We start from the raw sequence: 71,697 nt of genomic DNA, 5'->3' as shown, positions 1-71,697 counted from the left end.
AGCTCGCACCCACTCTGGCCCGCCCAGCGAGGCCTGAGTGAGCTCAGTGGTCAGCCCCTGACGTTAGGGGTCTTTCGCTTTTGCCAGATCTATAGAGATATTACGAGTCCTCCGTCCTAGATTCCCTCGCCGCGGCCATCTGGTTCACCGGTACTACCAAAAAGTCTCATGCTTACGTTACTGTGACTGATATATAAGTATGATCTCGGACTACGAAGACCCAGTCGTGCTTCTGGTTTCCATTCTCATCATCATATTGAAGGAAACTCCTCGTGCTCTGCCATAAGAACTTGGAGTCCGTATCATGGTGAAGGTAAGGTAACGCTGTGATTCTTGCTCAAAAAACTGACCGAACACGTTCGAGTTATTGGCTCGTCCGACCCGGCAGCATTCATGAGTCGCTCGTTCAACTGTCCCTCGGAGACACGGTCGAGAAGTGCCATGCATGGTCGCCCCCCCCCCGTCCTTTCTTTCTCTCGGTCCCACCAGGGCGGGCCCCTCTGGGGTAATAAAGAAATGGATAAAAAAAGGGGACTTCTGCTACGGGCTATGCCACCCATTACTTTACTTATGAGGGAAGTCGCATCCGTCCCATCGCAAGCACCTACAATGTTATGATCACATTGGTTTACCCTTTTTTGGTAGTTCAACGGACGGTCGCCCCTCCAACAAGAAAAGGTAGAAATATGGAAACTTCTCTGCCATTTAGATCGGAGAATTTATAGAGGAAATCGGGTTTTAAATTTCCAGAAACCACACGATTATATAGCCAAAGGGAATACGCCGCGCCTAAAATCATCCCAAGCGCTGCTAATGTGGCTACTAAGCTATTTCTTTGGAAAGCTCCTACTAAGATTAGAAATTCCCCGATAAAGCTGCTAGTGCCGGGTAAACTCATATTGGCTAAAGTGAAAAAGAAGAAAATGGTAGAGAAATTCGGCATGGTGCTCACTAAACCTCCATAATATCTAACAAGTCGAGTCTTATGTCGGTCATATAGAACACCAACACATAGAAAAAGGGCTGAAGAAACCAGTCCATGACTTAACATAAGTAAAATGCTACCTCCAATTCCCGGTATGTTCGATAGAGCCTAATATTCCCCCGGAGTACGCCGCTTACCCCCCGAACCGTACAAGATAGTTACCACCTATCATACGGCTTTCTAACTCCACTTCTTTTTCTGGTTGTTCCGCTCTGTCGGATCAATGGTAGTCTCAGAGATCTGGTAACCTCCGATATTTTTTACAACACGCTTCCTGCTTCCGTTTTGAGTTGCGCATCTTTCTCCCCGGGGCATACTATAGTATCACATCGTAGACCCCCACCCCAACTCTATCTTCCTTATCAGTGAACCGGAACATAGTGCATAGGTACTCTTCGATGCTGCGAGGACGAGACGAGGTGACATACTACGATCACGCACTGAAGTTCTGCCCTTCGGCTCGGCATATGGAACCTCTCAACTGCTCCCTCGGGATAGGTAGGCCCATCCCCCACCCCTCCTTTCCCGAGAGGCGGCCGGGCTGTGTTTCCCCAGCGGCCACCCAGTGGCGGCAGAAAACGAAAAAGGGTGGGCTCCGCGCAGTTCGCGTTTTATTGTAATTGTAAAGAGAGAGCTTTTCATTCTCTTATAGAAGCCCGCGTCCACGCGGGTAAAGCCCTGCGAAGCTGCAGGGAGCACTGAGCAATGAGGGGATGAGGGCGACTCACGGGTTGGACCACAGGCAAAAGTCCTTCCACGGCAAGAGAAGGGTGACCGGAACAAGAAAAGGGAGCTAGTCGTTGGAGGGAAGACAAGGCTCGTTCCGTGCGACTCCACAGAAGAGTACGCGCGCTAGAAAAGGCAGCCAGCTTAAAAACGCTAGCTAGCTACTTTTGTAGCCTTTTTTAGTTTGGTTGCCTACGCTTGCTCTCCGGGGCGCGCTACGGCAACACCCCCTGCTTGCTTCTTTCTGTTCGACGCGGAGCTCGCAGCCTCCCCACCCTTGCTTAGCGTTCCACTTGTGATCCTGGAGGATTTGGAGAAATGCGCCCGACCATGAAGAATGGATTTTAGCTTTTCTTTCATGTGAACGGCCCTATCTTGTAAAGAATGGTTTTTCGTGCTATAGACCACGTTGAGAAAGACCAACCAACAACACAAATAAAGACCGTTCCATTTGGGTACCTCGAAAGGGAGGTGCTCTTTATGATGCTACGGACGGCTGTCCGAAGTGCATGCAATGACGGGCTCAGATAGGATAGGATTGTGCGCGCCGGGCCCTTCGGGTGTCCATATTTTGGCCGACCTTAGCGTAGGCCCGGTTATGCGGCCGTAATATTTTTATACCTTCCACCGCTGTTACGCCAGAAATCCAAGGTTCCACACGAGCTCCTGTTCTGCGGCGTGGTGGCAGGACCGCTAGGGGATTGGCTCCGGGTGTAGGTAGGGTCAAATCCGCAGGGGTCATGCAAATACATAGGCCCCTTCCCTTCTGCCGAGTTGTTTAGAAGGCGCTTTCCGTTCTACGGTCCCTCGGACCGAAGGGTTAGGCAGGTAGTACGGGCCCTCTGACTTCCAGCTATGTGCTGTGTGCGACTCCCGCGAAGCGAATGAAGGGAAGCTCTTCGAGCTTTCTCCGCCAGCGGCTTATGTAGTGGTCGGCATTCCTACGTGCTCCGACTGATCCCCACTGGAGATGAGGGGTCTTTGAAACTGTCGTGACGCTTTGGTGACGAAGGTCACCGGGGTGACTATGGAAGGATTCCGTGGTAGTCTCTGACTCCCTCCAACTCAATCAATATCAAGAACATGTCGTGAGCATGGGGGTTTGGCCGACTACTAAACTCTATACTATTGGCTAGGGCTAGGCTAGTTATAGCTTCTATAGTGAGTGGCCCTTCCGCTTTGATCTAGTTGTAGTTTGTACTGTACTAAATTGAACACATATCAAAGAAAGGCGATCAATCAATAAAATAAGTAGTTGCCCTTCTCCGGCCCGGGAAAAGCTGCGAACTCGTTATAAACTAGGGGCTTTTTTATTCATGGTCGCTACTGTTGTATTGTATATTGTCGGGGGAAGCTACTGCTTCTACGACAGCTCCGCTTCCTCGTCTTGCTTCTACTTTGCTTGTTTGCGCGAAGGCTTAGAGTCCTTTTCGCTAGGTCCAAATTCGTCAAAGCGAAAGATCTGATCCAACGGAAATCCCGCATATTAAGCGCTGCTGATATGTGGCTACTAGGCGCGATCATCTCACATGCCATAAAAAAAATACTTCTTTTTTCGTCATATAAAGATAGAATAGATATGGATAGAGAGACATTCTATTGATTCGCGAAATGGCTCGTCGATCCAAATGAATCATTCTTCTGGTCTCTCTCTGCCCCCCGCCCCAAAACTGACCCACGACACAGCGCCCATTCGTTTCGCGCGCGGGAAGGCAACGAAGTTCAGTTCAAAAGACCGCAGCGGAGTGGAGCAGCCGCGACACGAAGTTCCTTACCTTAGCTGGATCTCGCTGGTGCCACCTAAACGGTAGGTATAGGCGGCGGATGTATGACGTTTGGAGTTGTCGTTCGTGCACCTGTCCCCAATAGAAGAATGAGTGATCCCTTCCCCTGCGGATCATGGCCTTACCACTAGGTCCCCGATGGCCTGCGGGGGATTCGGTATAGCAGCTTACGTTCGTTTGCGCTGCGCGTTCCCGCTGGACTGGACACGTGTTAGCTGTAGGAAGTATGGTTACGAAAGTGACTTCGGTTCGCCAGTTCAGGCTCAACTCCTCGCTTTACGTTAGCGGACTTACAGGTCGGGCCGGGGCTCCACGCTCTTTCTTTCTGTGTGGGACGATGCCGGGGAATGTGTCGAGGCGGCGAACAACAACAAGACAACTAACTACATTTGCTTTTTCCCTCCATGAGATGAGCCAGTGCATTGGACCGATGGATAATAGAACTGAGCAGGCCAAAAAAGCGCTTGGGCGCTCTACATACGATGTAGACTCCATCAGATACATATCGATTTCTTTATGATGGATCCAGAATAGATAGATATCTTGTATCATCAATAGATAGAAAGAGGTCAACCCTTATTATTGATAGATTCCCTTTCGATCTATCAGAACAGATCAGGCCATCTATCAATCGATTTGAAAGGTTCATCTCGCTTTTCGTTCATTTCAGCCACGCGCCGCCACAATAAGAAAGAAGCAAGCGAAACAGCTAGAAGCGCTCGCTTCGCCGCGCCCAACTATTCGGAAAGCCAACCGAAAGATTCGATTCGGACTTCGTAGAGCCGGTGCTGCTGCTGTCTGCGTGGGGCCCCACTCCCGTCCCGGGGCGCTAAGGGGTTTTGTTTTAGGAACAGACGGCGGTGTTTTGCTGACGCCTCGAATCGACGCTTTTGTTGCGACATGCTAAGTTTTCTCCCCTATTGCTAGTAGGTTGATGGGTCGCACGCCCGGCACACATGTTTTGGCCTTGCTTGTGTGTCCATAACTCAAAATAGGTGACCTAACGGCCGCCGCCCGACTAAACATACCAATAGTCACCAAATTCATATGGGCTACTGAGGAGTAGGCAATGATCTTCTTAAGATCGATCTGTCTTAAAGTGGTCAAGGAAGTATATATTATAGCAATCGCACTTAGAGTATAAATGAAAGGAGTGAAACAAAGTGTCGCTTCGGGAAACATGGGTATTGAAAATCTTAAAAACCCGTAGGTTCCCAATTTTAAAAGAATTCCTGCCAAGATGACGGATCCAGCCGTAGGTGCCTCTACATGGGCTTCGGGTAACCAAATATGAACTGGTACCATAGGCACTTTGACGGCAAAAGAGGCGAAAAAGGCAATCCATAGAAGGATTTGGCGCCGCTCACTAAATTCTGTGGTTAATAAAATTTGTAAATCGGTGGTTCCTGTTTGGAGAAGAATCAACAGAATAGCTAATAGCATAAAAACGGATCCAAGTAAAGTATATAGGAAAAACTGATATGCTGCCTTGATCTTTCTTTGTCTCGAACCCCATACCCCTATAATGATGGTAGAGTCAGGGGTGGCCCCAAAGCGGAATTGACCGGTGGTGGTTGGTCGAAGCTCCAGTGGGTAGCCACTCCCTTCTCAGGGAACCGTACGTGAGACTTCCGCATCATACGGCTCCGTCCCGAGCTTCCGTCGTCGGCCCTTGTCATTAGACCACTATGCTTGTCTTTTCCGCCTTGACTCTCGAATCTTTTGCTTCTCGGGTGGTGGCGAACAATGCAGCTTGCGTTGCGGGAGATGCCCGCCCGTCGGGCCCGGCCTGCTTCCTGCCCGAAGAAGGCTAGCCGGACTAGTGGTAGGGGACCCGACCGTAAAAAACCCTACCTTTCGAACCCGCCCGTTCGTTATATCTATAGATAGAGAGAGATCCGTGAAAGTCATTGCCTTATGTTATGGTCGCCCCCCACGGCCTTTACGCAACTACGACTACTGTGATGTGAGCGGTTCTATTGGTTTGATCTTTCCGGCCTCCACTTGTACGAAGATGCATGCATAAAGGGACCCGCCCCTTTATTTATCTTTATTAGGACAGGACCCTACCCTATTCTCGAACCCTCTGCCGAGCTCTACCCTGCCCGCATTTATTTGGAAGGGGGCCAAAGAAATGTCTCCACCTGCTGCCAACAGTCTTTCTTCGGAATTCTACTGAACGGGTCGATCCTCCCCTCCGTTTGTTTTAGCAACTTATCCTAAGGTCTCTTCGCCAAGAACTCTCCGGCAACGACAGAGGAACTAACCTGCCTGCTGTGGCGGGGCGGCTTTAAACAACAATAAGACCTGGACGATTATCCCTACCCTCGGTAGCTTACGAGTTTACGTCCATCCCTGGTCGGGTACAGTTTCCTTTATTTTTATCCCTTGTAGCCGTTACCCGAATTCGCGCAAGTGTGTCCACACCCCCCCTGACTTGACGAGGAATCCATTCTCGCGAACAAACACACCCCCCTACACACACCTAGGAGCACCCCTTCCTGCATATCCATACAAGACCTGAGTAGGCGGGTCGAGGTCCTACGAGGTACCCACTACTCGGAGTACCCTCCCACCAAAAAAAGATGTGTGGTTCGGTGGTTCGACCAGAAATGCTATGCTTACGCACAAGACTACCCCTCTTCCCGAAAGCTTCGCGGGGACCTTGACTACTTTACGACGACGGGGGACCGCCCGTAGGGGGTTTACTGCACAAGGCCCCTGCAGAGGAAAAGCTTGATCCCAGCGAATAGAAGATGCTCAGCTCCGCACAACATAGGGATTGGCACGCTTTCGGAAAGAACATAGAATAGTAGAGGATCCAGCATGCAGGACACGGCGATCATTAGAAATTCACGAATTAGAAATGCTGTAATATACTCTTTCCCAAAACTTCTCATACCAGACCAACCCACTGAAATGCAAATAGGGATCAGAAATGTGGTCAATATCACGAAGAATAATGAAAGACCGTCTATACCCATATACAAATGGATGTTTTCATAAGGAAGCCATCGAAGGCTTTCCACAAATTGAGAATTGGCCGTAGAAGGATCGAATTGTATCCGAGGAACAGGGGGATACAAAAAAGTAATAAGAGAAACGCACAGACCAATCAATCGTATCGGTCTTATTGAAGAATTTGGAATGAAAAGAGGAGTAATGCTTCCTAGCACGGGACAGAGAATAGGACCACTTAGATCGAAATAGCATTCACTGAAATGTTCTAACATAGAGTAGAATCGAACATTGAAAAGATTAGTTGACAACAGTCAATCAGGCGCCAAATTACTAAACAATAGGGGTCTTTCTGTGCAAGTCAGCTGAACACCGTAATTGATGAGTGAGTAGGTGGGTTAGGTGCACCCCTCGCCCAGTGGGAAGTCATGAGGCTAGCCCCCCTGAATGAAGAAGTAGTGGGGCCCCCTGCCCGCCCACGTATGCGCCTTTATTTAGATTCTAACTAAATATTATACTGAACTTTATCCGGGAATCTTTCTAAAGAATCCATCTGGCAAAACGCAATTTGTCGATTTCAATTTAAGGTACACCTTACCTTGCCTTTTTCAGGTAGCTTTGTTACGCCTATTCAGCTAGGTGGGGCATTGGTCATAGCCGAAGTCGAAGGAAAAAAATAAGGTAATGAGATGATGGTGTCATCAAGAAGTTTTCGACGAACGTAGTAGCAAATGAAACTCTTGCATGAAAGACCGGATTTGACGCAAGATGAATTTGGGGTTTTAAAAATGAAACCCGCGATCAGAAAGTCACCAACGGAGCCATACAATCTATCTAGTAGTGTGCCATGGCACGGTACTCCGCTTCGGCAGTGGAAGGAGCAACTGTCTATTGCTTTTATCTCATCCAAGATAAGATAGTGGAGAGTCTCCCCAAAAAATAGAGAAGCCTGTAGTTGAGCACCTATCTGAAGGCCCAATCGGCATCAGTAGTTGCACGCAACTCTAAAGAAGACGATGACGGAAAAAAGGACGGCTCGAGAAAAGGTACCTCGAATATATCTAAGAATCCGATGAACTGCTGCAAAGTGAACTGACCGGGGGGCAGCGCAGCCATGAAAGGCTGACTTTCTTAAGAAAAGCCATCTGGGCAAGAGATCGTCAGATAAACCAAACTGCCGACCTACTGTCTGTACTGCGTCGGATCAGATAATGGTGAGCCATCAGTCGGACGGAGTTTAACGTAAAGCTCCAAGGGAGTGTCAACAGTCTTCTCATCATTGAGTTGAGCTCGAGTGATCAAGTCATGACGTTATTTGATCTGAGATACCAAATATCCACGAGGAGAATGTGCGATGCGACCTCCAAGCCAAGAAAAGGCTTAGGGCGCGTCAGCGCCTTCATAGCAAATAATTGATGAAGGCGACACTCGATCAGCGATATGGTAACGGAGTAATCACCAGTCAGTTTGATATCATCAACATACAACAACAGAATAGCACGTCCTCGAGGATAAACTGATACGAACATGGCCGAATCATGATCACTCCGAGCAAACCCTGCCTGGATAACCACTGTGCTGAACTTCAAAAACCGACGCTATCGGGGCTTGTTGAGACCATAGATCGCTTTGCGTAAAGGACAGACAAGAGAAGAAGTCAGAAGGGCAGGTTCTCTTTCATCCGTCTTTTCTAGGTGCGCATCTCTATCTACTAAAAGTAGGGGTGGTTGCCATAGATAGATTGGGTCATTCGTAACCTGAGCAATAACCGATGCTACTACAGCAATAACGGAAATAACCGATGCTACAGCAGAAACTACAGCTATACGTGGCGGCCCCACACGCAGCTTTGTTTAACAAGCATCACCCTTCCTTTCTTTTCAAATGCTTCCTCAGTCAATCAGCAGCTTATTCGATTCCTATTCTTATTAAACATCTGATATAGATGGTGGGAACAATGAAGCAGATTCTTCATCTGTAGGTTGCAATCCGTATGATTTCTTCTCGATCTCCTGCTTGTGTTTCACCTCGCACCTAAGCATCACGTTCCTAGGGACAGAGACATCTGCGCTCTAAGGCAATCATAGTATAGTATAGTATAGTATAGTACTGCCAGCATGGTTACATCGTTCTGCGGGCAAGCTAAGCTTCAACTTAAAAGTCACCTGATTTGGGCCAAAGGAGTAGGAACAGCTGCTGGGGAAGCACCATTACCATCTATGGGAGGTTGAATAGCTGCATAAGTAGTAGTAGGAGCATGGGCACTGGGAAAAGATGAAATCGATCCAGCTCTGGTAACAAAGCAGTAGGCAAGGCGGAACCTCCTCTACTAAAATACGAATACGAATACGAATACCCTACTTCCGAGGAGAAAGGACATCCCTCAATCACGGGACAATCCTCCACTCCAGGGCAAAGGTACTTCCAAAGCAGACAAGGTTCATCTGCGCATGAAAGGAATGAAACAAATTCAATAGATTCAATAGGGTCATCCCCACCGAGATCGGTACCTATCTAGATCCCCAGCTTCGACAAGGCGTCCTCCTTCGCATTTTGCGACCATTCCCACGAGGACTACGATTCGGATTCTCCAATTTCATCCCCAATTACACCTCTTAAGAGGAAGGGACGGCCCTCTATCCGGTGTGGGTTCCTACGAATTATTGTATGGTTTCGGATCCTGGTCCCTCTGCCCTTGCTTTTTGTTATTCCATAGGGGTATGGATTGAAGTAATCACTAATCCAGGAAAGATGGATCTTTAGCTAGCTCTACGGCAAAGCCAATACGCCATGTATCAAAACAATAGGGATAGGGGTAATTGTATACCACCTACGAATAGGAATATCCTGGGTTTAGTAATAAATCGAATTTCATCAATTCTAAGCACGGTAACGGCAGTGCTCCTATCCAACGGCCGGGGATCTATTCGATTTATCAATTTGCTAATGCCGAAAAGCTTAGGTTGTTATTTCATCGTCTTGCGCTAAAAAGGCACCCTCCTATTATGCTAAGGCCAGGGACGGATAACGGCAAAGCGGAACAGCAATAGCGAAAGCAGGTACAGTAACGGCGCTATCCCTAAGCGGCTATGGCGAATCAAAATAGATAAATTTAGAGCGTTGCGAATTTCCTTCTAAGGAAAGATCCTACCAATCACGGCTTCCTAGCTTAGGGCACCTTCCTTGCTACGAAAACGGATTACTCTACGGGATTCGGCTCCAATTGATCGGCCGAAGACACCTATTGTTTCGGATTTTATAGTTGCCATTGGAAAAAAAGGATTGCGCTAGTCTTGCGTCGGATAAACGGCTCCTCGGTGGAGTAACGGTTCTAAGGTAGCTAAATACGCCGCTACTGTGTGGTACAGTACTTTACTTTTCTTCCAAGTTTTCTGCTCGTAACGATTCCTTTGAGGAAAGGAGAGAGATTCGAGTTGCTTTAACCCTTGGGGAGCATAGTTCAGGAACGACTGAGTTCGATCTGATCATTTGGTTCGGAAAAACAGATACGAATCTTTGAACGGAAGCCGAGTAAAGGCAGTTCAAAGCAAAGGACCTCTCCCTCTGACTAGGATGGTAGCTAGCTTCACTCCAAAAAGAAATGTAGTAAATGTGGGGGCTAAGGTTTCACCGTCGGTAAGATTGGGCTCGCTGAACCCGTCTCTCCCCCTGATTGGGATCTGAATGGAAGGGTGGGTTAAAAAACCATGGCCAGCCCCCCTCAATAAATATCGCCAGTAGGTTACTGATGGGATGCTAGCTGCCGGTATACAGGAAAACCGTGGTGCAGAGGACGAGCAAGAAGACTGTGCTAACACATATCCCTTCAATTTATTGGTTCTACAGAAGATGTATGATAAAGAGCTGGCATTAAGTCATCCAACGCGCTCAGGCTTTGTATTATAAGAGGAAAGACTCTCGCCAGTATAGATTGAACGTATGGCGCTTGCTTACAAGACAGCTACTGAAAAAGGCTACTTCTTCAATCTGCTGAATGCCCTATTCCATATGAAGTCTATCTTTCCCAAGCGTATACTTTTGTTCTATAAGCAAATAAAGCATACTTCTTTTGCGGATCAAGCAGTCTTCTACCTTGGTGGGTAGCGGAGAATCAAAGAAAGGAATAACGCTAGCTAGCGTCGATTAACTCACTTAACTAGATGCGATGCGCACAACCAAGAGGTAGGCGTGTTGCTCTCAGAGATTCACTGAGTCTGGGGCTGGGGTCCTCTTTCTGCTCGTGCTGCTTGCTAATCAATCTACTAGTGCAAATCCACCAGGGCTCTACTTTCTTCTAACTCTACATGAGACATGAGCAAATGTGGGTCAGCTTCCTCAACTATACTCTAACTTAGATTCTCTATTTGCGGAAATCTATTCCTTTCTTACTCAGGTGGTACTACTTGATAAGCAACTCTCATATCTTGTCTTCTCTGTTCGATGATGCCTGCCGAGGGACTGACTCCTCTTCTCCTTAGCCTGCCGGTACAGCTCCTTCTGTTCTCGTGCATAAGCTGAGTCTTTGCTTGGGTAGGGCTATGGAAATAGGTAAGATACTAGATAAGTCAACTCGATATTCCTTTCTTTTCTTTCTGAGGGAAGAGTTAATGAATGTCAGAAGCTTATTGCCTTCTGGCTGGAATATAGGGAAAGTAAACATAGGACCACAGATGAGTACATATAGGCATTGGCATAGGTACAGTACAGTGGAGATCATTGATTGGGGTCAAGTCTACCAGCACTCACCTAGAATCTGTCATATTAGTTTATGAAGTAAAGAAAGAATGAGTTAAAGTAGGTGTACTTTTGACATATTCACAAAGAGTATCAACCAATAGGAAAGGAATAGGCGGCTAGGAGTTTGTTGCTTGGGACGACTATCATCTATCTGTCTTAGGTTATGTATTCCTTTAGTGATTGGAATAGGACGAGGAGTCTAACTAAGGAGTATAATGGAATTGCTTGTCAACCATAGGCTTCTTCTACGGAGCTTAGGAGAACTAGAATCTGAGGAAAAGAAGAAATGTCTATCCTTGGGGATAGAGCAAGGTCCTATAGCGAGACATTCTTTCTCTTCCGAAATCGTAATGGGTTAGATAAGTTCCTGCCTCAACAGTCCGGATTGAAGTCTGGTCAAGAGAAGAGGTTCGGTCAAGGGTGAAGGAGTCGAATTAGAATACCGTTGAGATGACTAAGCACCCATTCCATGTCAGAGTTTTTTAAGAAAGCTCTAAGCCCAGTTGAAGCTTAAAGCAAAGATAGGATTGAGCTAGAAAAGGCTTTTTTGAATGTAGGGCGAACCCCCCTCCCCTAGTCATCGAGGAGGGGAGGTAGCTTATTGACCAACTGTATAGGGTAGGCAGGCTGAGTTCCCTTTCGCTTGATGCAATGTCAATTCTAAATCAAGCAATTGATGGAATCAAAAGAGGGAACGAAAGTAAATGAGAAATTACTTTTCACTCGGAATTCTTTATTCATTTGAAAATGAGACTCTCACTCGCCTTTTTCTTTTCTTATCCCCTAATCTACTACTTCAAAGCAGTGTTTCTGCAGTGTTCCTAAGATGAGCTATGTCTGGTTTAGTGTCAACTAATCTTTAACCCTTTGATGGTAGAGGGGAGTAACTCGCTTTTAGCCCTCTACAACTGAAGTTCTCATGTACTTAAATAACAAACAAGATTGAATAGGCCACAAGGCCAGAGAAAAGGTAGGTTAATTGTTCTAGGATTGGTTGTCTCATTGACAAGTGATGGGAGTATCAGGGTTTCGATACCCATGGCAACGTGGAACAAGCGAAAGAAAGAGCCATGAAAGCCTAAACCTGAACTGCAGATCCTAGAAGAAAGGTAGCGTAGTCTTGTGGAAATATGCCCATAAGAATTCCAAGAACAATCAAATAAGTAGTGAATTCCCATAAGGAAGAGAAGACACCCTAAACTCTAAAGTACTAACTAAACTAGATCTAGATAAAGTACTGACTAAACTAGATAGGCCCTAGCCTTCGCTAGGTTAGGGTTGCGATTGTGATAATCCGGGTCAGTCGAGGCTGGTAAAGTAACTAAGTTGCAAAGAAAACCTCAGATAGACTAGCTTAGGAAATGGTGAAGCTTTAGAATTACCAATGGATAAACTGATATGGGACTGAAACCGATTTCCATAGTTCTGAGGCATGGGAGAAGTGGATTCAATGGGGATGATGATGGCCCGAGATAAGAATGGGAAGTTGATCAAGAGTGCTGGCCGTGTTGATGCCGTTGAGTTGCCAGAGAAGAGTTCATTGCCCTAACGGGAATTTGCAGAAATTCTGCGATACCTGATACTTGAAACTCGATCTATTTCACCGTACTTCTACTAATACTAAAGCTAAGCCTAATATTGCAATGAAGCTAAGAATGAGTCAGTTGTGCTACTGCTTCCATTCCTCGCATTCAGCTTGAAGAGCCATATTGAACAACTATAAAGAGCATCTACCACTGCTCGGATTAGCCTCCCTCCTATCATTCTCATAAGGATTGGCTTCCGCTTACTTTAGGTCTTGACTTCCTATCGGGATAGACAGCTCAGATTACATGCTTTAGATTGAAGCTACTGCTCCTCTTTCTTTCATTATCTCTTATTCTGCATCCTATCCACCATAGAATACTCTCTTCCAGTCCTTTGATCATATAGCCATCCATCTTTCATCAATGAAATTGTTCCGTATGGGTAGCAAATAAACATATCAGAAGAGCCAACCCGAAAGCACTTGCTTCAAAGAAGAAGCTGTTACCAAGAAATTCCTGTTTCAAGTCTGTATATCTCGATAGAACCAATTCCAATCCAGGTAGTGTGAACAGAGGATGTGGAAGTTCTGTTTCCTTGCCTTGGCTCTAGAAGTCAAGTCCTGTCGGCGGACATAAGACGGAACCCCGGTGGTTTGAAGGCACGTAGCCACTGTGTCTAAGATTGAGCAGGCGGGTACGGTTTCGGAAATGACATATTGAATAGGTCTGTATACCCTCAAGGGAGTTCGTTCCATAGAGATCTGCCTTCTAAAAAGCTTTGCTCATTCTGCAAACTACTCCCACCAGTCACTGAGCTAGAGACTGGCACGAGATGTTGTGTTGGTTTATTAGAACCATACCAAGTTCCTAAGATTACAAGATTCATAACTAGCGTGATCAACGAGACCTCCTCGACATTATAAGGTTCTCAATCAGTTCAGTAAAGTACGAGCGCCAGGATAGATTCCTTCTCACTAATAAGCTCCTGCGGCCAGAAAACTCATTTTTGCGGGATTGTTAACCCCTTTCTGAACCAACCTTTGGAAAGCTCTTCGCAGCATGGAAATATTCACCCGAGACTGAAATGGAGGCATAAGTAGGCCAGCTTACACTAAATGCTCCGGATATTCTTATATCAATCCTAAAAACGAACTGTTGATGTGTAAGCCAACACCTTGTGAACGTCGTATACTCGGTAGTGACAGTTGGAAAGCTAGCAAGCAAGTCAATAAAATAGGAATGCCCCTTCCAACCTCAAAAACCTTTGAAAGCTGGTGAATTACATCTAGCTAGCCGGGAAAGCATTCCCCTCCTACGACTAGGATAGTGCTATTAGTAAGTATTCGTCCCTCCGCTAACTAAACAGCTCACAGTTCTCTATCAGTCCCTAAGCCTATGCCTTCTTCTGTCAATCTTGTACTTACTGTGAAGTACAGCAAGGCAAGAAGATTCCCAATAAAGTCCAATGCGTCCTCTCATGCGTGACATACATTCCAAGCCCAGACATGTTGTACCTTAGGGCTGAACAACTAGTAATGCAATCAGACTCTTGAGCCCAGTTCCTAGTAAATGCTTTAGGCCCGGGACCTAAACAAGATGCCCAAATAAGAACATCCACGCCCATACTTTATATATATTATATATATATAGTGGAAAAAGCCCATACTTTAGAGTTACTGCTTCAGGATAGCTATTCCTCTCCGACTTACTTTTCTGATCTGAGATAGGGTTACCCCGGTACTATCAATAGCGAAGTAACTGATTGCTTGGGAGCATTTGTTGGCATGTCATAGAGAGCCAATCAGAGAGTGCAAGTACGAGTTCAATTTTCCATGTGATGAGTAGCGGCGGTATCACATAAAGAGACAGGCTCCACAAGAACATTCGTTCCTAGGTGCATGACTTGGAGGGGAGCTCCTTCTTGCTAAGAGTGCCAGTGGATTCTCCTCCTATTCCTCGACTCTTTATTAAGGAGACAGACCGGTAATCTCGCTTCTGATAAAAGATCGGCTATTCCCCTAAGAAAGCAAAGGGGTATTCTTCCTTCATAGATTCCCGATGCCGAGCTACTCTTGATAGGCTTTCCAAGACCAAGTTTATAGAATGATCCCTTGCACATTGAGCAAGACAGTGTATTCTTTAGGTTGGAGTAAGATCAATGGAGCCGAAAGTAAAGCATCGGTAGTGAGGCTTTCCTCCATGAGGAATTAATCCTTTGGTCGTCAATGGGAACTTTAAGACGAGAGCCAATGTGTCCAAACTTCCGGCTGAATTGTTGCTTTCTAGTGGCCGACCATCCTTTCCAGACCTTCTCTAGAGCTCTTCAATCCTTCCTCCTAAGATAAGATAAGATAAGATCCAGGCTAACTTTTTCAAGCAATGGAATGACTGGTAGGCGATCTCAGGCTCGCTCGTCGTTGGGTAGTTTCCGATAGTTCTATCACCATTCCAGGCTCTTCGCATATAGAGAACTCGAAGGTGGTCGATGTAATAGAGCAGGCCTGAGGCCATTACGTACTTTCTTTGTTTAAGTTATTATTGAGAGGGTCTTTCAATGATAGCTATACACAATGAGCGCTGTTTTCTACATGCGAGATGAGAGCGGATAAGGCTAAAAAGAGAAAAAGCAGGGCTTGGCTTATTCTATTCATCTGCACCACCTGACAGAGATTCTTTCACAGCCTCGTTCAGCTAGTAGAATTCTTTATAGATCTCGTTCTTTTCACTTTCTGGGCTGAGACCGTCCAATTTCATTCTTGCCTGGGATCGGAACTCACACTCGATCCCTACTCTTTCCTCGTACTTCACAGGTTTTCGAGGCCGAGGGTGAACTGGACTCGCATTCACTTGCTGGGAAAAAGAGAGTGGATCAGGCTACGACTGAGGCTGAGGATAGGTCACAGGACGGATGAGGTAAAGTATTCCAAAACGGAGGATTCCAACCCGAGGAAGTAGGTCAACCACCTGCTCCGTGGAAGTAGTTAGGGGATAAGCCCAAGGAGGATAGGCCTATGGGATTTCCACAATGAGTCCTAGTACCAGGTAGGTTAAGGCGTAATAAGTCAAAGAGGTCTTAGCGGAACTCGATAAAAAGGAGGGATGTGACTCATCAAAGGAAGTTGCCGACTCGGGTAGGTAAGCAAGAAAGTAGACTCCTTCATCGGCCAGGGTACTCCTGAAATCTATCTCAGTAGGGAAAAGAGGAGTTATGGTATAGAGAATTCTGACCTAAATGGATGCATTGATTAGGGTCTTTGTCCCGCATCCTTACGAATACAAGAGTGGTTTTTTTTGGGTATAGCAGGACTTGAACCTGCGACCATTAGGTTAAAAGCCCAATGCTCTACCAACTGAGCTATACACCCTATTTTACAAGAAGGCTTGGTGCGGAAAAGAAAAGAGGGTGGCCTGGCCCCTTTTCTTCTTATCATATCACAAGGGCGCGGCTCTGTATGGGGCTCGTACTGCGGAGCAAGTCTGGGAGTCCTTTCCACTCATTGAGGATTCTATCTAAAAAAGAAGGTCAACGGGGGAGACTACAGTAGCTCGAACTCAGACTATCTACGAAAAAGCTAAAACTCCCTTGTCTTCAACTATGAACTTACATCTATCGATAACACGGGCTTCTTAGGTCAATCACATCCCCAGGAACTTCTAACTGGCCTAGCAAGGACGGGCATCTTTCATCAATTGATTCGATTTAACGAGAGGCTCGGAGATGGTATACGTAGAATAGGGGAAAGTAAAGACAAACTTCGGTCAATTTACGTTTTCAAAACTACAGCTATCTTGCCTAGAGTCCCAGAGCTTAACGGAACTCTTGTTTACTATAAGAATAAGAATAAGAATAAGAGCCCACCGCTTTAGAAGTGCTTTCCTCTCTCTTTCTTTCGAACCATAAACTCCGAAGCGGTTTCACTTTACCATACTGGAGAAGGGCTTCACTCGCGCCTTGGGGACTGAACTAGAGTACAGAACTAGCTTCCTCTGTACATATTGTTTTCGGGTAATAATACTATCATTGAGAAAGAATAGATAACGACTATCAGGCATATGACTGATTTCTATATGGGTGTGGGCTCATACTCTCATTTTATCCTTGCTCGCGGAATACGTCACTTAAAATAAGCTATTGACGTCTTAGTTCCGACCTTGTCTCCTTTCTTTCTTTTGTTCACCGGTGCAAGGCAAGGGCGGAGCTCTCTTATGTTCATCTTCCACGCCTGTCTGCATCCCAAGCACTAAATGAGTGAAATCCAATCCCGGAAAAAGGCTCTCTTGCATCTTTTGCTTCCCCACCCGGCCTCTATTCTAGATTCACCGTCTTCGGATGCATCAGTTTATTATGCTTATGCCTAATCTTAATACTGGCTAGTTACTTCAATTACCTTACCCCTCCTTTTAAGGAGGTTTCAGAGCACCCAGTCACAGCTCGTCACAAGAAATGATGGTCGAGTCCCCGTGCATGAAGTCAGTGGATTCGAGTGAACTGACCGTACTACAAATCGACATACTTGAGGAAGCTTCTTACTAAACCAAAGAAAGGGCAGCTCCAGTTGTGTTGTCGATTCCCTTCTCCCGAGAGCTTTCACACTATACTTCTACGAGTACGAGAAGGTTTTATTGAAAACGTTCGAAAACCATAGGGAAAGTAACAAATCTTTCTTGGCACGTGCCCCTGCTCCTGGTCTTCGAACTAGTCATTAATGGTCGGCAACATAGGTACCCTTTTTCGGTATGCGTTGCGAACACTTTCATTTTTAGCGTCTCATCTTCTCTGGAGAAGCTCAAATCGAACGGATAGAGCAGATGGTCCAACTACAGAACTTCTTCTTTTTCATTACTTCCATGGTCGTGCCCCGTGGCACGGCAGCACCCGTACTATTGAAATGGTTCGTCAGTAGAGATGTTCCCACTGGTGCCTCTTCTTCCAATGGTACTATAATTCCTATTCCTATCTCTTTATTCCCTTTTTTGGTCTATCTACATTCAAGGAAATTCATACGCTCCATGGACAGAGCAAAAAGTGGAGTGTTGGTCAAAGCAAGCCGCCCTATTCTATTACCAGACAAAATTGGGAGAAGCTCATCCGCTAGAAATGCTTTATTTCGTTTCGTTCCCGTTCTTCATTTCCTTATTATCGAATCCATGGGGGACTTGTCATATTTAGAATCTTTCTGCGGTCTGCTCTGTTTACAATTCTTTCGTACTCTCTTCTCTTTACCACGCGATAGGTCAGCGAAGCGTGAGCGGGCGCTCCGAAGTAAAGGCCAAACACTTCGGCCTAAGGGGAATGAGCAACAAAATGACAAGATGAGGTGCCCCGGGCACCCCCATATAGAAAGAAGGGTCGAAGGTTTTGGGCCTGTAGCTTTCCCCGCCCCCCCCTCGTCGAGTGGTGCTTGTTTGGGGGGTGTGCCACCTGAAATCGGGCTTGAAGCTCTCGCCTTACCAACGAGCCGACTGTTGATGGCTGTTGGTCACGACTACTACAAAAAAGTGAAGATGAATCTTTCTATTTCACATGGAGGAGTGTGCATCTTTATGTTGGGTGTTCTTCTGTCGTGCGACCCGATGGCTTATGTGCGACCTGTGGCCCACGCCTCCTATTCTATTTGTTCAGGGCGGGCGGCGTGAACTCTGATTCGATCCGGGTATTCAATCCCGCCGCTGAGATGCTCAGTTGACTCCTTAACCTTGATAGGAAGATGGCTTATTCCTAAATTCGTGCATAAGGGTAAGGAACTTTGGATGAATTAATGCGAATGGGTGTAAGCCTCGCAGCTCGGAAACACCCAGTGCTGACCACACTGAGAGACACGAAAGCGCAGGTAATGCCAGTTGGCGAAGTGGCGTTAAGCATCCCTAGCGGTACGCAAAGAGAGGTCGTGATGATATCATCTACGTCCGTACCGCTCCTCGTGGAGTAGATCCCGCATCCAACCAACCCTTTTTTTACCAGGGAACGGGAGAATTCCCACTACCGCAGGCAGGCCAGCCGGGCCGTGAGCGCGGTGGGAACGGGCTTCCCAAAAAGCGAGCCCCGGCCCGGGTCAGCATAGAATGGGGGGGGGGACGGCCCTAATGTTGTGTTGGCCGGGTTGCGGGCGGATAAAAGCGGACGTGGGGACTCGGGTCGGGGCACAGCGTAACTAAGATAAGAGAGCCATTCCATTTAGTGCGAGACAGAATGGGCGGGCACAAGCGGTCTGGTGTCCGAGCCGATTGGTCAGACGACGACTACTGCACATATTATATTAGCCGCCTATCCCGGAATGGACTGGGATGGAAACGCGAAGCAACAAGCAAGGGATGAGCGCTTTGTTGCTAAAGCGCATACGTTTTCTTGGTTTGTTTTTTGGGGGTGGGGCAATAAGCTTGCTTCTTCACAAGCTTATCCCCGCCCCCTTTCCTGTCCGTCCCGACCGGCAGCAGTTGGGTCTCCCCATCTCTCCTCAACTTCCCCGGTCTTCGGCCCGAGCTGTATGAGGCAGAAACTCGTCCCACGTACGGTTCGGAGGCCGAGCCCCACCCCTGCAATAATGGTGCAGCTTAGGTCAACTAATACGAATAAGATACAGTTCACTCAACGATTGCCTTTGGGTCCCGAACTCCATATGGGGAAGGAACGTTGTTGTTTGCGAGGTCTCGATCATTTACATGGACCCACTTCTCATTCCATTTGTGGGAATTTTATGATTTATAAACCGTCCCCAACGAGCGAAAGGTTCATGTTTGAACATGATGAATCACTTCGTGCCGACCTGTTGCCCATAAACTTTCCTGCCTCATATGAGAATGGAAAACTGGAAGATTTTCTGATGAAGAATCACGAACATAAGAATTTCTGGTTTAGCATGTTCCCAGAAAGAAGATACTACTGGTCGCGAGAAACGAGGAGCACGACTGAAGTGGCTATACATACAAATCCATTGACGGATCTATATGCTCCGATTGGAACTGGAAGTTCCAGAACTGGCGGCTGGTATACCACCATAATGAAATTGCCTTTTATTTTTAGTATTCGGATAGGATTTCTGTTGGCTTCATCGGGAGGCTCGCGTAGTTTGTTACGTCAACTCCAAAAGGATAAGTTGCATTGGAATCGAGAAAGTTTCGTTCATAATTGCATAAAAGGAGTCAAAATAGTGGCTGCGGCGCGTCGAGGGTTGATATCGAATAACCTTTCGAGCCTTCCCCAATGGATCTCTATCCTCCTTTGAAACCAGTAGAAGTTCACTGACCATCCCTGTCAAACATAACCCAAGGTAGGATCGAGAGGAGAAGAATAGGACTCTTGCTAGTATCATAACCTCTCGATGGGAGAATGAAACCATTAGATTAGTGGAAAGAAGAAAGAATGGGAAGAAAGCAGCCATGGGCAAGCTTTAATTAATATAAATAAGTAGGAGTTACAGCCTTTAAATTAGAGTGAAACGAGCCTTTGACGTAGTCAGAAATTCTACTGCCCTTTCTCTTCTTTCTTTTTTATTTTTTATTCTAGTTTTTTATACTATACGTATAATCACCTTTCCGGGGAAGGGGTAACATAGACGGAGGCACATGTAGACAGATACAGACTTTTGAAATCTTTTGCCTAAGCGAAGTAGATAAGTATGAGGGAAGAAGTATTTTATTGTCCAGCATGATCGGTTTCATAAGTCCAGTTGTGCCAGAAGCTAGAGTTGCCTTTATTAGTGGATAAGGGTGGGTTAGGCATGACATTCTTAATCGTAGACAAGGCGCGCTGCGGAAGAGCTTGATTGCTAACTAATTGCTTGCTTTTAACCAGTGACTGACTTACACGGCTACTACTTTCCTGAGTACCGCTTCAGAATCGTTCCTACTTTCCTTTTTAAAGGTCTTCCTCTCTCTACTAGGATTGACTCGCTTAGAAGTCGAGGGGGTCCCATTTCCATTCCTTTGCCAAAGACCCTAACGACAGCTTGAACTACCTCAAAGATTTGTCTCATTGATCCGAAAAGAAAGGAAAGAAGAGGATTCCTGGGAAGGATAGAGTATATCAGCAGGTTCATCGCACAGCTCACTCCAAAAAGGATTTGAGTGGAAGGTTGAGCGCCCCTTAACGTTTAGAAGTATCCTTTTTTCAACGGTTAGAAACCTTTCTATTCTAAGACGGCTAGGCTAAGTCGAGGGCAGACACAACAGGTCACGAAGAGCTAGAGGATATAGAATTCCTATTTACCGGGAAGAAAAGCGGAAGGAAACATCGGCTCTTCCGAGATCTTATGTAAGGAATACTAGTTCTCTAAAAAGTAGAGCTAAAAGATCTTCAAGAAATGTCTTTCCCGCGGAAGACTCTAACTCCTCATAGCATTACGCTAATCCGCAAATATCGAATGATGCTTCGACAGATTCAGTCATCCATTCAGCTTTGAAATCGGAGACAAGGAAAACTACTTCATAGAAATAGAAATAGAAGCGCCGCGGATCAATATAGAGATGCGAACCAATATCCTTTTCCTGGTGGACTCTGAAGTACTCGTCTTTTGCACAAGGCCTCGTGTCAAATAACATCCAACCACGTCCACGTCCTCCTACCTCGCCCATTTGCGGAGATCATCTACATTTTGCTTCGTGTCGAGCTCTAATCCAAACGTTTTCCTTCGGGAGGGCATTGCTGCTTTCTTTCTGTAGTGAGGCTGGCTCTTAAAAATGAGCTAAACTCTGATAGATTTAAAGGTAAATTTAGGTATTCTTATCTTATATGTATCGAGTGATTGTGAAGCGCATTCAACGCGCTAGATATGAACAAGGCTTGTTAGCATTGGCACGTGCATATGTTGGGTATGATATTTACTTTCCAGCATTGATTTATTTTAGAGGGCGCATCTATCGTGCAGGAATACTACACTTTCACGAGCGGGACTTTGCTAAATGTCTAATATCTTTTCCTATTGGTAGTGGTGATGTTAAGTTCACAGGAAAAGAAGACAAGGAAGAAGCTACTACTTATATGATTGAGCAAGCTGTGGGTTTCCATCATCATTTGGCTTTGCCCTTCCTCCTCGTTTTTCTTTGAGATTGGCAATCTTATCCACTTTTTTACTTTGCTCCACACAGATGAAGGCAAGCTTGTCTTCGCTCTATCTTACCAGGAAAGTAGGAAATACACACCCCTGTTGGTTAAAGCAGACTCGTATGCCTATTCTGATGCGGAGGGATCAGCCACCTCTTTCTGTTCGAAAGATTCCAGACCTGACTTAAAGCCCTCTTTCACAAGACATTTGGTTGATCAGGATTTGGTAAACCTAGAGATCTGATTCTGGGATAGGGTAAATCTGTTCTTTCTGCTTCTGCCTATGCTTGTCTTTTAGCATTCGCCTATGCGGATTGAGATAGATATTGATATCTATCTGGGCGAAAGAGCACAAAAGGGAGTGGTTTGGCCGCTAAGAACTTAACTCCTAGGCGATGGAAATATAGAATCTATGTATGGCTCAGCCATCTCTTCTTGAACTTGCTGTGGAACTTCTCTATCTTTGTCATTAAAGGCTATGTATCCCTTTCCCTCATTAGTACTCAAGCACTAGAACCGCTTACTGATTCAACGACGGTTACTGATATGCCATGTTGATCGTCATTTCTCGTTGAATGGTTCTCCCTCCTGTAGCTCTGTGGGCATTCAAACCAGAGTTTATGCGGTTGGCTATGTCCCTTCTAGAACTGCTGTTTTTAGCAATTGACAGAAAAAGTTCCGTAATCGTCCTATTTTTTCGTCCTTGTGGAAGCGAGAAATGCGTAATTAATAAATATAGTGATGTGATGATTCCATGAATCTCAGAAAAGGTAGGGGTCAAGGACCTTATGGGACTGCAATCGTGCCTGCCAATTGGGGAAGGACGCGGGCCTGGCAACCGCTCGGCTCTAGTAAGGGAAACAGGTATGTCTCACATCATTGCTCGAAGACTGGAAAAACAGCAAGTTAGCTCAGTTGGGTAGAGTGCTGGTCTGTCACGCCAGAAGTCGCGGGTTCGAACCCCGTTTTCCCCGCACGATCTGAAACTAATAGAATAGAAGGGGCCATAAACAGGAGAGTCTTGACCAATTCATTTGGTGTAGTTGAAATAACGGAATTGGAAGTTGTTCGGTCAAGTATAGGAAATTAATATAAGAATGAATAACTTTCTCAATGGTTTATTTTTTGTCTTTTATTTATCTTAATATTCATTCCATTCAGGCCATTCGCAAGCAAGCACGAAAAAGCTTCTATTTCTAAACGGAAACGCCCAGCCCAATACATCGAAACTCATTACCCATGGGCAAAGAAAGCCAGTCGAGAAAAAAAAAGAAAACAAACATGGTTTAGCGGATTCGGAATTGTAACCAAGCATCCTGGGTTCTATACCCGATTCAACACTAGAGCATGCAGCCGATCCTGGATACAGAACTATAGAAAGTGTGCAGTGAGGGATCTTTATTGGTAGCCAGTCTTTCACTTCCGCCTCTCCACTCCCATGCCTTTCTTGGTCGGACCAACCCAACCGGCGATTTCCGACAAGTCTTTCTGCTTAGAGCAAGAAGCGGAACAAAAATCAAGCTTTCTTTATTTTCATTTATGGATAACCAATCCATTTTCAAATATAGTTGGGAGATTTTACCCAAGAAATGGGTACATAAAATGAAAAGATCGGAACATGGGAATAGATCTTATACCAATACTGACTACCCATTTCCATTGTTGTGCTTTCTAAAATGGCATACCTATACAAGGGTTCAAGTTTCGATCGATATTTGCGGAGTGGATCATCCCTCTCGAAAACGCAGATTTGAAGTTGTCCATAATTTACTGAGTACTCGGTATAACTCACGCATTCGTGTACAAACAAGTGCGGACGAAGTAACACGAATATCTCCGGTAGTCAGTCCATTTCCATCAGCCGGCCGGTGGGAGCGAGAAGTATGGGATATGTCTGGTGTTTCTTCCATCAATCATCCGGATTTACGCCGTATATCAACTGATTATGGTTTCGAGGGTCATCCATTACGAAAAGACTTTCCTCTGAGTGGATATGTGGAAGTACGCTATGATGATCCAGAGAAACGTGTGGTTTCTGAACCCATTGAGATGACCCAAGAATTTCGCTATTTTGATTTTGCTAGTCCTTGGGAACAGCGTAGCGACGGATAATTCCGAATCTACATAGGTCTAGTCCAGGGGAGGGGACAAATCAATAGGAAATGCTATTTGCTTCTTAATCTTAAGACTTAAGATAAGAAGAAGAACTTTTTAAAAATGAAAGAGTCGGATATCATATCATTTCTTCAAATAAGGAAGAAGAAGTGTTATCGAAGGATTTCCTTCCATTCTTCCTAGTATGGAAGAAGTCAAGAAAAAGTACTGCGTCTCGATCTATACGAAAGGGCACAGGTTTTTTCTTTTGGTTTCATTGATAGCAGAAGAGTACGCTAGCTAGCGGAGCCTGAAAACGCTTGCTTGCGCCCCACCCCTACGCTACGGAAACTATTGCCTATGCTTGCTGCTCGCTCAGTGTCAGTAGAAGGGAAGAAAAGATGGTCACTCCTTTTAGGAACATGGCGAGCCTTACTTACGACTGTTGCACTTCACTCGCAGCTCGTTCATTCACTTGCTCATGAACTCGCAGCTTCGCCAGAAGCGACTAGTCGCCTCCTTTCCTCCGCCGAAAGATGCTTAGCTTAGCCAGACGAAGGAGGGGAGCTGGGGAAGGCCGACGATGGCAATGAGGGGGAAGCTGTCGTAGAAGCTTTGCCCCTTGCTTTACATAAATTGTTATGAACTTACTAAATGACCTTATTTATTCTCCCGGAACGCTAGCAAATCTAATAGTTCCATCTGCTCTTCTTAACTTAACTTAAGAATAAGAACGAAGGCCGCCATCCTTCTTATTCAGGAACCCTTTGTTTGAGGAGGGCGTATCCCAGGGAAGGGGAGAGTGGCCGAGCGGTCAAAAGCGACAGACTGTAAATCTGTTGAAGGTTTTCTACGTAGGTTCGAATCCTGCCTCTCCCACTTGTTGTAGACTTAAGAGAAGAGAAAGTAGGCGGAAGCCTAGGAGGGCCAACCGAGCGAAGCTCTTTCTTTTTTTGGCCGTGCCGTGAAGTGCAATTTTATCGTATGCGTTTTAGAGAGGTTGTCGAAAAAGACGATCTATAGAGATTCCCCATCTATATCCAATCGAGAATAGAAGCGAGTCCAGTTAGTACGGACTTGGGGAAGAGTGGTGGAGCAACTATTGGTTGGTCGGAGAGGGCGAAGAAAACATGACTCTGGTGGGCGTAAAAGAGCAAAACCTTAACGATGTGTGAGCGTTAGCGAGTCTGTCCTTTCTTTCTATCTAGCTGGTACCAACAAAACAAGTCTGTTCTAGCTTTCTCGTGGACAAGATGGCAAAAATTCATCTTTCCTTTGATTTCTTGGTGGTACAGACGGCCGAGCTCCTGCGAGGGGTAGGGTAGATGAGTACCGAGCGGAAGAAGAAACCGGATTGATTGAGAAAGCAGACCGTCCAGAAGCAAGGTTAGGATACCGTCCACCCGAAGAGTACGGGGATGGAGGGAGGAAAGTGGGAATAAACCGTCTGTCAGGTAGGACTGGTGGTAGAGAGGGTATAGATGGTAGATCAACTCTGTTTATGGTGGGGGAAAAGAAACTCTTCTGATCGGACAGGAGTCGAATTAGCCCTCTTTCTATCGCTACGCCCGTTTTGTGCCGTCTATTTTCTTTGGTAACTCAATTTAATTTCTTTTCAGAAACCTAATAAGCCATGCCTGCAACTAGTTATTAAGCAAGGGTAGTCAACTCCACTCTTTTCGCCAGAAGTCTTATTTTTAAGATGGAAAAGAAGGACAGATATATCTTGACTAGTACATCCGCCTTGCCATCCAAATCATTAATCTATTTATTTTATTAGTATTCTGCGTGGATATCCCGACCTTGTTAAGGATAGAGGTAGGGGTAGGTGTTGGGCATGCGGAGACTTAAGACCTTCGTAGGCAATCAGGTATGGCTTTGGTTAAGTGAATTTACGACTCCATCTTCACCAGTAGCCAAGGTAGGCATAATACGCGTGAGCTCTTTCAAGTCTTTCGTGCGGGTATACGTTGAGCTAGTCCTCGTACTCCTTTTCTTAGCTCTTTTAGAAAGAATCTTATTTTTCATCGTGTCAGGTCCTGGATGTAGACTCGGCTATGGTAGGATCGACCTAATTGTGATCATTCTCCGCTTCGTTCGCTGATCTCTTGCTATTGCTTTTTCTCTCTAGCCTTGTCAGGCTGGGCCTAGGGTTTCCATTCCTAAGGCTTTTTCTGTTTCAAAGTCCGACTGCTAGAATTCTTATAATGAAAGTCTTCCTAGCACGGACTATGGCTGCTTATTAATTAAGTAAGGGAAAACATCTTACCATAGGATCGATCATAAGGCCTAGGTCTTTCTTCAAAGATAAGTACTGACCTTTCCTACTGTGTCAAAGCACTTTTGCTAAGCCTCACGCTTAAGCAAGTATTTCATCTGCATAAAGGAGGAAGTAACTTACCCTTGAACAATCGCCTGCTCTAGCATATTGGAAAAGGCGTGCATAGGTTGACTAGTCTAAAAAGAGAGGCTTCCTTATAAGGGCATTGTCGCTCGCTCGGATTCATTTTCCAGGTCCTACATGTTCTAGGACTATAGATGATCCAACATGCCTATAGTTTTCATTATTGTTTTATGCTTTAGCCTCCTTTTATAAGCACTTACTTGGCCCATGCGAGTCGATTTCAAGATGTCAACTTTGACTATCTTTCTCTTCTTACTTTACTTATCCCTTACATTACTTTACCTAGTAACTTTGAAATAGGCATATCTTGTCTACCTTCCATATACCCTAGCATTTCTACTAGTTGTTTTCTTGCATATATCCAACCTGAAATACCATTGCTTCTTGTAGGTTTTTACTTCTACTTTCTTGACTATAATTACCTATACTTGCCATCCCGTCTTTCTATTCCTTTTGAAAGTAAACTTGTGACCCTTCGAAGCTATGAAAAGACCTATTATGTATAGAGCTTGACATGCCAACTACTATAGCTATAGTAAGTACTTCTAGCTATTCCTACTTGTTTTTTTCCTACTTGACTAGTGCTGACTTACTTCTTTGCCTATGAGAATTCTTATTATTCTCCAAACTGTGGTATCTGAAATGACCCACTTTCCTGAGCAAAAGAAAGCTTACTACAGCACGGTCTTACGTCCAGGAATGGAACATTCCATCTCTTCTTGTCCACTGGTATAGAAAGAATATGCATTTTCTTGATGTTTCAAACTAGGACTTTGGATTTCTCCTATATTAAGTTGTTGGGTACGAAGGAGCTTATGTTGCGTATATAGATATTTCCTTATTATTAAGTTGTTGAGCAGGAAGCAGAAGAACTTTTCTTCTATATTCGATTCGCTATTTGGCACAAGGCGAGGAGGAAAGAATAGAAGAAGCATCTGACTCTTTCATGCATACTCCACCTGGATGATATAGATCATACTATTAGGTAGTCTCCGAATCAGTGATCTGTCTTTGATGACATCTATCTGGTACCACGCATGAAGCTTGCTTCGTTCTGGTTTTTTCTGGTGTGTGAAACATTATAGGATGGGGCGAGCCCCAGAAAGAAATCCTGGGCAGTGGTTTACTTGATTTTCTAAGAACTAAGACTGGCGAAGGGAAAGGATGGTAAAGATATTGAAGTACTCACCAAAAACTAGGATGAACCGACAGCTTCGAAAAAAGAAGAAGATTAACTTCCCCTACTACTTACTACTCGACGATTCGACCATTCATGGTTGGTGTGGCTCCTATTCCTCGATATGCCGGACCTTCTTCTACACTACCACAAGTTCGTAGCTTGCAAACTCCCGATTTGCCCATTATTTAATCGCGCCTTTGCTTTGAAAAAAGGTGCTTTCACCACAGCACAGACATGCCAGTAACTGACGAATTGGATGCTCCAGCAGTAGTTCCAGTTCCGAAGGGAAAAAAAAAGGGAAAGTCCCGCTTGTCAACCATGCCTGAGCCCAAAGGAAAAGCAGTACCAATCCGCTTCAAAGCTTCAGTCCTAGCTAGCCTATCTTCGACGTCAGAACCAATTTCTTCAATTCAAAAGCTTTCTTCAGCTCGCCCTTGTGCTTACGCCAGCCTTTGTTCACTTGTCTCGGGCTTACTTCTAGACTTGGATGGACTTCGATCTTCATCTTTAGTAATACCTAACGTTGCTAGGGTCTTCCATGCTTATAAAGTATTACTAAAAAGAATCTTTTTTCCTAGTGTTTAACTTTTTCTCATTCTATTTATACAACCCATTTTCCTTGATACTGGAATCGAGCTACTTCCATTTTTTTAGGTAAAGATCAGGCGGGAAAGCTTACACCACCCATATTCTTCTTTATGTGGCTGACCTATTTGTTCACTTTTCACAAATCATGTAGCAATTTCGAAAGAGAGATCAGGATCAGAGCAAAGAAGCTGCGAAATGAGGGGAGGAGACTCTGCCTCCATAGTATAAGTTGCTATCCACTTATGCTTGGTTTGTGCTTTACCACGAAATCTTGCCTCTCACCATCATGAAAGACAGATGATGATGTCGATTTCTTACTGTCGAGACAGCCTGTCCGAATCCAAATCATTCGACTTCCTCCTTTGCAGTGGCGAGGTCGTTGATTCCTATAAATCAAGATGTTTTGTTGCCTGCTTCTTTTTATGGGCCTTCTCTCTTGGATGGTATTATCCACTTGGTATATTGTGAAAGTCTCTACAAAGACGAAAGGGCCCCATGCCTTCTTTGAAAACGATATCCCTCTTCAACGCTTCCACTAGCCCTAGACTCGGAATACTCTGCTTAAGAGATCCCCCTCTCCGGCCAGAGAGGATTTGAGTACAACATTGATTGCGGAAGATCTTTGTTCCTATTATTTTTAAGCCTAACTAGGCGCGCAGCGGTGAGTGCGAGCTGCTTTCCAGAAATGCTGGAAAAGAGCCAGTAACGCTATCAGTGAATAGAGCTGGTGTAAAGTCCAGCTAAAGTACCATACAGCCCCACAGGTAAAGAGTATGAGTGGAGGGAAGTGTTCTGCTCTTACAGGTACTACGGAACTAGTTCCAAAGAACTGCTAGTGAGGAATGAAAGAGTTTCTAGTGATAGGTGCTGCTATGAGTTAGCATAGCCCCAAAGAAAGTAGTCTGCGATCCCCTTCGAAGTAAGTGAAAGGGCGGAGCGAGCAAACCGGATAGCCCCACAGAGTATCGGCGACGATTTCCCGCATACACCGAATTCAACCGGGATTCAATTTGGAGAAGAATTCAGCATAGAAGCGACTTTGATCTTCGACGACCGAGGCCGTTGGAAGTGCATGAAATAAGAGAAGCGAGCAAGTATTGTGAATATAAAGAAAGTCCGGGTCACACCCAACCCAAATAGAGTGCTTGCAACTCAAAGATGAGCTCGAAAGAAGAGCCCGGCTGGGGAAGTTATATCAGTTCATAAAAAAGTATGTGAATGGCAAGGGAACAGGAAGGCTGGATGAAAGAGGCCTGAAGGACCCCCGCAGTGGAAATAGGGACCCCGGGACAAGGTAGGCCGAATAATAAGGTAAGGGAAGGAAAGGAGACGAACAATATCCATAGAGCCCCCCTATAATTCACGTAATCGCTGGGGGATAGCGTCGGGAGGGGACACGAACAAAGGACGGCGACAGTATAGCACCAAAATGAAGTTCCCGATCATCCTTCAGGTCGACAAGAAAAGGCCAAGGGAAGGTAGCGTGATCAGCTTTTCGGATCAAGATTCTGAGGGCATACAGCGACCTCATGATGATGCGATAGTTCTTGTCCTGAAAATAGGAGGAAACAGAGTCAAACGTGTTTTGGTTGATACAGGGAGTTCGGCGGATATATTATACAAACGAGCATTCGATCAAATGAACCTAGAGCTGCGTCATCTAGGTCAGGTACGAACACCCCTAGTGGGATTCACTGGAGATACTCTGCAACCGTTAGGCAAAATTCCCCTAAGGGTCGAGTTCGGCCCGGTCTTCGGCAATGATAGACTTTCTGGTAGTTGACGCTCCTTCGGCGTATAATGCGATTCTGGGACGAGGAACGTTGAATGCGATAGGGGCGGTAGTATCTACATCCCATCTGATGATGAAATTGATCCCAACGGAAGCAGGAGTGGGAGTAGAGTCCGGTCACCATAAAATGGCGAGGGAATGTTATTTGATGTCTCTGAAGGGGAAGAAGGGGCATGTGGCAGCAGTTGAGAAGGAAGAGGTGATATAAGAGGATCCATGGGACGAACCAAGAGAAGGCGAAAAGGTAAACCGTTAGACCCCCGAAGCCAAGCAGAAGGAAAAGAAAATGAGTGAGCCGACTGAAGAAGTGGAAAAGTGGGAGCCGGGAAAATTCCTAAACATTGATTGCGGTGCGGGTAGAAGAAGGGAAAGGCAGATGAGTGTGAGGGAGCCCTTTTCACCATTATTAATGAATTTTTTTCCATTAGACCTAGCTCTTGAAAAAGCAATGGAACATGCAAATGGGCAGCAACTCTTCTTTTACGCTAGGTATGCCGGTGATCTAGTGTTTAAGGTTTTGGATTTAGGACCTAGATGTCATCGAATGAATGCTCGGTATACTTGCTTTCAGAAGGAAGCTAATCTGAACACTGAATCCAGAAGAAAGAAGCTTTTCTATTTTGAGAGATGAATTCAAAGAGAGAAGGTTGTAGAAGGTAAGTAATCCGATGCGCGTTCAAATCCAACAAGAACGTCTAATGAAATGACGGAAGATGCATATTATTCTCTCGTAGCTGGGGCTAAGAACGATCCTCTTATCCAACTTTCTGTCTGTCCCAAAACCGAACCTTGGTACTGCTCTACTTCAGCATTCTACGACTGAATCCATTCTGGAAATGATGACTTGCCCACAGTAGAAGTTAGTGTCATTTTCCGCTTTTTAGGTGAAATTGGCTTTACTAGTCTCCTCTCTGTCTCTTTCCACTTCTGTCTTTCTAGTGCAAATCTCATAAGTAGAAAGAAAGCGGTAGTTTGAAGTGAGCCGCGCTCTCTCTTTCGGAATTCTGCACCTAGGTACCACTCTAGATTTCTTACTGGCTGACTCAAGTGCTAACTCATAGTGCATAGCATGTTCATAAGCCTTGTTCACACTATTAGGGTAGGGTGTTGAGCAGTGACCATATACTTCACTTCCTCCTTTAAACCACTTAGAAAAGAGGAAAAGAAAAACTTCTCAGTAAGATTAGGGTTTTCCAAGATCAGTCCAGTCCGGCCTTTACTTTTTCAAACTGGCTCATATACTCCCTTACAGATCCAACCTGATGTCATTTTCTTAATTCATCAACTGGGTTACAGATTTGGATGCACAGAAACCTATTCTTGACCTCACTAATCAAGGTGTCCCTATTAGGATGAGGGTTACTGACCACATAACTCCTGTACCACTCACTAGTTTACAACATTGAAATAAGCGATTCTTTTTGCAATGTGTCTCTCAGCGTTTTTTTTTCTCCTTTTTCATTACCCTCTCAAAAAAGATCGAAAGGATTCACTCCGGTGCTGCTTGCTGGTGGAGGTTGACTATCTCCACTATGAATAAGTCTTTCTCGAGTAACTGAGACTCAACGTGTAGGCGTTGGAAGCAGAAATAGGAGATGGGTCGTTCCAGCTCGGCAAGAGGATTCCGGAACATCCAAGTCCTAGCTATAACACAGACAGGAAAGTTTTTTTCTTTCATTGCAATGTCTGGCATCGTTTAAAATAGGCTCGCTACATAGTTGCAGGCTCGCTCGCTCCATTCTTACGCTCGCTGGCTGGTGAGGCAGAGTTGGTATGGCACTGGCTGGCTGCTAATGGTCACTCAGGATCTACTATGCGCGATACGCCGACGACATTTTGTTTGGGATTCCCCGGGCCAAAGAGATATACCTGTTCCATTCCAAGTGAAAGACCAGCAGCTGCGCATACTATTGAACGCGTGCGGCAGGTTTCAATTCCACTTTTCCTGGGCAAACTAGAAAACAAGTACCGATGTCAGGAGATGGAAGTCAGGTTGACGAGGCAGTGACGTAGGATAAGGCTCTTTGGTGAACCAGACTTTGTCTATCTTAGAGATCAAATTGGATGATAGATTTTGCTTTTTTTTTCTTGGGAATGGTCAAAGCCTTTCACGGTTGAGCAAAAGGTTCGAAAACAGAGATCAAAGACTCTGTCCTCGCTTCGATATTGTTTTCATATTGAGGGATTAGTCTGCCATCAGTGGTAGACTGGGGAAGAAGGCCGAGTGGATGCTTTCCAGCAAAAGAAAACATGACGTAGTCATCATGCCTAACAGAGAGATTCGCCTTGGTTCTGTCTATCGCTCTATAGTATAGGGAAAATGACTCCGTTCTGTCTCCATTAGCTAATCAGGCTTGCATAGGAAGGGGAAGGAAGAGATTTTCTTGCTTCAATCTCACGTCCTTTATATATGCTAACCTACCCTATTCCCTGCATACTGATGACTCGCGTTGGCTAACAGCACGTCTTTCAGCAGCTCACTAAAGGATGGGCTATTCATCTCAGTCCTCATGCTTCCGTCTTCATATCCCGCCAGAAAAGAAGAAAGGCGAGTCTTTGCTTTGGCAAAAAGAGAAGGAGCTCTTCTTGCCCATATGGGAGTGGAAGCTTCAGTGTAAGCGGAAGCTAGACTAGAAGAGAGATTCATCCTAGGCTTTGCTTGGCCCTACTCTAGTTTTGGTGCAGCTAACTAATCTTTGGGTCGAATTTCGTGACTTGATGAAGAGGAAGCCGAGTATCTTTGGTCTTGAAGAGTCAGGCCAATCCAACCGCTTGCTCCTGCCCAACTCAGTCTCAGTCGTACCATAATGCGCCTGGACTCAACACTTTTCTTGCTCCAAGACCACCCTCTAGCCCTCATGTCAAATAGATGACAGAATTGTAAACAATCTTAGAATGATTTAAGCTGAGGAACATAGAGGTCTCTCCCACCATTTTTGTCATATACCTCTGGAATAGTGTTGAAATCACACGCCACTAAGCAGGAGCCTAAACCAAGTGGTTTATCTTAGCGTGCTAGCCGCTGCTTCATTTCGTATAGCGATAACGCTTTCTCTTTCTTAGCGCTCCACCCCGCGGGGAACTCTGGTTGCGCTTTGGTTGGCTTTCTCTTTTTTTCTATTTTCTCTGACTTGACTCAGCTTGACCTACTTGACTCAGCGGTTAGAGTATCGCTTTCATACGGCGAGAGTCATTGGTTCAAATCCAATAGTAGGTAAAACCGGCCGAAACCCCCGCTTTTGCCAGCATGACAGCAAGCACAGACTGGCATCAAGGAGTCGAATGACCAAAGCATCGGTTGCTTCCACGAGACTAAACAATCAATGACCAATAAAAGACCAACGAAACGACGAGTGAGAAAGATAAAGAACGCGACGTGGTTCATTGAAGTAGAGGTTTGATCGAGGATTGGAGAGGAGAGGTGGAATAAAAAGCTCGGGATGGATTTTTGAGTCTTTGTGCGAGCCGTATGCGGTGAGAGTCGCACGTACGGTAAGGAGGGGGGTTCGCGTCTATACGTGTAGTGTGGTGGTTGGGCCTACCCACCCTATTTGTTCCATGATCTATGGGTCTACTGGAGCTACCCACTTCGATCAATTAGCCAAGATTTTGACCGGATACGAAATCACTGGTGCTCGATCTAGTGGTATTTTTATGGGGATTCTTTTTATCGCTGTAGGATCCCTATTCAAGATTACTGCAGTTCCTTTTCGGGCGGCTGTAGGACGGACGGCCCCCTATAGGTAGTAGGGTAGGATGGGTGGTACCGCTCAGATAGCGGCCAATCCTCCTAACTGCGCGCGGGCCGGGCTTAGAGCGCGTGAAACTCATCACTACCTCGTAAGGGCGTTGAGACCATAGCATGTTACACAAAAGCGCCGCTTTCTCTGGAGTGTTGTCACACAGCTGCCCGACTAGAAGAGCTACTCGCTCTGTAGTGTTGTCACACAAGATAAGCACGCCGCCCGCCTGCTGGCCGGGCGAATCGAAGTTATCTTCCGGTCAACTGTCCGCCCAGTCAAGTGCAAAAAACACAGTGGAATCACGCAACGCACGCAGCTGGTGTGCTTCCTGCCCACGAGGAAAGAAGAGCGGCAAGGTTCAGATTTGACTGTTTGCAGCATGGGAGCTGATTACCCAAAAAATCCCTGGGAAAAAAGAAAAGATATCTCGGTAACGAAAACCATAGGAGGCTGTATTGGCGAGATCCAAGGGTTCACAGCAGCCCAAAAGAAAAACCGCCTGGAAGTCCGAGGACCTTTAGTACCGTACCGAACCAGCAGCCTTCGCGCCAAGCGACGACCGCCCTTGTCCCTTTCCTTTTTCCATTCAGCCTACTTCTTAGCTTTGTTCCGTCAGTCTAAGGCAAAGTCCGTGACGAAGATCTTTCTATCAATAGATAGGAATGAGTGTTCGTTATAGGGGATAGGATCCATCTGCTCTCTCTCTCTATTTTCTTTGATGCAATTTAGAGAGAAAGAGCAGTGCGAACTAAAAAAAAAAGAGAATCGGGAGATTAAAAGATACATAGACATATACAGTAAAGGGATGTATATATTATTCCTATATATATCATCTATCTATGAAAAAAGTAAACAGAGTTCGTTTTTGGGTTCCCCGAATGGATTGGATCGTTTCTGCTTCTGCCAACGAAATGAAGGCCTAGCCCCTTCCGAATGCTTCTCCGATCCTGAACGCGAAGAGAATAAGATGCAGCTCCCCCTCCCTCTGTCTTTTTCCGCTTTGCTAATCTTCCCCTCTAACGCGGGCCGGGCTTAGGCGGGCGCGGGAGGAAGAAAGAAAGTCGAAGAGCGTCTTCTCCTTTGTCCTTTTTTCAGTGCAACACAGGAAAGCACCCTCTTTTTGTAATCTCTGCTGCTTCCCAGAGGCTTTTTTTTGTATTGAACGCATGGCGTAGCTAGGACCCCCCCAATCATGTTTGAGCCTATGTTCACCCGGGGCTCAAAAAGGAGAATTCCGGAATGCCTGCCGACGTTCAGATAAGGTGCATATCCCTTACCACTAAAGGAAAGGCTCGACGAAGGGGGGGAAGGGTAAGGAAAACGCTTTCGGAGATTGATTTGTTTTTCATCGAAAAGGAAGAAGGCCGAGGGGATAGCAGCCTTCCTTCGGGCTTTGCCTGCCGACGTTCTAATAAAGAATTCCGGCTCGGCCCGGGAAAGCGCTGGCAACAACATAAAGAAAGGGGTCCATGTAGCTGCTGCGCCCGCCCACTGAGCAGCAGGTTCGGCATCTACTACAATACAAAAGAAAAGAAAAGAACTTAACAAAGTGGAATGTCCGACTACACCCAAAGAAAAGAGAGAATCCACTTCAGATAACCACGTCTCTGCTAGGCAGCGTGTGGAATGGCCGAGAGCGGACCAAATGGATATATAATCCAAGCCGAGAGTGGAGTTACGTGAACAGCCGTCTGATGGAAAACAACTTTCACGTTCGGTTCAGAGAGCACTTTTTTCGTTGAGAATAAGTCCTTCCCTTTTGTGTGAATTCCCCAGCGGCGAATTAACCAACTTGTGGGGCCCTATCTATTCAATCTCTCGAGCCCCAAGAAAACCCCCCTCTCCCTCGGACTCAATCTCTCTTTTGACTCTATATATGTGGGCACCTGATATCTATGAGGGTTCACCCACCCCGGTGACAGCATTCCTTTCTATTGCGCCTAAAATCTCTATTTCTGCAAATATGTCACGTGTTTCTATTGTTGCTTCCTATGGGGGTACATTACAACAAATCTTCTTTTTCTGCAGCATTGCTTCTATGATCTTAGGAGCACTGGCCGCCATGGCCCAAACGAAAGTAAAAAGACCTCTAGCTCATAGTTCGATTGGACATGTAGGTTATATTCGTACTGGTTTCTCATGTGGAACCATAGAAGGAATTCAATCACTACTAATTGGTATATTTATTTATGCATCAATGACGATAGATGCATTCGCCATAGTTCCAGCATTACGGCAAACCCGTGTCAAATATATAGCGGATTTGGGCGCTCTAGCCAAAACGAATCCTATTTTGGCTATGACCTTCTCCATTACAATGTTCTCATACGCAGGAATACCCCCGTTAGCCGGCTTTTGTAGCAAATTCTATTTGTTCTTCGCCGCTTTGGGTTGTGGGGCTTACTTCCTAGCCCCAGTGGGAGTAGTGACTAGCGTTATAGGTCGTTGGGCGGCCGGAAGGTTGCCATGAGTAAGGTTGGGAGACCGAAGGCTGTTTTCCGTGCACCGGACACGTAGCTTACCGAATCAGTTGCAACACAGATGGGAATGCATGCTACGAAAGACAGGGTCGAGTCTGATACATCAACCGTCGACTCCATATCCTTGTACGAGTCCACAATCACTACACGAGATGAACCTGGGTTTGGTGAATGGAAGTTGGCCTTAGGTGTAATAGGACTCCCAGTTACTGCGCGCGATCGTATACTGGGGTGCTCCCCGTCGGTTGTTGGAACGACGCGAGCCGGGCCTCGATTCCTTTCATAAAGATGAAGGGACAGAGGTGACTAATTCCCCATCTCATTTGGGGCGGAAAACGAATCGACATCTCGATGTGATACAGCCCTTTCCATTTTCGTTGGGAAAGAACGGCGAAGTCCATCCGAACCCTCCAATGAAGAAATAAGAGGAGAGCAAAGCGCCAATGGCGCGCGAAGGCGGAAGGGGCACGGAGAAATAAAGAAGTGTGGAGGAGAAGCAGCTTCGCTTCCTGGGCCCAAAGCAGTGCTTTGTTTCCTGGCCAAATCAAGGATTTGGGGCTGATTGCAAAAGATATCTGAATAGAAAGATAGATCCATCCATCTATCCAGATATCTAAAAAAGAATCGATTTTGATTTCATGAAACCTTTGATTCAAAGAACTGCGCTTAGCCCCCCCGCTCATGAAACGGCTCTGCTGCAATGGATGGCAGAGGGTCCGTAGTACCCGAAGCACTGGAGTGATCCAGTAGCCGGGAAGGGGCCTAGAAGTGCCTACTACTACACCACACTACACTTGGCTCTACACATTTACAGAGCTTACCCCTGTCCAGTGTCTGGCAGAACGTTGGGGGCTTCAATCGTCGACTCGTTATCCCCATCTCAGCCCAGGCTAACGGAGCCTGACTTATTCAGGGGAGAGAGTGGAGCCTATCGAAGCACTCTTGAGAGTAAGATCCTTGGCTCCTCTTCATTCTCTACAGGGGTCTCTGCCCACATGGAAGCGGGGCAGAGATGGATAAGATCAAACACGGGAATAAGAAGCATTTAAAATGCCTTTTTTATCATTTTTATAGAGGGGGATGGATAAAGTGGGCAAAACAGACTCACATTTTTCAATCGAAAAGATGGGTTCCTTTTTCGTCTCGACAAAGAAAGAATCATCTTGAAAACGCTCCTAACCCCTTCGTAGGGCCGTGTATAGTAAGTGATCCGAACCTGCCCGGAGCGAGCCCCCCCTTAGAGGCAAGTGAAGTTGGTGAGCCGTATGATGGGCAACTATCTCCTGCGGTTCGGAGAGGACTCAGCTGTTAGTTAGTACCCCCTTGGTTTCGGGGTGGACCCTTTCACTCTATTTTATTATATACGCTTAGCGAAAAGAATGTTTTTTGATAGACCTAGGACATGGATTCTATATGAACCAATGGATCGTGACAAGTCGTTACTACTAGCAATGACTTCCTCTTTCATTACTTCATCCTTTCCATATCCCTCTCCCTTGTTCGATCTTACTCATCAAATGGCACTCAGTTCATATCTGTAAATTCGATCATTTACAAGGTTCAAAGAAAGGGTGGACTGCAGGTAAGCACTAATTAAAACCTCTGCATTTCCGTGATTCAAAAACAAGGGCGTACGTAGCCCATTGTAGATTCCAGCCGAGAAGATTAAGGAATTGTGACAGCAACCATGTTACTTGCTAAATTTTGCCTATATCTACTCCAAAACTGGAGGCATTCATCGAAAGCTAGCAAGAGTATTTCATCCTTAGTGAACTGAGAGATGTTCTATCGCTCCGCGCCTTATTTACTTATTCAGTCTAAATACGCTCCTTCGGGCATAATAAGCAGAGTCTGGGAGTTATAGAAAGTAGGTCAAGTAGTGAAGAAGTTGGGTCTTGGGTAAGCATGTTGGACTAGATAGAAAGACGCATTACTTCGGACTTGGGTAACTCTTGACGCCGATATAGATGTGTTTTCTTTTTGCCTATAAGAAATCCTCCTTTATGTATGACTGGGCTTGTGAGAAGTGGTCTAATACTATCTATTCAGATATGTCTCTTCTTATCTTATGGATAAGCTAGGGAGGGCATAGGTAATTGCTTGGGGGGGCTAGTCAATGAAGAATTGAGTATCTAATAATAATTTCTTGTGGGCAAGAGTAGGGTTGACTTGGTAGGTAGAACTATTCTTATGGCTAAGAAGCTAGGCCGATATGCTCATACTAAGTGCTGTAATCTCTCATTCATGCGCATTAAGGAAATTGTAAAGAAGAAAGTAAAACGCTCTACGCCTCGTCGAATAAGAGTGTTTCCGGATCATATCTATTCTTCTCGGGTACTCTTTCTTAATGAGAAAATCATAACTTGATCCGATCTTTATGTCGCACAGTGGTGTCCCAGGCTAGGGCTGCAGGTCCAGCATAAGAATCTAAACTAAAAAAGTATGTTTACGTGGTCCATAAATAATGGTGACAGAAATCCCTCCTACTGCGCCTCAACTTGGACTGGAGCTTTCGGGTCTCTAGGTATTGAATTAAAGAACGGGTTTAGCTTTGCTTTGGGGGGAGTCCTGGTGGGGAGATATGCTAGCAGGTAATGGCTCAGCTTCTACTTAAAAAGCGTTTTAAGCGGGTTTCCCTATTTATTTGCGGGTCTCTCGTACAAGATTCTATCAGTTACAGCGGATTCAAGGGATGGAGCCAGATCTACTATCCGCTTGCTGTCCCTAAGCTGATAATTGCCCGAGCCTATTTGTTTTTTTCCGGGGAGGGGCACATAGCGATAGATACTTTAGAAACCTATCACTAAGAATAAGAAGCGGGCTCACTGAAAACCAAACTGTTCGTATTTCTTTAAAACGCTGCTGCCCTAGCCGGGGGTCTGTCTATAGAAGAAGGGAATCAATAGGAAGGAGTCTAGCCCGAGTGAAGGGTTGATTCAACCAAAGCAAGAAACAACCCTATCTTCTGAGTGAAGGGACAACCCAATCATTCCTAAGTACCAGAGCCATGGCGCGGAGTACCATTACATTACCGGCACTTTTCTTTGAATCACTTCTTTGATCATTAAGATCCTGTTCCCCGAGCAACCCGATCCGATATTCCTTAACTGCTATCTTTCCTTGCTTTTAAATAAACAACTACTTCATTTCAATTCATTTGCAAGACCAGGCTTGCTCTCCGAGGTGGCATCCCCTCCTAAGCGAAATACTAGAGTAGAGGGCTTCCCGTCTTTACTTGCTTCTGGTTGATGACAGCTACATCCTTAGCTGGTTTGACAACCCTTGCTAGCTTCTTACTTTCTTACTTCCTCGCTCGCGCTTGGGGTTCCCCCTAATCCGAGTGTTCTTCCAAAACAGCTATCCACCGACTAATACTTACCTGCCTCCTTACCCGCTTTCCAAAAACCCTATCTGTCATTGCATTGCCGTGGTTTCGCACCTCCTACGCCAATACTTGCTTAAATAAATTCTCTAGGGAAGTAGGGCTTCAAGGAAGTAGACAACCACTTATCGTTATCGGGGAGGATGGATGGTTGTCCCTTCTTCTCAATAGAATCCGATAGACAAGAATCGAAAGCAGCTGATTTATTCCTCAAGTAAGTCAGTTGATGATTCAATTCCTTCAAGGCAAGAGTGGGGCATCTAGATCGATTCGTTTTCCGGTTGTTATACCGCGAATAGAAAGAATTCTGATTATCTGTTGAGGCAAGCTATTCATCATTAACAGGAAAGATCCCAAAGCTGTTATTGCTAACATGGGATAGCCTGACTCTACGCTACAATCTCTATTTTCTTATGATATTGAATCTGGCTTCTATTATTCAATCTCTAGTTACCGTGGGAAAAGAAAGAGACAAGAGCTCTTAGTCCGACAAGACAAGAGAGGATATGCCTCCAAAAGCTTCTTCAATAGCAGTGGATTGAATTCATCTGCACACTGATAATTCACCAAAAACAAGAGGAAAGAGAGCAGTGGATGATTTAACACTAAGCCAATCTTGAACAGCAGAGGGTTCATCTCTATCTTTAGACTTGGGATGGGAAAAACTTCAGTTGTTGGTTGGATTACTGGCTGAAACAATAGACCTGTTGGTTAGAAAAGCCATTATTTCACAACTGTTAAGGATTACTTCAGGAGGACCTATTAATAGTGCTTTGATCCCTGCTTAGTGTTTTCAAAAGATAGTTGGAAAGGTAGGTCTATTTCTTCTTTATCTTTGTAGATCAACCTAGCTTTGTACATGCTATTGCTTCTACAATTCACAAGAGTCATTTCTCCCCAAAAATAAATAAGGTTCACTCCAGGTTCTTAATAGGCAGTAGGCCCCTAAGTCAAAACTACCATAACTTCTTTCTTACAATCCGATTACTATTTGATCGAGAGATAGGCACATTTCTCCATGATATAAACTATCCAATCCACCTCTTCTATTATGAAATATAAACCAGACATCGTCGGCGTAAGAACAAGACGGATACTTCTCCTCCACCCTTGGAACGAGTAGTAGCTTCTAGTTTCGCAGGAATGACTAGAACGCTCAGATATGGAATTCTTTTAGGCTAGCTCCGGGCTTGCTGTTACAAGCGATTCGAATAGTTTTCCTGTGCTAGTTGTGTTGTACAGTACTATACTACAACTACATTTCTTTCCTATTGCTTACCCGGTCTTATAGCTCTACTTTTGAAACCGAACGAGTATTGCTAGTTGTTACAAACAAACCCACCAAGCTATCTCATCCTCCTCCCCCGGGTTTCCTTCCCGCGACCTGTGCTAGTAGTATGTCTCCGTTGCTATTTACTTTCTCGAATAGACTAGTTGGACAGCTATCTACGCATTTACCAGTGCTACTTTAACGAATCGGGTAGTTGGACAGCAGGAACTCTTTTTTCTTACTACTCGTCCAGTACTAGCATCCTTTGCCTTCTCTATCATTCCAGAGCTTCTCAGCAGACAATCTCAGCCCCCTAGTTTAAGTCTACGTCCTCAGGGGCGCCCTTTACTTGGTTGAGATCTAACCACCTTATGATAGCACCCCAATATTGACGATCATAGATCCAGGCGGGCCCCCCTACCCAGAGACATTATAGCTCATCGGTCTATCAAGATAATAAAATTCATTAATGAAATTCCTGAGGAGAAAAGCTTTGTCTGGGCTCAAATTCCAATACCATTGATCGAGGATAGGGTTTTGAAGGAGGAGATGCAAGAGGGGTCACCATTGTTTACTTTTCATGCCTACTTGCCGGCGGAAGCGAGTTACGGCTTTGCTTCTTTCGTGATTCACTTGGAATTCACTTTCTTTCTTTGCATTCAATTCTAACTTTGGGATTCCAGAACATTCAAGAAAGAAGGTCAAAGGACTCAGGCTTTAATGCCAAAGTACTGGGCAGAGCGTACTTACCTACTTAGACAAGAGGGATACTTATAGATCTCTATGAGCGTAAGGCAAAGTGGGCAAGACTACTTCCACAACTACATTTTCGCCATTTTTGTTATAGCCCTTGCGGCTGCTGAAGCAGCTATTGGACTATCCATTCTTTCTTCCATCCATCGTAACAGGAAATCAACTCGTATCAATCAATCCAATTTTTGGAATAATTAGACATAGAATCCCCTAAACAAAGGGGCATATATAATAATAAGAAACATTAAGATGAATAGAAATCAAATCTTATTTTCTTATTAGTGTTTAATAATATCCTTTTTTTTAGTAGGTTATTTCAGAGTATTGTTTTTTACTTATTGAATATTGCATTTTTGCAATTCATTGATATTGCAATAATTTATATTGAAAAGATGATAGCTAATTTATTGGCTAATTCGAATTAGTATGTAGAATTCGTATAATTATAACTGTTGAAGCCTTAAATTCAAGTCTCTTGGCTTTCTAAGATCAGAGGAGGAAAAGAATGAAGGTGTGGGCGGGAAGGAGGAGGCAAGGCCCCCTCAATGTGTATTCGACTACTCATTACGGAACCACCGATTGATCCGATTAGACTTCCCGCGGGGTAGCACGGGGAACTTGCTGAATCAACTCCTTGGAATCGGAGGCCTGACTGAGGGTCAATCCTATGGTAACCTCAACCTAGGAATGCCTGTTTCACTTCCTTGACAGAGCCAACTGAGATGCTCTGTCTCGATGTTGACCTAACATGGATTGATTAGAAATTCTGAAGGGTCTCATCCTGATCTCGCAAAGGATCAGCAATAGCTGTGTGTACTCGAGGACTCTTAGGGAAAGAAAAGCACTTTTCTCTCTCAGCAGTTAGACCGGCTATGGGCGGGTTGGTTATATACTGCGCCTTCCTTCTTTCGAACCTTTTGGTATGTATTGCCCCAGAATAGAATAGATCAGATCCACCGGACCAGAAACTCAATTCCGCACTGCTGCTGAGTCGTCGGGCTTATCCACCTCAGGGATTCGTGGAATTTCCGTTTTTGAATTGCGTTGGGGGAAATCTACCAAAGCTAGGCAGATAGATAGACTCCTTTCCCGCTGCTAAGGGAGAGCAAGAAACTAAATCACATGACCAGCGCCCTTTTTTTTGCGGGTACTAAGAGTCCTCTCACTACCAACCAGCAGACATCATCATCTGGCTGGGTCTTGCCGGTATCAACAACGAGAAAGAAGAACCAAATGGAAACAGCAACTAACTATGGCTCTTGGCCCAGACAACGTCCTAGGCGTAGGGGAGATCAAAACAAGAAGTCACGCCTAGACGACGACGCCCGTCCTGGGCTGCAGTAAGTAGATCGAGAGGTCGTTCCGCCCCTTGTCCCCGAAGATGGGTAATATGTTCTCATACAATGTTGCTCCAACTTTTTTCTAGAGGGCCTAGCTGGCGAGCGATCCCAGTCCGCGGCAGAGAACAAGACAGCAAGCGAGCGTACCTTTGTTCGCTTCTTTTCCACCAAGCACAGAAGTTTAAGGAGAACTGTAGGTCGGTGGCTACCTAAGGAAACTCCGATTCGATCCGCCCCCCGGCTGGGAGGCATCTACCTCATCCCGATCACAAGGAGAGGTTCACCATGATGGGGGGGTCAGGTACTTGAATTCTTTTCGTTCCGGAAAGAATTCAATGCATAGGGGACCATCCTTTTTTTTGCGGCATGCTCTCTGATTTACGGATTCGCAGGGGGCCGAGGGCCAACCTTAGTTGACTGACAATGACAAAGGCTTGCGAAACAAAGTAGCGCCTTTGAAATGGAATCTTAATTAAGTAGTCGTCTATCAGTGGTGCGAAGCAGCTTTGCCCCGGGGAGCGAAAGGTTATACCTTTGTAAGCGAACAGCGGTTCTTCTATGTAGGGTATTCCTCCTTTACTCTCTTAATTAACGTCGAGCTAAGTGACTTTGTGTAGCGTAGTAGAATGAAGGCTACGTACGCACCGACACTCTCTTATCCCTAAGCCTCTTCTCTAACTCGCTCGCCTACAAAAAATAGTAGGCGAGGCACTCAGCCGCTGACTTTGACTGTACTGTAGTGTAGTGTAGTATACTTTCGTCGCCTTTTCTTTTAGAACCCTTTCTCATGTTCTTTCATTCATCAAGTAGGCGAACCGTCAGGTCCTTAGTAGCGTTGACAAAGAAGAAGAGCCAAAAAGAAAGCTAGAATTTCCATTCCAATAGTGAGACCAGCTTGACAAGCTACCTTTCGGGTGCGAAGATCATTTTTTATGACTTCCACTTCTCGATCCCGGCCCGGAAAAGTGACCGACCCAATGAAAGAAAGGGTTTATGAGCCCTAGCCCTGTAAGCCCACACCTGTGTAGAGTAGATCGTTCAACACCTGCGGCACAAACCCATTTTTGACCAATTGGTCCGTATATCATAGGCGACCGAACGGCCGCCCCCCGTCTTACTAGACCAACCTGCTATAATTATTCCATAAACACCTAGCGAAGATATGGCAAACAAATAAAGTAGCCCTATGTTCGGATCTGACAATACCATACCATAATCAAAAGGTACAACGGCCCAAGCGACCAGACTTAACATAAATGTAGCCACTGGAGCCATTCTAAAAAGGGAGAAATTAGCACTACTTGGTGAAATAGGTTCTTTTAGAATCAATTTAAAACCATCTGCTAGAGGTTGTAACAATCCGAACGATCCCACTACATCAGGACCCTTTCGACGTTGCACAAAAGCCATTACTTTACGTTCAGCTAGCACTAAAAAGGCTACTCCTAGTAGAAGTGGTAGAATTAAACAAAGTATTTCCGCTGGAACAGCTATGTACGTTTTCGATTTTCTATTCACTCATGATCGGGCCTGACCTGGTCGACCCGATCAAACTATTGAACTTATGATCTGGCCTGGTTGACCCAATCATGATATTGAAGGATGGGACCTTTTCTCGATAAACTCCGGATCCCGAGAAGTTTTGAAGATGGTGCTCCTGTTACGTTACTTCGAATGGAATCCTCACTTGACTAAGCATAAGCGAAAAACGTGGCTGAGAGTAAGCAATCCCCTTTCCTAGTGGTTGAGTCATGATCAGAAATATTGCGAAAGAAAGTGAAATGTCCTATCGTCGTCCCAATTTGGGTAATCCACGATGTCTTCATTTTATGTACCCATCTTTACTCGTTTTCGGTGTATCGATAGTTCGTTGTACTACACTTTGAACTAACCTAGAGTAGAGGCCGTGCTTAGGAAAAAATCGATATCAGTGAAGTAATCCCGGAACTCTAGAAATCGTGAAGAATTTCTTCCATTTTGTTCAATATCGCGAATATAGCGGAAAAGGGCCCCCTCTAGAACATTCCTTTGAATGGAATTGTTCATTGGGTTCGACTTGTTGTTCGAAAAAATCGAAAGCAGTCTCTCGTATGTTATTGTAAGGTGATTCATTCATAATATTTATTATGTGCGGTTTCAAGATGCTAAAAAAGTATATTTTGTAATCGGCTTTTGAGCTCCATTATGTGTACTTCATCAATTTAGGAATTATGGACTTGGCGGTAGTGGTCAATACTAACTGCACCGTCTAAATGCTCCCTGACCAAGTTAGCGTACTCGCCAGGGTTGAGTTGAGGGCCCGTGCGCTAATTGGGCTTCGAGGTTGGCTTGGCTATACGCGAAAAAAGCTCGCTTTCTACTGATCTGCGGCCTGTTCTGTCCTAAACAGTTCCTGAATGTTATTTGTTTCATAGGAAGATTCCAAAAGCACATTGATGCCGAAAGAATCTTCGGAACCGGTGGAGAGGCTATTCTGATTGAAGGCTAGACAAATAACATGACTGAGGTATGTAAATCAAACCAGTGAAATAGCTTTATAATATTAGATAGATATAGAATATCAAAAGCAAAAGCCTGATAATGGGTTTCAAACACGAAAGAAGAAAAGAAAAAAAGAAAATTATAGCTTTCTTTTTTTTTGGTGCGTGCTTTTCGCCTGCCTTCCCGACCACGGATAGGCTACGGGGCTTTGCACTTCGGCCCCTGTGAATACCACATCAAGGTGACAGGATTCGAACCTATGGCCCTCTGTACCCAAAACAGATGCGCTGACCAGACTGCGCTACACCTCGTCTCCCCCCCGGAACATATGGTATGGATCTACCCGATCGAAAAAGACTCGAACCGCAGTCGCCCACCCCGCGGCACAGGGAGGCGAGAACCACCGCTTTTAGGAAATAAGCCTACAATTTTATTTGATTCTCGTCTCGTTTCACTTGCATTTTCTTTCGGAATGACTTGATCGTTCTGAGAGTGGAATCGAACCACTCACTCCGGAAGGATTTAGAGTCCAAAGGGCCCAGCGAAAGAAGTCCCACGCCAGCAGCCTGCCAGAACCATTAATACAGGGTTTGATCCACTGAACACCCACACAATCTCGATTTGACAGATCATCGCCATCTCTTTGGACATGCATGTGTTAAGCAAATGGACTGAACTGAATGAAGAGTGATGTCACATCGCATTTTCGATCTTAGGCGAACGATGGGTTACCGGGTCTACGACCTCGCAAGGCACTACTGTAGACCTCTTTGGGCCAGACGCTTTCTCAATCAAAAATGGAAAGAAGGAGTGAGTCTATCACCTACGTCATTTCTCAAGCAAAAATGGAAGCATTAAGTCATCGTTCCGTCATACAACATCTAAGGTCATCCCTTACGACTTCCCTACATCACCCTTCTAAGCTCCTTTGCCCTATGACAAAAGTCTACTTTGAATGAATGATCATTTTACGGTTCGATTCCGGCTCGTGACATGAAGAAGAAGTCCCAAACAGGGATCAGATGAGTTTGCACAGCGTTACTTTTTGTTCTTCGTTGACGGAAAATCAAACGGTTCCCGGTCTTTTCAGAAGACTATGCTTACTTTCTTTTCTCTTACCGGTCTTTTCAATCAAGGAAATGTATTCCGTTCCTCGAATCGGGACTTTCTTTGTCGAGGATCTCTGGTACTCCATCGAGTTTCCGTTTCTTCTTCTAATGGCTGTGTCCGTCTAAGGTGGCTGGCTATTTGAGCGATTTAAGTATCGCGGTTGTCTTGAGCTCTGGATTGATGGACGGGGCTGGGTTCAATTTCAACTCGGAGATAGCCGGGTCTATAGCTATAGTAAGAGCCGCTTTGTGAACAGCATCGGATAACATAGCAAGGGTAGCCGCAATAGAGCAATTATGCCTTAAGCCCAAAACTCTTCCTTTCGGGGAAGGAAGAAAAGACTTTTCTTATTCCAAGCCAGCTACGGGACAAGTGAAACGGGCAGTTAGTTCAGTGAGGACAGCAGTTCCAGCAAAGACAGTGGAATGGTAAAGCTGTTCATTCTCAACGGGAAAGGATTTCTCTATTGCAACGGGGCTAGTTTCAACAAGGTGAGCAAAGCTAGATACTTAGGCTTGTCCAGTTGTTCCACCAACCCCTGCTCCCGACCCAGGTACATTCTTCTTGGCAGCTCAAGACCTTTCTTGTTCCTTGCTCCCGTGGATCGATACTAGTTACTTACCTTTAATCTTAGCTTAGTGTCTTTTACCTAACCTACTCGCTCGCCGAGCTTTTTTTATCTTGGTTATTGGCTTTTTTACTCAAGTTAGAGCTTTTCTTTCCTGGCTTTTTCACTCGAGTTGTTCGCTTGGCTTTAGCTCATTTTTTTGTCCATTTCTTCTCTTTACAGATCCCCTCGAAGTATCCAGAAGAATGGCAATGCAAAATAATAGCAATAGTCGTCTCGTAGGTGCTGGTGAAAGAATAGCTTATGGGGCTGGAGTCAAAGGAGCTTTCATAGACATAGAAATCATAATAGAAAGAGCAGGCCTGCGAGCAGCGAGTGCCCTTTGTAAGTTGCGAGCCTGCCTGTCAAACCATAGGCGCCTTACCGCCCCCCCTTTCTTTTTTGAATTAGAAAGAAGGGGATGAAAGACAAAGAAAGAGATCAGGTTATTTATGATCGGAGAAAAGGAAGGGGCGTGGTTGATGTGTCACTGGGAACCCGTAGGAAGGGGAGACGACCGGCCTCATTCACATCTGAAATCGCCAACATGAACACAAACGAAATCGTCGAATTTCGTATAGAAAGAAAAGGAACCACTTCTATTCTCTTCTCTTTTCTTAGGTATATGAAGAATTGCTTTTTGGTCCCTTTCGTCCAGTGGTTAGGACATCGTCTTTTCATGTCGAAGACACGGGTTCGATTCCCGTAAGGGATATTACTTCATCCTGGCCTTCAAATCGTTGGTGCTGATTATCATATAATCTCCTTGCTTTGGAGTGAAGAAAAGAAGTTCGATCAGTTCATTCAATTAGGAAGCGTCAGACTAGGCCTTTCTTTCAACGAATGTCTCATTCTAATCTACCTACCCGGATCCCTTTGCTACTAAGCGAGCCAACTATCTATCGACAGACCCATCAGCTTTGCACTTAACTAACCCATTTATTTCCAACAGTTTGACGCCCCATTCCTCGTTTTCCCACTTGTACTTCTATGCCTTGCCCCATAGAGAGGAGTCTTCTTTCTTCGGAAAAACGGCTGAATTCGATTAAGTATTCCCATAGAGAAAAAAGCCCACTAATAACTGGAGCTGGAGGTAGTAGCCCTTCCTCTTTGGTCTAGTTGACCGCAGCACCCATTGCCGAAAGCAGCTCATACGGGGGTATTTCCTTGGCCAACGCTTCTAGTAGGAGGCATATTCCTTTCTCCCGAGGGTGAGGTTTCTCACTTTTGCCTATGGCTGGCATAACCAAATCTAGAGCGGAGTGAGCCAATCCATTTGTAACCGTTTCAAAGTCTTCTGCGGCATCTTCTGGATCAGAATCTCCTGCTCAACCGAGAATGAATTCATTTTCATTGTATTATGTGGCAGTCCCACTACTTTCAACCATGGAAGCGAATCGATGATCCTGTCCAGAGTATCTTTATGAAGAATATCCTAGCCTAGTCATAGCTTTCTTTGTAAATGATCTCTCCTCTGCATCGCTGGAAAAGTTCTCAACCGGATTATCGGAGAACAACCGCACTCAACCAAGAACTTCCCCTTCCCCCATTTCCCTGTCTTCGCTATTTTGCTTTTCTACTGCTTGCTCCCCGAGCTCCCTATCCGAGTAAGTCCTACCTTCCTGGTTGGCAAGTAGTAAACCCTACTTCCCTTTCAAATCCTTGATTTGATCATCTTCATTCCATGGTGGACGGAGGAAAACTAGTTACAAATGTTCTTTGCTCGTGATACTTTGAATTGAAAGAGGAACGCTTGCAACGATAGCCCTTGTCAAGCAAAGCATCCTAGTGTGAAAAAGCAAGAAAATGCACTGACTGGCCCTGCCTTCAGCCGTACTCTCCTTTCATCTGGGTGGGTACTAGTTTGAAAGCAGGAACTCGGAAAGGAGGCACGGTTTTAGCAAGAAGCAAGGAATTCCAATTCATAGGAAAGCCAGCCCTTCGAAGAAAACGGAAGTGCTAGCAACGAAAGCAGCAGGGCCACGAATCGGATTAACAGATAGGGATCAGGTTGTTGTTGAAGTTCAGTAAAGAGCAGGGCCAAGCCAAGCCGGATTAGCAGAAGAAAAAAAGAAAGAGAAGGGATACCCTTGCATCCCTTCTCTTTCCATTTTCAATATTACAGATTATCTAATCTTTGTTGCTGCTTAGGACTAGGCGAACATCAGATGAGATGAAAGCTAGTACTACCTCATACGATACGGTGAAGAAATTCTAATCTGCTCTAGAAAACCACTTTTCATGTTCCAGATATAGCACGTAGGTTGTGACTCCACATGGGGAGCTGAGGGACATAACATGATAATAGAAGGTCATCCTAGGTAGAGCTGTAGCACAGATCCACGGAGCGGGAGGTAAGAGGAAAAGAAAAGAATACCACCATAAAAGAAAATTGTGCCCTCTTGAGCCCTAAACCTAGGAGCAATGGTTTCTCTCCTTCCCAAACTGCAACCGCAACCAGTTCTAATTCAAACAGTGTGGTGGAGTTCAATCAGAAACTCTCCTTCATCCCTCTTCAAATGCATTCCTCACTACGAGATTGAATATGTTTTCCCAGCCTCCCACCAGTAGGCGAATCCCTCCAACCAATGACTACACTACCTTGGTTATCCGCTTTCATGTCTTGGATTGAGCTTTCTAACTCTTATTATAGTTGGGTGGGCGGAAAGAAAGGACAAGATTCCTGCTTCGTTCAAAGTCCTAGTCCTGTCTCCTGATATCTCGCCCGCTATTTCTATCTCCGCTAAACCTAGTCACTTGGCTAGCTATACTTCTATAGGAACTATCTAAGCTATACTTTACTTGACATGACTGCCTATCCTGGAACTAAAAGTCTTAAATACGTCTCTCTTGGCTACCCGTGACTTGCGTTGACCTATCCCTACTACTTGGTTATTAGCTTACCCTTTTATACCTATTAGAAACCCTAGCTAGCTTGTAAACACCTATCTCGTGCTTTACTTCTATACTGACCTAAACGTGAACTGAACAATATGCCTACCTTTTTTATGTTTCTCAACAATAAGCATCCCGTGGTGACAACAAACCATATGCCAACAAACAACTCCTTAAAATGCTTATATGTATACAGCTTGGCCTTGCTATTCACAAATGTCTATCAGCTTCTCCTGCTTCTATACTTGCCTATCTGTGACATGACCTATTCCTACTTGCTTTGTCAACTACTTTACGATACTTAACTTAACTTTACGATACTTTACTTTATCCCCAGACCTATAAACAATGGGTCTCAATTCGGGAGGAAGAACCGGTAAATTGTACATACGAATGTCAATCTTCATTTAATACACTGGTAGGGGTCGATCAGGCAAATCCCAAAGCCCCGAACTGCTCTACTGATCTTCTCTCTCTTCAGACTCACTGAACCAGACTCCTTTTGCACTGAGAACACAATTAAGAACCCTCCTTCTCACATCACAAGAAGGCAAACCTTGTACGTTGATCGAATCTTCTTTCGCATCCAGAAGAGAGGCTGTGGGCTATCCGAGAGAGTGGTTCAGGTGACTACCGGAGTCATTGATTAAGCAGGTCAGATGGGCTTAGTAGGGCTCGAACCTACAATATCACCGTTATGAGCGGTACGTTTCAACCAATTAAACTATAAGCCCAATCGGATCTCTACATGCCGGGAAGAGCGGACAGAAAGAGGAGACCCTTTGCTCTATCTCCTTCTTCCTCTTCCCGGGGCCCCGGAGGGCAAGCCCTATTAAAGAAGCTAAGTGACTTTCGTCACTCAAGTAGTGAGTTTGAGAGTGGCCGTTAGGGCGACCACTTGTACTTCTAGGCCTTGGCGACCTATAGTCTTGTTACGCAACACAGCTTCACTCGATTCAGTAAATCAATAGTTCAAACCAGCCCACTAATAGCTTAGATAGTGGCCCTTCCACTTTGGTTTGGTATAGTTGACCCTACCTATTGACTCAAGGTAAGACCTCTGACTCAAGGTTCATAGGAAGGGGGAACCCAGACGTAGTGGGATGTAGGCTTCAGTTGTTTTGGTACTTTTGCACTACCTACGTCTTATTATTTATTTTGTAACCGGCTTTTCACCGGCAGGTCAGTAGGCCTTTTAGAAGGCGAACAAACGAAAGTTCTCCGCGGGCGCTAGCGCTATCTTGTTCGCTTTTGTCAACTGAAGTCGCGCGTAGCGCCAACTAACTGATAGCTGATAGAGCGCGGAGCCCCGAGTCTAAGCGAGCAGAGCCATTTCTTTGTCGTCAAAAGAAAAAAAAAGTACTAAAGGCGAAGGGCATTCTGTTGTACAGCTACTTTGGTTTTGGTATAGTTACAAAGGTAACCGGTAGGTGACTGTTGAATCGACAGTAGTTACGAAAGGGGGAAATAGCTCAGTTGGTTAGAGTGCTGGTCTGTCACGCCAGAAGTCGCGGGTTCGAACCCCGTTTTCCCCGCACGATCTTCCTCTTCCTGCCCGACTCATTTTGTCTTCACTGGAAGCTGCTGATCCCAGCGTAGCATTCAAGACAATTGTTCCTTCTTCGGTCTCCCTCCACCCCCTTCGTTTGTTGTGGGTCGCGTCTCACCGCAGGCACTTAATGAAAATGAATGAGTGAAGATCTTCCTTCCCCCCTTGTGTCTTACCAAGGACTGAGTTCCCACTTGTGGCGAAAAAAAAGTATACCATCCCACCCGGCCTCCCCCCGGGGGGTTAAGGTTCCTCTCGGAGACTGCCAGTCTACAAGAAGCTGGCAGAGCTTTAGCCATTGGACCACATCCATCCATCCTCCTACCTAAACAGTGACGCCTTTTCTTGTTCGTTCTTCGAATTACGCTAGTGGAGACTAATTCCTTCCGGCTAATGAAGATACTACCCCAGTCTTCCCATTCATTCCCAGTGGATCCTTTTCATTGAACGAACCAAGTTCACCTATACGAGAGTGAGGAATAGAAATCCTACAATCAACTTCCCACTTTTTATGTCCCGTTTGACGATTCTGCTGCGTCTTTAGAAAAGAAAAAGGAGAAGGACAGGGTCAGAAAAGCGATAACTATCAATTCGAATTCAGAATGAATCAAATCTCCCCAAGTAGGATTCGAACCTACGACCAGTCAGTTAACAGCCGACCGCTCTACCACTGAGCTACTGAGGAAGAACGGACTTAAGGAAGCTGACTCTCGTTCTTTGGACCAACCAACCGAAAAGAAAAAAAGTTAGTCACTTTTTCTCTTTTCCGGGAGAAAGGGTGACGATAGCAATCCCCTTTGCCTCCCCGGCCGGGGAGCCCCCAGGACAGGACAAGGGGGGCGGCGGTCAACCATCAACTCTCGATATGCATATTGATCAATCGATCTCTGCGTCCTGCCAGTTCGCTAAGTAGACTCACTCTACCGAGGGGCAACTAAGGTTGGTTCCTGCCAACTGCTTCCCTTGCTGATCAGCAAGGGAATTGGCAAGTATGAGAGAGGACTCTCTCTGTCTCTCCGAGTTTCAACTACTAAGTGAAGTGAAGTAGCACTTCAGCTATTCTAAATGTAAATAGATTCCGATCAAGCAAGCAGGAGAAGGTGGTCCTTTCATCTCTCTGTCTGCTCCATGCTCTATAGCCTAAGGATCATGAGCAGGTTTAATGCTAGAAAAAAGGAGATCTGCCTAATCATTTCGGTAGATGAAGTAGTGGGATGGGAGGTCACGAAGGAAGTAAGGGGGCGTGTTAAGTTGATAATTTCGAACATTGTAGCATCCTTTTGACGGTTGGGCTTTGAGTTGAGTTCTTTTAAGAACTCTTAATATGAAAATACACATCATAAAATGACGCATCGAGCGAGACCATTCTGTTTCATTGTGAATGAAAGACGTTTTCGACCAAAAACATCTACTCATATCCAGCTTCGTGTCATTTTTCTTCCATTCGCTCGCAGGCTAAACCCCCAAGATCTTTCACTGTTCAGTTTGGTTTCCGTTCGTTAGCAAGTGCCCGGCATCCGTCAAACGAACATCGGCTAGTTGTGCTAGCTTTTCTAGCTACCTCTTTCACCATTCATTGGTTTGCGGATCTCTCCGATTCATTCCCGACTTCCATCCAGGAAGCGATCTCGGTAACCCACGATAAATCCAAATCCTATCAAAACAGCTGTTCCAATCCAATGAAGATATCTCAACATCAATCAACTATTCTTATCGGAAGCTTAGTCTAAACCGAGAAACAAGTTTTTTCGCATCGCTAATAATCCGGCGAAGGGAGGATTCTTCAGAGCGGGATCAATGGACAACGGAGATTTCATAGCTGTCCGGGTGGTTAGGACATCCTATCTTGAGAGATTTAGAAGGGAATGCATGTGCCTACCCTCAAACTTTTGGTTTTGTTTTGTTAGACGGATACGGGATTGTGAGAGCTGATGTTCCGGGATAGAAATCCAGTGTCGAACAAGTAAGTGTAACTTTTAAGTTATCAGGTGGTGAACTCGATAGAAAAGGGTTCTTTCTTATTCGTTAGAGGAGGGTTGTTCTTATGAACGAACAATTTCCAATGACAAGATGGTTGTGCAATCTTGTTATTTTTTTACTATAACTGCAACTGCTACAACTACAAGACGAGAAAAAGATGAAAAAATCCAGTCTATCGCTGGAAGAAGATTGGAATGCGCCCCAAGAGGTGATCGAAATAAAGAGGATAGAAGTCTTTCAAAATCACCCCCGCGTAAAGGAAAAAGCCCTTTCTTATTCTTGGTCGTCTTGCCCCCCTGCTAAAAGATTTCCGTTTCAAACCAGGTTGTTCTTTCGCTTCTACGCTCGTCATTACCTTTTCGTGCTTTCTCGTACCAGTGCGTATATCAATGAAATGGGGTTTCCTTTTAGATTAGAATAGAACCGCCCACTATGTCTGTGATCCAATCTCAGAACTCTTCTTTCTTTCCTCGTTCATCCAATAGCTCTCCAAATGGAACCTCAGCTTTCATAAACAGGAGCCGAAAGAAGGCGGATTGATGCAAGTGTAATCATTCCACGGATAAAGAAAAGAGTGCATGCATCAGTCTCAGTCTCAAAGCCCTTTGAGGCAGTCGGAATTCTCGTATCAATAAGATCATATCGGTATCCATCTATGAAAGATCTCTATTGCATCAAACCTCCCCCTAGCCCGTCCCTTTTTGGTATAGAAAGTTCCAGCCAATTCCAATAGCTTGATAGAGGGCGCTATTACCCTTCAGCTCAAACTTTCGGAAAGCTCTATAGTATCGTATTCCGCTCGTATGCTCTCGTTATGTAATATAATACCTTTTACCGTTCATCAAGTGAACGTAGCCCTTTCGTAGTCTATGCCCCTTTATTCTTAAGTGGGGGAATCCTCTGAAAGCCGGTGATCGAGTGAGTAAGTCCGCCAGGAAGCTAGTTCTTTAGGGCTTAAATGAAAGCTTGTCGGCTGTGAAAAGTATACCTTTCCTTTCCCACCAGTTTTTCGGTGCCTTCTTTATGCTCGAGACTAAGGAAGCAAGAGGAAGAGTGAGGGTCGACAGGCAAAGAATGGCTTGAGTGAAAGCTGGAGTGGCACAAGACAGATTGAAAGCAAAGGGAATAGCTCATATGGAAAGATACATATATAGTAAATTGAATTTGAAAGATACCCGTAATAAGCGATATTCTAAAAGATTCAGAATGAATGAAGACTTTCTAATAACATAGGGTTCCCGTGCAGCCAATGGGATTGGGGGAGTAGTTCATAGTTCCCCTCTAGCCAATCCTAAAAGTTCTTCTGCCTTCGATCCAGTGGTAAGCCTTTCAAGTTTCCAGCCAGTAGACAAGAAATTCTGTACTGTAAGTAAGAGACTAGGGATAGCCATCAGAAAAGGGGAAGCCTGTCTCAATCAGTACTTCTTTTTTTGGAAAGCCAGGTTTTTTTATATGAAACTCAGGCAAGAAGACGAAAAGACGTTCACGTTACCAATTCCGTCTCGTCTGATCTTTTTTTTATTGGTTTTGTTTTTTCTCTCGTGCCCTTCCGGGTGGTACAAAGAACTGATGTAGGGGTTGCCGCTCCTTACCTTAGTTCATCTCTCGGTAGAACAAGGCACCTATGCGGTGGGTTCGACTCCCACAGGAGCGTACATTTCCAATCGATTTGGTACTTTTCTTGATTCAGAGTTCTTGCTGTCCATTACAGATTCTTTAGCGATGTAAAGCCATCAGGCAGTAGACCGGCAAGGGAACGGCTGTCTCGGTATTCGTTCTTGAATCAGTGACTGAGAGTAAGGGCTAGTGATTCATCTAATCAGACTAGTGGGGCATCTTTCTTTTCGTAGTAAGCAACTCTATTGAGAAAGCTCTTTCTTGATCGAAGTAAAGAATCATTGTAGTTCCTCTTTAGGCGAGCTACTTCGTTCCTATTCTCCGATTCTGAATAGGATCAGGTTGTAATGAACCAAAAATACTTCGCTAAGGTTCAACCGTTTCGCTACGGTTTTCTTCCAATTTCTTCTAAGGAAGTAAAATAAAAGAAAGAAAATAAAGGCCTTATAAGCTTTCTCTGTATGGAAAAAGGAAGAAGATGCTGCTTCGGCTTCCGTTTCTAGCTCTGCTTGAGCTGCTTCGTCTGTTTCTCTTGATGTGGATGTCGGTGAGTCAGATCTCTTCTCTCACTTTCGGAGCACAGTTGGTCCTCAATTTGAAAACCGACAAAGGTGACTTCTTCCTTATTCACGCCTTGATGCACCGCACCTTTTTCGTGTTCAATCTCGCCTGAGAGCAGTGCATCGATACCATTCGTCTTGAAGAGCCTATATAAGCCCTGACCGAAGAGAATCCTTTGATATCCGTCTTGCCTTCTCAGTCCTCCTTCTCATCCCATAGGTCTCAGGGTCCCCTCCACCGACCCTTGTACTATAGGTTTCCGGGCGTGAGCCAAACCTAGGGCTTGGATCGAAATATAGCTTTGCTTCCTTTTTTTCTTTAGTCAGAAAGAGTTCCCAGCTTATAGTAAAGGCTATAATAGTTCTAGTTTTCTTTCTCATTAGGGAAGGCGGGCTCGCAAGCCTAGCCTTATTTTTAGCGGCCGGGAGCTAATGTGAGAGGCATCGGCAGCCTCAACCACGGTTCAAGCACCGGCTCACGACAGAGCTTGATCATACCTGGACCTACTTCATTTTCTACTCCTGTAGGTTAGGTTACCGATTTTCCTCCGACGATGACTCTAGGTGAGGGACTTAGGCCTATCAACGGCATTCTGGACCTGCCTTTCTTCTCACTTGATAACAGATCATCTAGCTCTCTTTTATAGTATAGTAAAAGTCTATCTGGGCACGGAAGCTAAGCGGGCTAAGAAAAAGGCTTAATAAGATGAGTGGGGAAGAAAAAGTATAGCATTCATTCCGAACTGATTCTAAGAATCGCTATTAGATGCTTCTGCAGATTCGTATGTTGCTCTAATTGAAGCAAGGGCTAAGGGTTCGGTGGGTGCAGGCCGGTCAGCCATCAGTCTCAGATCCATTCCCGCATTCTCTTATTATGTAGTCTTGCTCACTTGACGATTCGGAAGATGAGGATAAGAAGAAAGGATAAAGAGCAGGATCGTGAGGATGCCCCCTAGAGGAAGGTGGCTCTAGACCTCCTGTTTAGAAGAATGAATTTCCATTCTTTTGTTGGTTTTCTGTTCACTTTGAATCAGCCTACGTCGTCTCTCTTCCCTCACAATCATCAGTGTCTGAAGTTTCATGATGAATATTGGTTTCACATTTTATTGCTGTAGTGAGGAAATAGAACCAGATGATACTAAAAATTTGTATTTGAGTTCTGATGAGGAGTGAGGTAGATTCGCATTGTTGAAGAAAGCGAAGAAAAAGGATGCTGCTATGGCTTGCTTGTGGCTCTTTCTTCTATTGGCTAGTCTCAGGCATGAGAGTTTAAATTTCTTTTGAAAAGCAAGTGCGGCTCAGTCATAAGTGTTAGTAATAGCATGAAGATTGATAAGTTGTCGGTTCCAAGAGAGCATAAAAAGATCCGGTCACAAGGAAAGTTTCGTAATCAAAACTTTGTATTTGTATCAAGTAAAATCAAAGTTACGGTAATAATAAAAGTATCCTTCTTTCCGATAAATAAAACTAAAAAGACTATGATAAGTTCCCCAAGGAAATGCGCCAGTTCGTCACAATCAATCTTCGAAAAAGTCGAGAAAAAAGAAAGACTCAACATCGAATCTAGTCTTTGCTTTATGTCTTTTACTATTACTATTATTTATAGAAAGGCATCCTCTCTATACTCTAAACCCTTATCGGGGAGAAGTCACTCTTCTAAGTGCTATATACGAGCAAAGGGAGGAGGTCTCTATGGATAGAGTTCTATCAGAACCCAACCCTGAAAGCTATGACATTACGGGCCACAACGGATGAAGTGGCGGAGATCGGAGAAAGCGGAAAAACTCAGACAGCTACTAAAGAAGACTCGGTCCTATAATGCCGAGTTCCTAGTTAAAGTTATGGTTACTACCCGGAGAGGAAAGTGATTCAGATTATGAAGTTTCCGAGAGGCGCCTAAGGCTAAGATAAGGTTAGGGAAAGAAGAAGACAACAAGATTATGGCTGGCAGCCAACTCATCGAATTCGATTTCCACCGAAACAGGTTGGATTCGGAAACCAGAAAAGCTAACTAGAATCCTTCTTTTCCTTCAGATAGTGCTCTGTTCAGTGAATGCCTGTAGAGAAGAGATGGAAGGCAGGTGTTACCCTTGTCAAAGGTAAAGGGACTATTTCGGCTTATTATGGAGCAACATTGACTATTTGATACATTGGCTATTTGCTACTTCAACCATATCGGCATTCTAGCGTTTGGTAGAGGTACATGCAGGTTTTTCTCTAGAGAAACCCATATGTTTTAGCTACATTCTGCCTTCTCATCTAGTTTGGTTTGCTCTGCCCGGATCTGGTAACTGCTTCTTCTTTGGAAATTTTGCAATCAAGTGCAGGATGAAATGGAAGATAATCAATGGAATCCAAGTATCTTTGCCTTCCTTCTTCGCTTATTATCTTTGGCCAATGTCCCAAGAATAGGTTGAGAGAGAATATCCCCTAGCTTGACTTCCAACTCTTCACAGAGCAGTCGATTCGGTCATCACATGTTACTGGTTGGATGACGATCGGAAAACTCTTAGTAGGTTGGGATCAAGAAGAAGGATTGGTGCCGGACAAGAGATAAGAATAGAGAGAGTGTCCATCCAAGCAAGGGATCACGGTCAAGTGCACATTTCATTCAAGTGAAGGAAGGCTATCTGTGCCAGGAAGGGAAGTTGCTGAGTTGATTAATCAAGTACCACTTTTTCCACTAGGCGAGATACACTTTTTTTCAAAAGCAATCGACTTTCCCTCCTATGCTCTGAGTTCCAGTATCGATAAGAATTCGAGCTCTAGAAGTTCTTATGTTATGGTATGAATATACCATACCAATTCGTTATGTCTGGATGATGGCTGTTGGATAGAGAGCCAGTTCCAAAGAGTGCCAGGAAACATCAACCGCCGGATCTTGAGATGGCGACTATCGTATATGCACTCACACTAACGTACCACTCTTCTTGTCTTCTCTTTGAAACCGTCGATCAATCCTTATCAAGAAAGAGAGATTTTAAGAACTACCTCTACCCACAAGATAAAGATATTGGTTATTTCCGGCTTTCCTTTAGGAAACAGAAGCATGAGTGAAGTAGTACGATACCAGGAAAAACCACAGAAACGTATGATCCAAGGAATGCTAGAAAGTGCCAGAACTGGCTATGCATAAAGAAGACCGAGCCGGAGCATCTAGATGAGATTCCACCAGAGCAGACTTCTCCGCCCCCGGAAGAAAGAAGGATTTCCAATCAAACCCAGAGGATCATCACCAGTCAACCGCAAGGAAAGGAATAGTACTAGTTCCGTCTCCCCTATAAAAGTAGGCAACCCTATTATTCGGTCAATCAAGTGATTAAGTATGATTCATTTCTGAGCGAGCGTCGAATATACAAAACTTTCCATCTCCACCGACGGCAGATTTCTATCTTGCCATTTCAATTTGGCTCTATGAGAAGCTTGTATCTCCGATTGGGACTTGTCTTCCCAGTAAAACATCACAGGGCCCACTCCTCTTGCATTTGACCCTCTCTTCCTGCAAGCTCCAACTTCTAAGGTTCAGTGAATTAGATAGTTCTCCGTCTATCTCTTTTTAGATTTGATGTAAATCACGGAGAGTTCATTGCGAAACTCTTTAGTCCGATTTTCTTAGAGCATAGAAAAGGTATAAGTAAGTCTGTGTACTCGAGTCAAATAGCAGGACTAGTTCTGGCTTCTCTATCCCGGATAAGAGATTCAACATAGCTTCGCCTGCCTTCGTGATTGCTTGTGTAATACAGAAAGAAGAAAAAGAGCTGTGGGATGCAAGTCGAACTAGACTGAATGTGCCAGGCTTCTATTTATCAGGGCCACAAGTAGAAAGTGAGTGGAGGCAAATGTTGCATGCAATTGACTCAGATGTCCCTCCAAGTTTTCCATGGAACCAAGGTCATAAAAAGATGTATCTAGAGTGGGCGTCGGTTGACTTTTCTTTTATGGGTGGGTCAAACCTAGCCTAGACGAACGAGTGGATAGAAGCAAGGCTAGCCGCCCTAGTGCTTCTAACTCATTGGAACACGCATGGACGGAGTGCCAGGGAAGAAAACCGGAGAGTTTCGGCTTTGGTATGAGCTGCTTTGAATCAAGAATCAGTTTGGTTGAGTTTTGAATGCGCCATGAATAAGAAAAATGACGGGGCATAAATGCTTCGTACACGTACACCTTAGAGAAGGAGAGCGGGGTAAAAAGCAGCCAGCCAAAACATGTCAAGAGTCGTATTTTTATACAGATAGATAAGTAAAAGAAGCCGGATGTCGATTTCTTTCGCCTAATCTTTTCCTCTACTTCCAGTACCCTAGCCCACAGTCAATCCCACACTTCTGTTCGTTCACTTCCCCTATCTTCTGAATGCCGGATTAGGATGATCGCATTTAGAAAAGATGCCTTTTCACTTGAAATCCGAGACTTGACTTCTACACCAACGCAAGAAGAAACCTTCCGTACTTTGGCGCAAGTGAAATTACCAATGAAGGTGAATCTATCAGAAAGACAATAACGTGTTGACCAGAATTGACTGATTGAATCGATTCTTCTTTCCCACTGATTCTATATGAGATCCAAATCGAGTCACCTTTTCCAAGGCTGCTTTGATTCGCTCTTCTACTACTCATACTCATACTCATTGCATTGTTGTTTGTATATGAAAGGCTATAGAATGACATAGTTGATCGAGATGTGCGCCTGCGAAGAATGAACTCTCCTCGTTCTACATGAGTCGATTCTTTCTCTACCTACCTCAAATTCAAAGGAGATCTGGGTAAAATAGTTTCTCGGACTACAGTGAGAGAAGTGGATCTTCTCGTTCCCAGGCGGCGAGGGTCATCGGTGCGCCTCCACCTCACCTAAAGGAAGAAGTTATTTCATCTATAAACCTAGTATCTACCCGAATCAGCAGAATTTCTGTAAGGCTTACCGAAATGGAAGAGAGGTCTAGACACGGGTTATTGGTGATCGACTAACCAAATCTGCTCACTTCCTGCCTATCAAGAAAACGGATAAGCAGGGTAAGTTGGCCTAATTGGTAGATAAAGAAATATTGAGGCAGGATTTGGATTTAGAGAATCAAAAAGCAATCAACCATCCCCAAACAAAGTGCTGCTGGAGGGAAATGCTAAAGTCCCATTCCGAATTCCATTAAGGTTGTATTCCTACTAAGAAACTCTGGGCTATACTCTACATCCCATCCCAGCTCGTAAGTAATCCTATTTCTGTATTAGCCTTTGAACAGCATGGGCCATGAAAGGACCGGAGAAGGAATGCAGTAGGATGATTCTATCTTTCCTATGTATGGGGCACACGATTCTCTTTCCATACACTAGTAAAAATCCAGAATAGGGCGAGGGTACCTAAATATCCATCCAGAGCGAGTAGCGATTCTTTTACTTACTACTTTTTGAAAGATTACACCTTCGACTATCTCTAAGCACGCATGTCCCACTATCTATATGTGAGAACAGGCTGTAAGCACGCATGCCCCTCCTATCTATGAAAGAGAACAGGAATTCCCTACACCAACATATCTAGCGAGGGAAATAACTCCTTCCAATCTACGAAAAGAGGGCACTACGAAAGCTAATTAGTCAAACCAGCACCAAAATAGCGAGTGAGTAACAAGCACTATTTCGACCATACTCTCTTGTCCTTAGATTAATACTATTTCTTTAGCAGTCAACTCACTATTTGCACTCCTTGCATTCCATGAGCTTTTCTTTCATTTCAATAGTAAGCAGGAAATGCGAATAAGAGAAGGGTAGAAGAAGCGATCTGCGCATTTCTTTATTTCACAACGGACGTTAGATAAATCATTTCTTAGGTATGCTACATTCTTTGAAGAAAGAGTAGGTTATTACATTATGTCTAGTTGTTGAACAGGGCCCTTGCTTAAAAAAGAAATAGTTAGATTATATTATGCCCATGCTTTATTAACAACACAAGTGAAGATAAATAGTAGTAAGTAAGCTTTCTACCACTAGTAGTACTAGTACTATGGTTGCTTTCTACCACTAGTCGTTGAATCTTCCTATTCCACTTACAGTACCCCTGGGTGTCCAATGGTTAGGACCAGATGTAAGCTTGTATCAACAAGTTTTGTATAAGATTATGAGATGTAGTTGAAACAAAGCTTTGCTCCTCTCATAGTTTTGTTGTTTCCTATTGTTTTGCTTCCTTCAATTACCCAACAACTGGTATCAGAGCACACTAACACTAGGAACCTTCACGGTAAGGGATTATTAGACCACTATGAACACTTGTAATTGGTTCATTCTACTTCAGGCATGGTTCACTCTAGTTAGTGGAAGAGTGTACAACATAGGGATTGGTATCAGTCACACATTTAGGAAATAAAGTAAAAAGCCTCCTATTCCAATCAAGCAAGAAGTTGTCTGTACCGCCCTAGCATGTTAATAAATACTCTTTATCTAAAAAATAAATTCCTAGAAGAAAATAAAATCTATTAGCATTTAGTGACAGCAGCATAGCTTTCCACTTTATGATGGTATCTTATATCTTACAGTGCCTAGATGCACTGTGATCTTTGTGTTGTATGAGTGATCTTCTTTAGCTTGCTTCTTCAATCCCTCTATCCAGTCATCATCTGCATAGCTTTGCTGCAGTTCTTGCACCCACTGTGGTAATAGCTCATAAATGGCAGCTACTCCTGCAAAAAATTGACTTATTTGCCCGCAGCGGGCCTAAGCCTTTATTGTCTTATAAGATCACTTACCAAAGGAGTCTTTTTACCTGCTTGCTTATTAGATAGAAAGACAACCAGATGTTGTAGTGTGCGCTCTTGGTCTTCTCTACGTGTACATGGACAATTGAGGTGTTGTCTTTTGTTCCGTCAGTCTTGCTTGTAACACAGTGAGTGTATATGTTTCTCATTTCCGTAGAAAGAACTACCAGCCAGGAGATGAGACTCAAAGTGCACCCTTCTCAGACATAGGAAAGCTCAATCTCTTAAAGACATAGCATTGAAAGAGTGAGTAAGAAGCATTGACTTAATTTCTTTCACAACCAAGGCCAGAAGACAACACAACTGTCTATCATTTCTCTGGGAGAGGTCAATGCAGCCTCGGAAAAAAGAAGAAAAGGCTATTCCTTAGACACAGAGGTGGGATTAAGGCGTCATGCGGAACTCCAACAACATAGACCAGATGACTTATTGAAAATAGGTTGAGGAGCCTGATCCTGGAGCTGAGCAAGCATGGGCGCGATCCACATCGAGTGGAACTACTATAACTATAGCTAGTGGAAGTACCATCCATTCCGCAGTGGGCGGACGTTCTTTTCAATCCTATGAAGCTCATCAGTATTTCTGTCAACAATTCTGTAGTATGATGGCTGTTGGTCTTAATTTGAGTCAACTTAAATGAATAGAAAAAGGAACCAAAGACTGAGCAACTACTTCTAGAATGATGTTATAGAAAATACAAGACACAGTGATCCTCATCCGGCATAATAGCAGTACATGAATTCCACCCAGACGAAATGGACTGACTCTCTATGGATCTCAACATAAAAAAAAAGAAAGTGCTTATCCATCCTTGGAAGAACTAGCTCCCTCCCTGTCTTTGTCGGAACTTGAATCGAGGTAGGCAAAAGAATCCTTACTCGGAACGAGCCCAAGATAAAGGGTCTAGTCCAATTTGAGTCTTGGTTGTACATCGGTACTACGCACGGTAGGCATTTCTTCCAGTTATCGGGACTTGCACTTGCTTTTTCCGGCCTTAGTGGTATTTCAATGATTTTATTGCCCTAGCCCCGTCCTTCCATCATAGCTTAGTTAGCTAGCTAGCTACTTCATTTTGTGCTAAAGCCCCTCGATACATAAGTGCTCTCATTCCTAGAACCCACCCGGGGCGAGTTGGTAACCGTAAACCATTGATCTACGAATTCAAGTGAATGAAAATGTAGATAGATTTTTGCCTACTTCTGTAACATAACTTCTCTACGGATAAGCTTCAACTACTGAATGAAGAGATAGTGAGACCTACCTAGCAACGAGAAATACTAGAACTTAAATTCCTTGCCTTGACTCGCCTACTTCTCCAGTCTTTGAGCTTTCCTGGCTTTCGATTCCTATTCGTCTGATGTGTTGATGCTTGAGAAGAAGCTTTGGCACTGACACCTTACTTTCTTTCGCATAGGGCTTTAACAGATAAACTCTTTACAATACTTTATGCTGTAAAACAAGAGGAAGAAAAGAAAGGATCCATGATGTGCATGTGCCTTTTGGTCTTGTACCAACGCTCTTTAATAACGAGGCTTTCCATTCCAGCTTCTGGGATGCTTCATAGCGAGGTAAGATCTAACTCCCTGGGTGGATTTGTATTCCTCTTCACTCATTCTAGTCCTTAACTACTTGCTCGATAAAAGCTATCCGCTTTGACAGTTACTTCTTCAAGAATCCGAACCTACTTTTCTATGGCTAAAAAGGCCCCGAAATGGCGTGCTGCCATGCTGGATGAGATGGAGTCAATGAAGATAAATAAGGTTTGGGACTTAGTTTATTTACTGCCAGGGCTATTAGGTAGCTTGGTAAGGGATAGGCCGCAGGTTTGTGAAACATAGGAGTAGAGGGGTAGGCATTTGGATCGGAACTGGTAGGAAGCAATGGAATAGGTCAGTAAAATAGGACTACTAGTAAAGGCACGTTATTCGCTAAGAATAGTTTCGTGATAGGTTTTTCTAAATAGGAAATTTGATCGGCTTAACTGAGTTTATTATGGATCGTTGCCTGTTGAGTGGAAGGATTCCTAGTACCATAGGTAGACTTAAACGCAACGTTTTGTTGAAGTTGAACTTTTTTAAAAATTGCTTTTAAGGTCCAATTCCTTTATCTGTTGGTAATCTAACGAATCTCTCTGAAGTTCACATGGGAGAAAATTCACTACTACATACCTAACGCATCTACAAGTGTAGAAAGAACTCTTACTATTCATAACGGTCAAGTACCAGTCCTGCAACTCATAATGGTCAAGTACCAGTCCTGCAACCCGCTTCAACGTTCTAAGGACCACAAATGATAAGATCTGATACCTGTAATTCCAATTCTCGTAATCTTTGATGAATCTCCATAATCTTTAGAGATTCTTGTGGTGTACCCCTCCCGTGTTATCATTCACAGCTTCGTAGGGCAAGGCAAGTTCACCATCTCTCTGAGAAAGAGGAGCGTAAGAAAAGGAGGTTCTTTTCCCATCTCTTTTTGGCAATGGGTTAAGGAATTTAGGGCTGGAAGAGATCTCAGAGTGGATTGGGCAGCATTAATGGCATGAGCACAACTGTGATCTTGATCTCCTCGCGTCGGCTTCTTGCTCTCTTTCACACAGTCTTCTCAAGTCACTAATGGCACAACAACAGGAACGAGTACACAATTGAATAAAAAAGGGAATTCACAATAAGGTGGCAAGATCCTTGTCCGTGGCAAATCTATGTTGTTGGCTATTGTCTTTTCGTAGGAAATAATCATCAACTATGAGAATTCCCTAAGTCTACAAGGGAAATCAGGGCAACTGGGAGAGGAAAGATCTTAAGGTTGAGGCTGATTGGTGTCGAAAAAGGTTATCCACTTTTGGCTACTATTACTTCTCTAATCTAAATAAAGAACGTCGGGGCTTTCTGGTGATTTCTATATAATAAAACACTTTGAGAACTTGACATAGAGTCGGTGATCCTGCTTTCATTGCAACACAATTCGGAGGTCTGGAATGTAATTAAACCATTACTTTAGCTTCGTAAATAAGTTTACGTACGGTGAGCTGTCTGGGAATCCATACAAGATCGGAGTACCCACAAGACTTGCTAATTTACTGAGAGCGCTTCTCGTCTACATGCGCAGAGGCAAGTTGGGGGAGGGTGATCAAGAGGAAAATAGTCTCTAGCCGATCATTCTCCTGCCAGATTTACTTGGACCATTTAATTTAGTAGAACTATGCCCTAGAGTGACTATGCTGTGCGCTTTCGAGAAGATTCAAACCTATCTGTTTGATTTTCCGGTCTTGGTACTGTTAGTTTTTCAGGGAAGATCACTCTTGCTATACCTCTCGCTCACGAAACATTCCATAGGATGCGAGTAGCGGTACATTATATTATAGGCAGCTTCAGTGTTTTGATAGAACTCAAGCGGTTGATATAGCTAAGGAAAACCATAAGAGTGAGGGATTGAATTTCCATGTAGGAGTATTGGCTTTGGCAAGCAAGTCAAGGACAAAAGAAGAGGATATTCAAAGTTCCCTGAGTTTGATGGTAGTAAGTTAGATGTCACAAATAGGAATTCATGGCCGCATGTATGTGCTAAAAGAAGATCAAAAACCGAACCGGGGAATCACTTACACTTAATAAGAAATTCTAACTATCTATTGTTCAAAACTCAAAGTACCACAGAAGAAATAGAATGAAATGGTTAACTAAGAATGAGAGAATGAAAAAGCTGAGTAATAAACAAGGATTGGTTTGCTATTTATGATGACGAAGAGCTGGTACAAGCCTCCTTCAGGAAATGACCCTGCGATGAATGCAATCTACATTCTTCCAAGATGGTATATGACAGAAAGAAAGTGGTGCGATGAATTAGTATCATTTACTAGTCATTCTAAAACCGTTCCAATTCATTTCACATTTCATTACCTAGAGCCTGAGAGGGGTCACTGCTGAGAGGGTTCATACTATACCTATTACTATGGATTGGATGCGGATGCTTCATCTAGCGCATACCAAATAAAGCCAGCCGGGTATCATAGGAGACAGGGGAAAAAGCACTTTCAAATGACTAAAAACTCCGAATCATCTGATTGATTCAAAAATGTTAGTAGTAATTGAATTGCGTAGGGAACCCTTTCAAAGCTTCTGTTTCATAGTCTACCGAGTAGCAGTTCCAGCATTATCCGAATCAGCATTGCGCCAGAATCCATTCAACCAAGAAAGGCGTAAGCGCTAGCTGATCTGAAACGAAATAAAATAGTTCTTTCCATTTTCCCAGCCGGAAAGCCCTGGGACGGCATATGTGACATCAAGTTGACGCATCCATCCTCTGGACCAAAAAAGAGGAGTTTGCCGAACAGAACAATAGTTCACTGCCAGATATCTTTTCTAATCAATCAGCAAGGAATTGATAGAGAGAGAGAGCCCTGCGAAAGGAGTAGCTTCCAGCATCCTCCCTTGACAGTGACTTTCGGAGACTTGTCTATAAGTAAGTCCATTTCTTCTTGTGGGACATCGAGAGACTTTCCTCTCTCTCCGATTGCAACTAATATCATCCTATCTTTCCTCTCAATTAGACCAATCAGAAAGATTCCCTATCTTATGTCATTGGCTGGAGAAGATTGATAGATAGGCTATCAGTGCACTCTTCTGGGTGGGACCAGAACTTCCTACTCGTTCTCGCACCCCAGCGCTATGCTCCAGGCGCATCTTGGCACTCAATTGGAATGAGTCCGAAGAACACTTGCCCCCCTCACCGGCTTTGTCAGATCTGTCTTTCGGCTGGACAGCTTCCGCTGCTACTTTGATATTTACTCCGACGCTTGTTCCTAGATATAAAAAGAAGTACTTTAGTCTACGAGTATTAGGTGGCACTGCTGCTTTCTTTGCTAGCTCACCCGAAACTCTGTCTTCAGGAGGAAGAGACCAGCGTCCATATGGACGACGACGACTGGAACACCCTCTCGCCCATCCAAGAGATCCCATCTCCTCACTTACCAGAGGATGATGAAGGGAGGCAAGATGGGCATGGGCCAACTCCACCCACGGCTTCTTCCAGCCACCTTCCGGTAGAGGTAAGAGAAGGATCGCGAAGAAGGAAAACTGCAGATCAGGCAGAGGAAAGACACATACGCCCCCGCCTTAATGAAACAAAACAACAGGAGTACAGTTATGGTGAGAAAGAGTTCTCAAATATTGATAAAATAAAAAGAAAAGAAAGAAGAGAACGAAAGGAGAACAGAACTTTGTATTTGGTAACTCTCCTGTAGTTATGTTTAACCTTGAATGCAATTTATAAATTCGACAGCAATAGTCCCTCGGACTCTAAAAGTAATAACGAAAATGGCTAATCCAATAGCAGATTCCGCAGCTGCCACTGTTGGAACTAATGAAGCAAATGATTGACCCATCATATCATCCAAAGAAACGGAAAATACCAAAAAGTTCAAATTGACAGCTAATAACATTGATTCAATTGGCATTGACATAATAAGAATATTTCGTCTATTAAGGAGGATTCCCCGAATACCTAAAATAGAGATGATCATAGAAAAAGTGAAATATTTTATAGGATCCGTTTCGGAAACATGGAATGTCAGAGAAATTCAAATTATGTAAGGCTTAGAAAGAAGTCCTGCGTAGAGTCCAGGGAGAGCCTATTTTTCTTTTTTCTCTAGTTACCCTCTCAAACAACGCGTTTGATTTCCTTCCTTATATAAAATTCCATCTTTCTCTTGCCGATCACATCCAATTTCGTCGGAATACATCCTGTCTTTTCACCATATGATATGATATGATATGATATGATATGAATAGTAGTCCTATGCATTACCCAAAATAGATTCTATGAACCCGATTCTTATCCGCTATTGAATGATTTATCTCCGAATTAGTCCTTCCTCTCTAGTCCTCTAGAAATCGGGCTTCCTCGCTTAGTAGCTCCTTTAGTTTCCTACTATGTGGGGATTTTGAAGATGGGCTTGCAGCGGATTCAACCGATCGATTCGCCGTGGCATATAGAGATGGGCGAAGCAAAAAAGGTGTTTTCATGTTCCATTACAAAGCCAACCCCCGAGGAAGAAAGGTAAGTTAGAAGCATACCAGGATATATACTCATAGTACCTTCCATACTTATCTCCGGTAGAACTAACAAAATAGAAAACTATGACTAGTAGACTCATACGAATGCTCTCCTTCTCCTAGCGACGCTTCGCGCCTACTTGCCTCAGTTGATGGATGGCCAAAGTAAAGTGCCCACTGCCTTTTTTCGGTTGCGGGATGCTCTGGCACATAGCTATTCAGGTCAGGCTAGCCCTAAGACCATGCTTTTCATTTCCGTCCTGCCCACTACCATTAGTTAGGCATTTAAGCTCAGACCAGCCCAACCTCTTCATGGTCACATCCCCTTTTCCGACGCTTTTATTGTTATAGACCGCTCACTACCCCTTTCCTTCTCTATGTAAGACTAAATAAGGAAATACAAAGAATGGAAGAAAGGGCCAAAGCAATTGTTTGTCTTGCATTGCAGCAATCAAACCAAAATCAAGTATTAAAGGCTGTTGAAACACTTCTTTTCTTGGGATGGGAGCTAGGCTACCAAAGCTGTTTCAGTCCCTGCCCATAATTCAGCACATAAGGCAGACCTTGAACCAAGGTTATACATAGATCCTTTGATCTCCACGGCACTGACTATACCACCGGCACTCTAGAGGCACAGGGCGAAGAGTAAGCATCTAACTGAAGTTTGACAACTTGGAAAGATGGCCCAGCCAATGTTAATGATTCTTTTATCTGGGATAACTTGCTGGGAATTCACTAGAGCTCCTGAAGCCACTTGATCCTTATAGAGGTCTATCATTTGGTTTGGCTAAAAAGATCCCTGCGTGCATTGTCTTCATTACCCAAATAGAAAGCATTCCTGTACCGGCAGTGAAGTTCGTGCTAAATGACCGAACGAAGGTATCCGCTTGCGAGTCTGATCAAAGAGTTGCCGGGTTCATTATGCTCTTCTTCCTGAAAATGGGAAGTATTATGAAGTTTAAGTCCTGTGCTGTAGTTAATTCCCTTTGTCTTAAGTGATCTATTAGAGAGCTTCCCTGTGACCGCCCGAAGGGTAAGAAAGAGATGCTCCGTGTAGCTAACCCCAAGTCTGGTAACCTTTGAAAATAGGTTTCTGACGTCACTGCCTTTCATGCCAAGCTTGACGCTCTTGCTCTTGCACAGGCGGTGGGTGGATCAATTTGTGTAAACGATCGCTTTCTTTCTATGTCTCCCAATCGATGCGGTACTGCCAATCGTAGACTGGTGACCGGGGAATGAGAGCTCCATACACCATGATTCATGGAGTCTTTCCTCTCGTTTTTAGGTTGTTTGTGTATATACCCAACTGTAGGTCACCTATGTGACCAATCCTCACCATTGGTTTCACAGCACTTAGTAAGCATACGTTTGAAGACCGAGTTGGTTGATTTGGTCTGTCCATTCGCTCTAGGAGGGGCTCGACTTCCTTTGAGCTATGAGAAATGGGAGCGCCTTCTTCTTTTTTTTCAGGGATCTCCTTGGCTACAAAGAGAGCTATGGAGCCTAGCTGAAAGCTTGACAAGGCCTATTTAGTGTATTCGGCCACCCAACCACTCGCAGAAAGAAAGGGGCATTCAAAACCTGACAGGGATTCCTTCTCCTAGGGTTGCTCTGAGGTAACCGCTCGTCTTGATGCTGGCAGTCAAGAAGGCAAAGAGTTGACTTCTACTTTTGAAGTGTAAGGAGTTGACCTTCCTTCGCCTATCTCGGATTCTGCTACAGATTGGAACAATAGTTCACATTCGCTTGGGAATACCAAATAGAATGCAGTCGAGACAACCACAAGTAGAGGAACGACCGACACAGCTGGCATGCCCCCGCAACCTTCGATCCATCTATCTAAACATCGTTCTACTACAGAACTGAGTTCATCATAGCAGCCAGCCTCGGTAAGGTTAACTAGCAACTTGACTCACTGCACTCGAAAAAGATAGCAAAGCGACAATCGGTCGGTATGGGTGGAACCTAGTATAGCTGCGCTTTCTTTTCTTCTTCTTGGTCTAGTCTATCTACCCGTCTCTAAGTAAGCCCCTCACCTTCCCTTTTTGGAGTAGAGGTCAGAGGCTAGTGCGGGTAGCCCTGTCGGAAACTAGAAAGAAGAGGCTGATGCACCTGCCCGGCGGTGGGTGGGTTCAGCTCGATCAACTGGGATAGGAGTTTTTTCTCTATCTTGCTCCATGGTGTTCAAGCAGTGCGTCCAGAAAGCTGTGATTCATGGGAGGGAGCAGCTTCAATAGCTTTGGCTGTGAAAACTCTTGGTCTTGGAGCATCAGTGTCATCAGTTCACCCAAGATCAGCACAGGACAAATAACTACTAGGTTTGTGCCAGAAAAGCGTCTTGCGTGACGGGGAAAGAGTGGAAAAAGAAATAGATTCATCAGCTATGGAATCTGACAGGTATCGGTATTGAACAGAGGGGGCTGTTCACAAAGCATCCCATGGTGCGCTCCGAGGAGGGGAAAAAAGATACCACACACAATTCTGAAACTCGAAATCCGTTCCTAGAAATCCGTGAAATCATTGTTCTGGGTCACCTTGGCTTTTGTGTTCCGTAGTGACTAGGGGAAGTTGCCCGGCTTGGTATCTCTCCTACTTCTTGACCTTGCTTCTCACCATTAGGGGATAGAGTCTAGTAGTTCCTCCCATGCCAAGGAAACTTCTATCGATTGGCGCCGTTGGTTGGAAATTTGCATAGCATTCCCACGCCTCGTTCTTCATCAGCTTGGTGCCGCTTCAATTACGAGGTCTGTCAGCTTCCATCTCCCGATGTTGCTACTCGTATCCATTCCTCCCTGGAACCTGTTGCGAAGAGCTTGCAAAGGTGCCAAGGTTGCCTGAATCGAATCAAATAAGAGCTCTGCCTTCTTGACTAGCTATTCGTGCTGCTCCGCTAGCTGGTGACTTGCCTGTCCCCTCATACATACTTACTTAGGTCTAGACCCCTATTCGCTGACCACCGGGCTCCATCTTTCTAGTAGCAAGAAAAAGCCTATACTACTTCTGATTCCATACGCAACGCATACCTCTAGAGTGTAGCAGTGACTTCTTTCTCTCTCTAGTTTAGCAGTGACTTCTTTCTCTCTCGGTGATCCCTTGGTTGGATACTATTTGCATGTTGACTAGTGGGAATTCCAGCTATCCCTTTCCAACAACTAGACAAGTTCGGTGCATCTAGACTTTCTTTTTGACCGATATACTGAACCTATTCCTTTCAAGCCAACCGATTCAAACTCGTAGAATGACTTGACTTTCGAACAAGACTACGGCACTCCTTCCTCGAGAACTGCTTTCGCTTCCAGCTATTTAAGGCAAGACAAGAGCGGATCGGCTTTT

The 71,697-nt window shown here is 44.6% G+C and overlaps 1 protein-coding gene and 5 non-coding genes across 6 annotated transcripts; 4 read left to right on the top strand and 2 right to left on the bottom strand.

The window, feature by feature from the left end:
• Positions 1 to 16,008: 16,008 nt before the first annotated feature.
• Positions 16,009 to 16,081, bottom strand: TRNAK-UUU (transfer RNA lysine (anticodon UUU)). The gene has a single exon. It is a non-coding gene; the product is annotated as a tRNA-Lys (tRNA).
• A 7,184-nt stretch (positions 16,082 to 23,265) lies between these two features.
• On the top strand, positions 23,266 to 34,273 carry LOC118475580 (NADH dehydrogenase [ubiquinone] iron-sulfur protein 3). The gene has a single exon (XM_035963878.1). It carries the CDS (start codon positions 23,296 to 23,298, stop codon positions 23,866 to 23,868), a length of 573 nt encoding a protein of 190 aa, XP_035819771.1. The 5' UTR covers positions 23,266 to 23,295; the 3' UTR covers positions 23,869 to 34,273.
• On the top strand, positions 24,647 to 24,729 carry TRNAY-GUA (transfer RNA tyrosine (anticodon GUA)). Its single transcript has one exon. It is a non-coding gene; the product is annotated as a tRNA-Tyr (tRNA).
• An 11,226-nt stretch (positions 34,274 to 45,499) lies between the features above and the next one.
• Positions 45,500 to 45,574, bottom strand: TRNAP-UGG (transfer RNA proline (anticodon UGG)). The gene has a single exon. It is a non-coding gene; the product is annotated as a tRNA-Pro (tRNA).
• Positions 45,575 to 47,623: 2,049 nt separating this feature from the next.
• On the top strand, positions 47,624 to 47,695 carry TRNAE-UUC (transfer RNA glutamic acid (anticodon UUC)). Its single transcript has one exon. It is a non-coding gene; the product is annotated as a tRNA-Glu (tRNA).
• A 3,641-nt stretch (positions 47,696 to 51,336) lies between these two features.
• TRNAD-GUC (transfer RNA aspartic acid (anticodon GUC)) lies at positions 51,337 to 51,410 on the top strand. Its single transcript has one exon. It is a non-coding gene; the product is annotated as a tRNA-Asp (tRNA).
• Positions 51,411 to 71,697: the final 20,287 nt, after the last annotated feature.

The sequence above is a fragment of the Zea mays genome, unplaced genomic scaffold (assembly GCF_902167145.1).
Source record: "Zea mays cultivar B73 unplaced genomic scaffold, Zm-B73-REFERENCE-NAM-5.0 scaffold_49, whole genome shotgun sequence".
In the NCBI taxonomy this organism is placed as follows: domain Eukaryota; kingdom Viridiplantae; phylum Streptophyta; class Magnoliopsida; order Poales; family Poaceae; genus Zea; species Zea mays.
This window is presented reverse-complemented; position numbering and strand designations above follow the sequence as displayed.

Bases quoted from the DNA above. Each gene is read 5' to 3' on its own strand.
- LOC118475580 (XM_035963878.1), top strand. From the start codon at position 23,296: ATGGATAACCAATCCATTTTCAAATATAGTTGGGAGATTTTACCCAAG.